The sequence below is a fragment of the Monodelphis domestica genome, chromosome 2, assembly GCF_027887165.1.
Source record: "Monodelphis domestica isolate mMonDom1 chromosome 2, mMonDom1.pri, whole genome shotgun sequence".
In the NCBI taxonomy this organism is placed as follows: Eukaryota; Metazoa; Chordata; class Mammalia; order Didelphimorphia; family Didelphidae; genus Monodelphis; species Monodelphis domestica.
This window is the reverse complement of record NC_077228.1, coordinates 275,499,828-275,571,916: the sequence shown is the minus strand read 5'-3', so window position 1 is coordinate 275,571,916 and position 72,089 is coordinate 275,499,828. Positions and strand designations below refer to the sequence as shown.

The window sequence follows — 72,089 nt, the reverse complement described above, 5'->3', positions numbered from 1 at the left end:
GCCAGAGAGAACTCCCTAGAGGGGAAGGAGCTGTGGGACTGACCATCTGGGATCCAGTAACACCCTTCCCACCTCCCTCCTCCTTTCCCCCCAGGGATTTTGTGTGAGGACACTCCTTTTTTCCAGACACATCTTTGGCTCCTCCACTTGGGACATTCTCTGTTTTCCTTCTCCTACTACTGGTGAATAAGAAAAATAAATCAAAACAGAGATCTGAAGATTTTTAATTTGGAAGGTATTAGTGAGAAGCAAGTGAGGGCTACCTATTCTAACACAGGGAATGAAAGAACTGGTCCAGTGAGGTCAAACTCAAATAGAAACAGATCCCAGAGAGGACACTTTGATTTAGGAAACCATTATTTATGTTGTATTGTTTGAATCTGGTCTTAGACACTTACTAGCTGTGTGACCCTGGGCAAGTCACTTGATTAACCCAGTTTGCCTCAATTTCCTTATCTGTAAAGAGAACTGGAGAAGGAAATGATAAACCACTCTAATAACTTGGCAAAGAAAACTCCAAATGGGGTCATGAAGAGTTGGACATGACTGAAATGACTGAACAACAAAATGTTGTATTGTGGTTTTAATTATTTTGGTAAACATTGTCCAATTACGTTTTAATCTGATTCCTCTGTACTTGGGAGTTTTGCTGGAGACACCTCTGATTAACTCATTCCTTCTATAGAGAAAGAAATTAAGTCCCAGAGAAAGGAAATAAATGACTTTTCTTAAAGTCACATAGTTAGGTCTGATGGCAAAGCTAAGATCAGTGCCCATGCCTCTGACTCCCTTTAAAGGACCTTTTCGCTACAGAATTATAGATTTAGTACTAGAAATGGCTTCAGAGGCCATCTAGTCTAATGTGTATATATATATATATTTTTTTTTTTAAACTGATGAAGACCTGAAGCCTAGAGACATTAAGTGGCTTTACTCAGAGTCAAGTTGGTAAATGGACAGAGCTGGGATTTGAATCTGGGTCCTTTAATTCCAAATCCAATTTATTGCTTCTCTGATTAGCTCAAAAGTTACCTCCTGAGAACTTTCCTGATCATTCCAGCTATTAGTGTACTAGTTTAATATGAAGAGTAATTTGTTAATCACAGAACAAGAGATCCAGAGGGCACAATGGATGGAAGGAAAAAGAGAATGAGTTGGAGACACCAAAGGGATGGAAATTGACATGGATAGGAATAAAATGGGAGCAAGAGGGGATAATTACTGATTTATTGATTGATTGCTATGTCTCTGGTACTTCACATTTATATGGAGTTTTTAGATTGATAGAACACTTTCCTTATAATACTTCTGTGAGGTAGGTTGCATAAATCTCATTGTCATTTTCATTTTTTTTAAAACCTTCTCTTCCATCTTAGAATCAATATTGTAATTAGATTCCAAGGAAGAAGAGTGGTAAGAGTTAGGCAATGGGAGTTAAATGACTGGCCCAGGGTCACACAGCTTGGAAGTGCCAGAAACCAGATTTGACCCTAGGAGTTCCTGTCTTTGGGCCTGACTCTTAATCCACTGAGCCACCTACATGCCTGCTGCCATCCTCATTCTACTGAGGGGGAAAAGGAAATGAATATACTACACAAGTAGAAAGTATAAGAAACAGGATCTGAATCTGAGACTCTTCTGATCCCAAATCCAGTGCTCTTTATCAATATGCTCCTGTGAATGTTGACCATTATTATGGGGTAAGGAAGATAAAGCATATGAGATGCAAAGTAAGGAAAACAAAATCCAAGGAGTAATATATACCCATAGATTATAACTATGTCAATAAAGATGATATTAAACAACAAAATCCTTATTAAATACTACAGAAGACATTGTTACTATCTTGTTAAAGTTAATATAATCAAGTCTTATTTCCATTTGTTGTTTAGCTGTCTTCAGCTGTATCTAACTCTGTTACCTTTTGGAGGATTTTCTTTCTTTCTTTAATTAATTAATTTAGAATATTTTTTCCATGTTGCATTATTCATATTCTTTCCCTCCTCTCCTACCACCTCACTCGAGTAGTCAATGAGCAATTCCACTGGCTTTTACATGTGTCATTGATCAAGACCTATTTCCATATTATTAATATTTGCAATAGAGTGATCATTTAGAGTCTACATCCCCAGTTATATCTCCATCGACCCATGCGATCAAGGAAATGTTTTTCTTCTGTGTTTCTGCTCCCACAGTTCTTCCTCTGGGTGTGGATAACTTCTTTCTCATGAGTCCCTCAGAACTGTCCTGCATCATTTCATTGCTACTAGTAGAGAAGTCCATTACATTTGATTGTACCACAGTGTATCAGGCTCTGTGTACAATGTTCTCTTGGTTCTGCTCCTTTTGCTCTGTATCAATTCCTGAAGGTCATTCTAGTTCACATGGAATTCCTTGGAGGATTTTCTTGATCACGATACTGTAGTGGTTTGCCATTTCTTTCTCTAGCTCATTTGACAGATGAGGAAACTAAGGCAAACAAGGTGAAATGACTTGCTCAGGATCACACAGGTAGGAAGTGTCTGAAGCCAAATTTGCACTCTTACTCTATCTACTGAGCCACCTACCTTTCCATTGCCAATTAGCAAAAGAGCAAGAATGTCCAGTTGCAGGCATAATCATTTGCAGCATTTTTTGAATGCTTTAAATTTTTTACTTTAATTTGTACTTTGTTTTCATTAGATTTCTTTTTTTAAATGCCCTTTGTATTATGAACTCAACATCAATAGACATAAATATACAAAGGCTAGAAAGAAAATTGTCACAATATATGGAACTATGAACTTCCACTGCATATCTTTTTTTAAAGTACATATTAAATATGATAGTAAGAAGATTGCCCTTTTTGTTTCCCTTTCTGAAAGACCTTCTCTCTCTTTCACTCACTCCCTTACTTTCTCCATAAACACATAAACACACAAGTATATGTATGTATATATAAATTCATTGAGACTTTTTTCAGTTTTTCCATCAACTTCTTTATTTATCATCTCTTCCCTTGCTCCTACATGCTTAAGGAAAACACATTCACATCTTGACCACTTCTGAGAATACATAGTTCTTTCTTTACCTCTAGTACATTACTTCTCTGCTAAGAGGCAAATTTCATCATCAATCTTCAGAATTCAGTTAAGTGGCTCAGTGTATAGAGTGCTAGACTTGGAGTCAGAAGGATCTGAGTTCAAATGTGGCTTCAGACACTTACTATTTGTGTAAACTAAGTGACTTACCTTCTATCTGCCTTAATCCACTAGAAAAGGAAATGGCAAACCACTCCAGTATCTTTGTGAGGAAAACTTTATAATGGAGTCATGAAGAATTGAACATGACTCAACAACAATAGCAAGAGTGTTCAGAATTCTTGAATCATTCAAAGTTGTTTTCATTTAAAATTGAAATCAATTTGTTTCCCTAGTTCTACTTATTTCTTTTGAGATCTGTTCATATGAGTATTTCTAGGTTTCTCCAAATTTCTCATTTTCATAATTTCTTAAGACTTAACAAAATTTCATTATATTCTTATGCCAAGTTTTTTTTTTTTTAGCTATTCCCCATATTTACATATTTCAATGTTCATACTGGTCAAGGAAGTTAAAACTTATCAGAAATATTTTAAAAGATGCTAGATATGAGAGAAAAGGAAAATGACAAACTTTGGAGGGAATGTAGGAAAATTGAGACATTAATGCACTGTTGTTGGAGCTGTGAAGTGATTCAAACATGCTGAAGAGCAATTTGGAACTATGCCCAAAGCAGTATAAAACTGTGCTTTTTAAGTATAAAACTTACCCTTTGGTCCAGCAATACCACAACTAGGTCTATATTCCAAAGAGAAAAAAAGACCCTAATGGAAAAGAACTTATATGTACAAAAATATTTATAGCAGCTCTTTTTGTGGTGGCAAAGAATTGGAAATTAAGGGGATGCCCATCAATTGGGGAATGGTTAAAAAAATTGTGGTATATGATTGTGATGGAATACTATTGTGCTATGAGAAATGATGAACAAAAGGGAAGTTGGGAGGAGTGAGAGGATCTGGTTCAAAATAAAAAAAAAAAGAATGTTAAATGATCAGCAGGATGGTTTCAGAAAAACCTAGGAAGATTATATGAACTGATATAAAGAGAAATGAACAGAACCAGGAGACCATTGTACATAGTAACAGCAATATTGTACAATGATTATCTGTGAATGACTTAGCTCTTCTCAGCAATACAATGACCCAAGACAATTTTGAAGGACTTAGGATGAAAAATGTCTTCCACCTCCAGAGAAAGAACAGATGGAATCTGAATACAGATTGAAGCATTTGTATGAGTTTTCTTTAGTGATATGGCTAATATGGAAATATGTTTTGCATGACTGCACATGTATAATTTTCTTAAGAAGTGGAGACCAGAAAGAAGAAAGGAGAGAATTTGAAACTCAAATGTTTTTTTAATGTTTCAGATGGTTATTATGTATAATTGGAAAAAGAACAAAGTAGAAAAATTCTAATAAAATATAAAGAAGATAGAGTAATATATCTTTTCTTGTTCTGCCACTATTTCATGGATTCTTTAGTCAATTATTTGACTTCTTTGGGCTTTGGTTACATTTATAAACCAGGGAGAATAATCCTCATTTTACTCTCAAAGGGTTGATATGAAGTTGATTAAATTGGTATCTTTCCTTATAAACTGAAATGGAGAGAAATCCCCTGCCCTCTAACCTTCTCAACCCAGGAGTAGGTTTATAACCACCCTCATGCACATACCATTCCATTATCCAAGGAAATATTTGGAAATTACTATAACATTAATAGGCTTTTCTTACTGTCTTGTTCCTTGAGAAAGATGGGTACCAGGGAAAGTAGTGAGGAAGACAGAGTTTGCTTTCCATACTTCTAGCCATTCCCTTCTGCATCCTTTCCTATTTCTAAAGGCACCTTTTCCCTTTACTGTCTAGTGCCAAAGGCACTCCCAAGCTTTCCTCTCTGTTCCCTTATTTTGGCATTATTTGAGGAAAGAATTTAATATCCCCTTTTTGTTCAGTTGTTTCTCTCATGTCTGACTCTTTGTGACTTCATTTGGGGTTTTCTTGGCAAAGATACTGGAGAAGTTTGCCATTTCCTTCTCCAGTTCATTTTACAGATGAGGAAACTGAAGCAAACAGGGTGAAGTCGCTCACTCGGCCAGGATCATTCAGCTAGGAAGTGCCTAAAGCTGGATTTGAACTCATGAAGATGTCTTCCTGACTCTAGACCTGAAACTTTATCCCCTGGGTCATTTAGCTGCCCTACCACATCCTAGGAAATATAATTCAGTGTATGATATCTTCCAGGTGTATTTGTGTGCTACAGTGGGAAAGATTACTCAGTGGTCTTTGAGTATAAAGACCTGTATTCAAATCCTAGCCATAATCCTTATTAGCTTCGTGACCCTGGGCAGCAAATGCTCTCATTTTCTGAGACTCAGTTTCTTTATCTGTGAAATGGGACTAGTAACCCTTGAACTAACTTCACTCACTAAATTCACAAATGTTTATAAGACCAAAAATTCCATATAAACCTGTGCTGGTTCTACTTCGAATTAGTTATGTGACCTTGGGCAAGTAATTTTCCTTTTGTGCCTCTTGGTTTCCTTCTTTATAAATGAGTGGATTGACTCTGAGGTATCACCCCACACCTAGCAGATTGGCTAACATGACAGCTATGGAAAGTAATGAATGCTGGAGGGAATGTGGCAAAGTGGGGACATTAATTCACTGCTGGTGGAGTTGTGAATTGATCCAACCATTCTGGAGGGCAATTTGGAACTATGCCCAAAGGGCGATAAAAGACTGTCTGCCCTTTGATCCAGCCATAGCACTGCTGGGCTTGTACCCTAAAGAGATAATAAGGAAAAAGACTTGTACAAGAATATTCATAGCTGCACTCTTTGTGGTGGCCAAAAACTGGAAAATGAGGGGATGCCCATCAATTGGGGAATGACTGAACAAATTGTGGTATATGTTGGTGATGGAATACTATTGTGCTAAAAGGAATAATAAAGTGGAGAAATTCCATGGAGACTGGAACGATCTCCAGGAAGTGATGCAGAGCGAGAGGAGCAGAACCAGGAAAACATTGTACACAGAGACTGATACACTGTGGTACAATCGAATGTAATGGATTTCTCTACTAGCAGCAGTGCAATGATCCAGGACAATTCGGAGGGACTTATGAGAAAGAACGCTATCCACATCCAGAGAAAGAACTGTGGGAGTAGAAACCCAGAAGAAAAACAACTCCTTGATCACATGGTTCAATGGGAGTATGATTGGGGATATAGACTCTAAATGAATATCCTTGTGCAAACATCAATAATATGGAAATAGGTCTTGACCAAAGACACATATAAAACCTGTAAAATTGTGCGTCAGATATGGGAGGGGGCTGGGGGTAGGGGAGGGAAAGAATATAATTTTGTAATCCTGGAAAAATGCTCTAAATTCATCAATTAAATAAAATTTTAAGAAATAAAAAAAAATGAGTGGATTGGGGCAGCTAGGTGGCACAGTGGATAGAGAGTTGGGCCTAGAACTGGGAGGACTTGGGGTCAAATGGGATCTCAGACATTTAGCTGTGTGACCCTGGGCAACTCACTTAACCTCATTTGCTTAGCCCTTGCCCATTTCTCTCTGAGTTATTAGTAAAACAGAAAGTAAAAGTTGAAAAAAAATATCTGAATGGATTAATTTATGTGATTCCTAAAGTCCTTTCCACTTGTGATATTTTATGTTTTCTATTCTAACATTTGTTGACGGTGCAGTGGGTAGAGTCGTGGGCCTAGAATTGGGAAAATCTTCAGCTTTTGCCTCAGACACTTCCTAGCTGTGTGATCATGGGCAAGTCACTTCATCCTGTTTGCCTCAGTTTCCTCATCTATAAAATAGTCAAATACTTCAGTATCTTTGCCAAGAAAACTCCAAATGGAGTCATGAAGAGTTGAAAAAAACTGAAAATGATTGAACAGCAAAATTGTTTTAAGGTTCATTCCAGAACTAAACCATGTCTGTCTATCTGTCTTCCTTTCTGTCTTCCTCCCTCCCTTCCTCCCTTCCTCCCTTCTTCCCTCCCTCCCTCCCTCCCTCCGTCCCTTCCTTCCTTCCTTCCTTCCTTCCTTCCTTTCTTTCTTTCTTCCTTTCTTTCTTTCTTTCTTTCTTTCTTTCTTTCTTTCTTTCTTTCTTTCTTTCTTTCTTTCTTTCTTTCTTTCTTTCTTTCTTTCTTTCTTTCTTTCTTCCTTCCTGCCTTCCTGCCTTCCTGCCTTCCTGCCTTCCTGCCTTCCTGCCTTCCTGCCTTCCTGCCTTCCTGCCTTCCTGCCTTCCTGCCTTCCTTCCTTTCTTCCTTTCTTTCTTTCTTTCTTTCTTTCTTTCTTTCTTTCTTTCTTTCTTTCTTTCTTTCTTTCTTTCTTTCTTTCTTTCTTTCTTTCTTTCTTTCTTTCTTTCTTTCTTTCTTTCTTTCTTTCTTTCTTTCTTTCTTTCTTTCTTTCTTTCTTTCTTTCTTTCTTTCTTTCTTTCTTTCTTTCTTTCTTTCTCCCTTATTTTCTGTTCTACTAACAACTCCAGAACAGAAGGGAAAGGGCTAGGCAAATGGGGTTAAGTGACTTGTCCAGGGTCACACAGCTAGGAAATTCCTGAGGCCAACAAAAACTTTTTAACTGCTATTTTATTTGCACATCACAGTTCTTTCTGGATAGCCCCCTCTCCCCTCTCCCTTCTGGTTCCCAAATCACTTTATGAGCATCCTTCCCCTCATAACATCTTAGCCATATTTTTATCAAGTAAGATAATATATATTAAGTACTTCTTAAACCCTAAAGCACTATGTAAATGTCAGCTATTATTATTTTAAGCCTCATCTTTCATTGGAACATGAAAGTTGACATCCCTTGTTAAAAGAATTCTGGGAACAAATATATATATATAGGGGTCTGAGAAGCCTTCCTTTCCCACTGAAATTATATGCCACACCCAGAGACTGCTGTGTATTTTGTTTGCTCTATAGAAAACCTTTGTATGAAAACCACAGAATACTAAAAAAACAAAACCTTCCCATCCTCTGGTCCTGGCTCCAACCCAGCAGCAGGAATCGCTCCTGCTTCAGTGTCCCATGGGCACGTATGTCTGGATGCTTAACCTATAGACTGCTTGATAGCATGAATATTTTCTCATGCGTTTAAACCCTTAGATCCCTCAGTGAAGCTGTCACCTTCTCAAGGACAGGGACAGTCTCTGATAGGAAGTGGCCACAGATCATAGAATTTAGAGGTGCAAGACTGATAAGATCTTAGATTTTGAGCAGGAAGGGACCTTACAAGCTGTCCCCTTTATTTTACAATGGAGGAAACTGAGACACTGAAGGGGAAATCAACTTGACTAAGGTCACATAACTAGTAGGTGATGAGAGCTAGGATTTAAGTTTTTGATTCCAAATCATTATACCACAATCCCTCCATATTGTTCTAAATCCTGTTTCCCCCTCTTATCCCACCCTTGCCCAAGTATTGAGCCTTGCAGACACTAAGTACTCAAATAAATGATTCTTTAAATTTTTTTCTTAATTTTTCTTAATTTTTTTGTCTTTACATGGCATTAATTACTAAATGTGTCCACTCCCTTTTCCCAGCAAGCCATATCTTGTCTTTTTTTTCAAAGAATAAAAAACAAAAAGAGGAAAAAAAAGCAGTTCAGTAAAATGAACCAACACATTAATTGAGTCTGACAGTACATGCAATGTTCTGTACTCATAGTCCTCCACCTCTGCAAAGAACAGAGGGAGGAGCATTTTCTCACTACATATCCCAACTCAGAACATTTTCATTGGCTGTTTCCCCTCCCTGGAATGCTCTTCCTCATTTCTACCTCCTGACTTACCTTGGCTTTTTTCAAGCCCCAGCTTAGATTCCACTTTCTACAAGAAACCTTTCCTCTTTCCTTAATGCTAGTACCTTCCCTCTGTTCATTATTTTGGAATCTATTTCTAATAAATAGATTAAAAAAAATCCTTGCCTTCCATCTTAGAATTTATATTAAATATTGATTCCAAGGCAGAAGAGTGGTAAAAGCTAGACAATTGTAGTTAAGTGACTTCCTTAGGGTCACAAAACTAAGAAGTACCTGGGGTCAAATTTGAACCCAGGACCTCCAGTCTCCAGGCCCTGAGGCACCTAGCTTACCCATAGATCCCACTATCTACAATAAGACTTAGCTGTTTCCCCACATAATGTCAATGCCTTCCCTTTGTTGATTATTTTGAATTCTATTTTAATTTATCCACTATTTCAAATGTATACTATAGTTTTTTGAACATAATTATTTGCTTGTTTTCTTCCCCATTAGACTGTGAGATGCTAGGGACTGTCTTTTACTTTTCTTGGCATGTTGTGGGTCCTTAATTAATGTTTATTGAATGACTGATTTCTTGAGGGTTCACCTTGGTCATTATAATGAAACAGAATTAATTTGTAATTATTGAGAGGTGTTTCTGTTTATATTATTGTATTTACTATACATAACTATTTTTCTGATTCTTCTTACTTCAGTCTGTATCAGTTCATAGCTTTACATTCTTTATATTCATTGTTTCTTTTTTTGCACATGAATTCTATTTTTTACTTTCTTTTATTTTTTTCTTAATTACACATAGAAACTTTTTTTTAAACCTTTACCTTCTGCCTTGGAACCAATACTATGTATGTTCCAAGGCAGAAGAGTGGTAAGGGCTAGACAATTGGGGGTTAAGTGACTTGCTCAGGGTCACACAGCTAGGGGTCTGAGGCAAACCTAGGACCTCCCATCTTTAGCCCTGACTCTCAATCCACTGAGCCACCCAGCTACCCCCCATAGAAACAATTTTTGACAATTGTTTTCTGACATTTTTCAATTCAGATTCTTCCCCTCCTTCCTGCCCCTCCTCCCTGGGCAGTAACTGGTCTGTTATGGGTTATATCATTCATACAATACACGTGTCCATATTCCCCATGCCTGGCAAAAGGCACATATCACACATACAAGAGAAAAAAACTCATTAAAAAAAGAGAGTGTAAGATGACATGCTTCGATCTGCAGTCAGAGTCCAACAGTTTCTTCTTTGGCTTTGGATAGAATTTGTTATCATGACTTCCTTGGAGTTATCTTGTGACCTTGTTTTGTGAATAATAGTTTAGTCCTTCACAATTGATTATTTTATATTTCTGTTACTGTATATACTGTTCTCCTGGTTTTGCTCACTTCACTTTGCATAAGTTCATATCTCCTGTTTTTGAATCAATGCTGTGTATTGGTTCCAAGGCAGAAGAGTGGTAAGGGCTAAGCACTGGGGGTTAATTGACTTGCCCAGGGTCACATTGCTAGGAAGTATCATATTTGAACTGAGGACCTCCTATGTCTAGGTCTGGCTTTCAATCCACTGAGGTGGCTCAGCTCCAGCTGCCTCCCTCCCCCCCCCCCCCCCCCCCCCGTATAGTTTTAAATCTGGTAAGGCTAGATCTCCTTCCTTCACATTTTTTTCTCTATTAATCCGCTTGATATTTTTGACCTTTTGTTCTTCCACATGAATTTTGTTATTATTTTTTCTAGTTCTTAGAAATAATTTTTGGTATGGCACTGAATAAGTAAATTAATTTCAGTAGAATTTTTATTATTATATTGACTCAGCCTATCCATGAGCAATTCATATTTTCCCAATTGTTTCATGTCTGACTGTCTGTATGAAAAGTGTTTTATAATTGTGTCATATAGTTGCTGGATTTGTTTTGGTAAATATACTCCTAAGCATTTTATATTGTATATAGTTATTTTAAATGGAATTTTCTTTTCTATCTCTTGCTATTGAACTTTTTTGTTGATAAATAAATGCTGATTATTTATTTGGATTTACTTTGTAACCTTAACTTTATTAAAGTTATTTGTTTCTATTAGTTTTTTGGTTTATTCTCTGGGGTTCTCTATTTATGCTATCATATCCACAAAGAGTGATAGCTTGTTTCCTCATTGCCTATTTTTTTTTAAACCTTTACCTTCTGTCTTGGAGTCAATACTGCGTAGGCAATGGGGATTAAGTGACTTGCCCAGGGTCACACAGCTGGAAGTGTCTGAGGTCAGATTTGAACCCAGGACCTCCTATCTCTAGGCCTGGCTCTCAATCCACTGAGCTACCCAGCTGCTCTCCCCCTCCTCCATTACCTATTCTAAAACTTTCAATTTCTTTGTCCTTTTCTTATTGCTGGAGCTAGCATTTATAGTACAATATTAAATTGTAGTGGTGATGTAGCACACCAGGCATGTTGGCATCTGGGAAGTATGATTGATGTATTGATATTGTATTACCAGACACATGGTCAGACCTCTTGATGGTCATTGTATGGAAAGGGATAGGGGGAAGCACTAGCAAAGGATGGGCAAATCATGGGTTAGGTCTTGACAGGGGCCACACTGCCCCAGGGCCACTGGGGACTATACTCATTTGCAAAGCACTCCTAGATTAGAGCCCTCAGCTCTGAGTACTTTCATTTGCAAAATGTGGGTTGGATTAATCCCCACCTCTTTGATCTTGTCATTATCAATTCAACCAATGTTAAATCCTATGTCGTGTTACATATTCGTTGATCCACATGCCTAAAAACCTTCAATAAATACTGAGGAACTAGCCCAAAACTCTCTCTTTCAAGCTCTCTTGCTAACTCTCTCACTTTTACTCTTACTCTCTCTCTCTTCCATTCTTCTCCTCTTTCCCTCTTGCTTCACTATATGTCTTTCATAGCAATGCTGTTGCCAGTGCTTCCTATTGCTATAGGAGGTGCCAGGGAGTTGTGACTCCCCTCTTTTCCTAGCCACGTTGTCGCCCCCAAAGCAGACTCTCTTGTCTAGGAGTATCAAGGGGTTGGTACTCCCCACCTATTCTCTTATTCCTCTTATTTCCTCAGAGTTTGCGTTACTCCCCATGTGTTTCTACTTCTGCTTTTGAGTCATTATCATTCTCCCATTTCCTTAGCCTCCTCTCTCCACCTCAGGTTATTACCTACAGATAAATGTTATAGGGCTCCCGAGGGGGGGTCGCTATAGGTGATAATGGGCATCCATGCTTCATCCTTGTTCTTACTGGGAAGGGTTCTAGTTTATCACTGTGGGTTTTAAAATTAATATTCAATAACTAAGTATTGTATTTTAGAACATTTTATTAATAATAAGTAAAGTAAAAGAACTACCTGAACTCAGTCTGGTTGCGAGAAAAAGAGTGAAAGAGGGAGGAGCAACAGAATTTATAAAACAATAACATGATCACACAAATGTGGAGGTGCAGGAGAGATTAAAGGGAATTTTGGGAAATACTAAGGGACTTCTAGGGATGAAGTCCAAAGGTTCAAAATCTCCATATATACATCCCCATTACAGAGAATGCTTTCTGATGGTTTTAGATAGATGCTCTTTATCATTTTAAGGGAAGCTCCTTTTATTCCAATGTTTTCTAATGTTTTTTTTTTATAAGGAATAGGTGTTGTATTTTGTCAAATGCTTTTTCTGTGTATGTTCATTGTTTCTAATGGCAAGGTAATATTCCATCATATTAATGTACAGTGATTTGTTTAACCATTATCCAGTAGTTGGGCATTATGGAGATGATAGTCCCTGCCTTTACCCAAAGTAGATGGGGGGAAATTCCAGAAAGGTTGAGCTTCCTTCTTTGGTTGGACCTCTTCCAAACCCAGAATCACACATATTCAAGGTAAATTTTGGACCCCACAAACCAAACTTTTCAAAGTTACTCCTCTCTAGTCCAGTGCTCTCAGTGATACCATAGGGTAGGAGAGGCTGTATCTTTTGGGACTCCCAAGCTTCAAAGGTGTTATTTGAGTAGAAACTAGCTACATGATTACCCCTGTGTCAATCTATTCTTGTTTTTGTAACTCTTCTCCATTTATTCCATGTGTGTGAGTATGTTACATCTGAAGCTCTCTGGCTCTATTACGATGGAGTTCATATCTCAAAGGTATATCAAAAATGTATCTCTAGGTCGTTTCAAGAATGCTTTATCATTACAGACTAGCTTAACATTGGAAGACTGACCCTCAACCAAGGGGGAAGTATCAAGTGAAGACATGGCACACAGATTCTCAGCAGGAAGGGGAATTACAGGCACACACAAAGCTTTCCTGGCTACCTTCCCAGGAGTTGGCTTCCTAGGGAAGATCTACTCCACCTCTATCAGAGAAGTCTCCTTGAAATCCTACTAGTGATGCTCTGCCATTCTTGAGAGCTTTGTTTCCTTTGCAACAAGCATTCTGGTTACTTTTTTTTTTTTAATATCTTGTGTCTTAGAATCCATACTAAGTATCAATTTACTAATACTAATAATAGATACTAAATATCAATTTCTTAGACAAAAGAGTGGCAAGGGCTAGGAAACTGGGGTTAAGTGACTTGCTCAGGGTCATACAGCTAGGAAGTATCTCAGCTCACATTTGAACCCAAGACCTTCTGACTTCAGATCTGGTGCTCTAACTATTACACTTCCCTTTGAAACTGCCTTTTTTTTTATCTTTACCTTCCATATTAGAATTAATACTAAGTTTTGGTTCCATAACAGAAGAGTGGTAAGGGCTAGGCACTTGGGATTAAGTGACTTGCTCAGGGTCACACAGCTGGGAAGTGTCTGAGATCACATTTGAACTCAGGATCTCCCATCTCCAGGCCTGGCTCTCTATCCACTGAGCCACCTAGCTGCCTTGGGTTCTGGTTGTCTTCTGAAGATAATCCAAACTGCCACAAGATCTGAATTAGAATCCCAGCTCAGATACTAGTAGTGATGTCACTTCTTCTGGAGTCTTGGTTAGCTACTATGTAAAATGGAGATAATAAATTTTTTTTCACAAAATTGTGAGGAAGATGCATCATTGTAAGCTTTGAAGCCCTGTTTGAATGTGTAGTGACTATGGCAAATCTAGTCAGTAAAGGTGGTGTGGTCCACCTTTCCTTCTCCTTCATCTCCCTCCAATCCCCTGGCCCCACAAAAGTCAGTTACTAGGCGCTGTCCCTTGCACAGTGCTGATTCAGCTCATAGTTGTCCCCTAGCCAGGGTTCTCATAGTGTTTGTGGGCTGTGTTCTGTCCTCAGTCAGACTGAAAGCTCCCCGAGGGTAAAGCACTGTCTTCTCCATCAGAACAGGAGCTCCTGGTAGGGAATGGCTTCATTGGTCAGCCAGAGAGTCAGTTAATATAACAGAAATCTATAGTTGCACTCAGTTGCCTCAATCATAGGCTCTCAAAGCTGGAAGGAACCTTACAGGTCTTCTAGTATGACTCATTTTTTTAAACCTTTACTTTCCATCTACAATGAATACTGCGAATTGGTTCCAAGGCAGAAGAATGGTAGGGGCTAGGCAATGGGAATTAAGTGACTTGTCTAGACAAGTCAAGATCACACAGCTAAGAAGTATTTGAGGTCAAATTTGAATCCAGGACTTCCTGTCACAAAGGCCTGACTCTCTGTCCACTGAGTTATGTGCCTGCCCCCTGACTCCTTTATTTTTAAAGAGGAAGCATCTTTAGGCTTCAGAGAAGTGGTAGGCAGGAACTACAAGACTCCTAACTTCTGGTCCAGGGCTCTTTTTGACTACACTAGAATGTACTTTCACATAGATTTCAAGGTGTTGCATCAATTGCCCTCCTATTTCTCGAATTTCCTTTATTCCTCATTAGTCCCTGTTTCAGGCCCTTCTCTCTAGGAAAACCAAGCAACTTGCCTAGATTAAACTGGCTCTCTCCTGTCCTTAAAGTTAATCTTTCAACATGGACCCCCCTTCTTATCTCAGCATCTAAATGCCTGTCTCTTCCTTCAAACTCTGCTCAAGACTAATGTCTCATTTGCTGTGGTATTCCAATGGGTCTACCAAGGGCAGTGTCAAGCTCTGTGTCAGGCCCTTCCACACTCCCTTAGGGACAGCCCTGTGCCAAAGTGTCCCAGTGACCTGAGGTCAGTCCCTCTCTTGCTAGCCAGCATTTTAATAAGCACTTTGATTTCTGGCACCTTGACTCAACTTTCCTCTTTGCCTGGATTTCAAACCCCTTATCTGCCTTTTAATCTGCATTCTGACCAAGTTCCTGACCCACATGTGTGCTTTGCCTCTTGTCTGGACTAAATGGATTCCTTGACCACATGCATTTCTGTTTCACTTTCATCTTCTTTGTGCTTTTATTTTCCTCCCATATATCTGTTCTGAGCCTTGGGGGGGGGGGGGGGGGGGGCTTCAAGATCTCATAAAAGTTCCTGCCTGGTTCTCTCAGGTCCAAGATCAGTGTGGTAGTTCCTGCTTTATTCATAGGACATAGTATGAGATAGGGAAAAGGTAGAGGAGATGGTGCTTATGAGTGGACCCGGAATGATGATGCCATTACTTCTACCCATCCACTTCATGATTCTGTCTCATTAGGCAATAAGGTGGTATAATGGATAGAGCATGGGGTCCAGAGTCAAGAAGACCTGAGTTCAAAATCCATCCACACATATTGACTGTGTGATCTTGGACACGTCATTTAACCTTTGTCTTCTTCAGTTTCCTTAACTCTAAAATGGGGCTCATAATAGCACCTACCCCATAGAATTGTTATGAAGATCAAATGAACTTTATTAAATAGCAAAGCACGTAGTAAGTGTTTAATAAATACTTATTCCCTCCTCTTATTCCTTGTCAACAAAGTATAATTGTGGTTGTGGTAGGAAGGGTTCTGGGGTCTCTCTTCCATCTAGTTTATGTACCCCCCCTTTTAAAAAACCCTTAGAATGGATACCAAGTACCTGTTCCAAGGCAAAAGAGTGGTAAAGGCTGGGCAATTGGGATTAAGTGACTTGCCCAGGGTCACACAGCTAGGAAGTATCTGAGGCCACTTTTGACCCCAGGTCTTCCCAACGCCTGCCCTGGCTCTCTATCCATGGAGCCACCTAGCTGCCCCTGTGCAGTTCCTTTAATGGCTATTCCTAATGTGAATGCCGCACACTGAGCTGTGTTCTTTTCGTGCTGCCCACCGGGCTGTCATTTCTCCAGCAGCTGGAGCCCGTGTGGTGTGAGGAAGTCAAGGTGAGGAGCCGGATCCCCTGGCCAGCAGCTGTCTGCTCTGAGTCACAAGGTGAGAGAGGGGGAGGGAGCGAGGCAAGGACATGTGCACGGAGCCTGGCACATCTATCAGCCGGCCTGGACAAACAAGCCCAAGTGCGTGGTTAACACTTTGTTCCACAGGGTTGCCATGGATTAAAGATCATAGAATTGGAGCATGTCAAAGCTAGAAGGGCCCTTAAAGGTCATCTTGCCCAGCCTTTGCATTTGACCTGAAAGGGAGCGACTTGAGGCCCAGAGACCGGAAGAGACTCGCTCAGGACCTGACCGAGGTCACTGCGCAGCTGGCTCTCTGGATTTCTGCTTCACTGTCCAGGCATACTCAGTCAACACTCTGAGCCTTAGTTTTGCCATCTGTCAAATGGGAACAATCATATGTGCCTAGCTTAGTCATGGGACTATTGTATTATCTGCATGTGAGCTCTGAGCATTGTCAATATATTTTTAGAGCTATATTCCAACACAATATTGTATAGGAGATGGTTAGACATAGTAGATAGAATGCTGGACCTGGACTGTGGAAGAGCTGAGTTCAAATTTGGCCCCAGACACTTACTGTCTGTCTGTAACTGTGAGCAAGTCACTTACCCTCTGTTTGCCTCAGTTTTCCTATCCATAAAATGGTGGTAATAATAGTGTCTATCTTCCAAGATGGGTTTGTTTTTTTTAATCAAATGAGATAATAATTGTAGAGCCCTTAGCACAATGACTGGCAGATAATTAAATGCTTGGGGTTTTTTTTTTCTTCTTTCCTTCCTCTCTCCCTTCCTTCCTTCCTACTACTTGCAGGGAAGTTCTCTAGACACTGAAGGGTTTATAGAGTTGTATAAGTTGCCCCCCTGCCCTCCTAAAGTCTAGCATGGAAGATAGACCTAGATAGATGGAGGATACACAAGGTAGTTTATGATTAGTGACTTCTGTTTCTGGGGTGAGGGGTGGGAGGGGTTGGAGTAGTGAGGGGGGGCAGAGACAGCCCCCAAGTGCTATTGGAGTGCCAAGAGTGCAGGAAGGATTGCCTCCATAAGGAGTTAAACAGAGAAGACTCATTAATCCTAATGTCCATAATAATAAAAAAAAATCCCTACCTTCTGCCCTGGTATCAATTCTAAGACAGAAGACCTGTCAAAGGCTAGGCAATTGGGCTTAAGTGACTTGCCCAGGGTCATACAGCTAGGAATTGAATTAGACAGATTTAAACTCTGGTCCTCCAGACTCCGAGCCTGGTTCTCCATTCACTGTGCTACCTAATTACCCCTCACACTATTTTTTTTTAAGGAAACAGGCCCTGAGAAGAGAAGGGGTTTATTTAAGGTCACAAAGGTAGCAATAACAGAACCAGGACTCAATTCTAAGTCCTCTGATTACAAATCCAGCACTTATTCTTACTGCTACATTATATTACTTCTGGGTCCCATGGAAGAGGAGGCATTTGAACTGGGTCAGGTAGGATTTCTACAGACAGAATTGTGGGAGTGTTGAGTCTAATTTGGAGTGAGATGGTAGGTCTGACTCTACCATTACTACCCCTGTGACCTCGGGCAAACGATCCCCTCTCAGAACCTTACTTGCCTAAAGAGAGCAGTCAAAATAGATCTCGAAGGTTACCCTTCAATTCTATGGGCCTACCCAATTCTGTGCAGAAAGAGTGTACCAGGCTGGGAGAACAGTAAGATCAAAAGCATAGAGGTAGAAAATATAAACTTTTCCTGGCAAATTCTATATTAGTTAGAGAACAGGATTTGGAAAAGTTGTTTGTATTGTTCAGTTGTTTTGGACTCCTTGTGACCCTTTTTGGGGTTTTCTTGGCAGACACATTAGAGTAGTTTGCCATTTCCTTCTCCAGGTCATTTCACAGGTGAGGAAACTGAGGCAATCAGTGTGAAATGATTTGCCCAGAATCACATAGCTAGTGAGGCCAGATTTGAATTTGGGAAGATGCGTCTTCCTGTCTCCAGGCCTGTTTCTCTACTTTGCCACCCAACTGCCCAGTTGGAGAAGTAGTGGTAGATAATTCTAGAAAGGTTGGTAGGAGCCAGATAGTGGAGGACTTGAAAGCTTTGCTAGTATCAGTTATCAAATAGTTAGATTTATTGAATACAATTTTTAAAAAGGGTTTAGGGAGCTTGAACTTTATTCTGTGGACATCTGGGAGCCACTGAAGAATTTTTAGCAAGGATGCTCTGCTGGGGATCATGTGGAAAGATTTACCTGACATTGGAAAATAAATATGTATAAATAAGTAAAATGCAAAAGGAAACTCATTGGTAATCATAATCTGTCACATAAGGTAAAATGTGTCCACAAATAAATACAATATATTTTGAATATGATCATTGCAATATAAAGAGGAAAAGTACTTTTACAGATTCAAGGAAGGAGACATCGTTCATTTCCAGGTAGGGGAATCTGGGAGAAGGTGAAACTAAATTGTTCTTGAAGGCAACAAACTGTCTTGTAGCTCCATTAAGAGGATGGATTGATTAGAGGAAGAAAGAAGCTTCAAGCAGAGAGAATACATAGGATATATCCTATCCAGGTGGCATAATGAATAGAGGAAATTCCTTGGGAAGACCTGAGTTCCAGTCCTGCCTCAGGTACTTAATTAACTGTGGGATGCTAGGCAAGTCACAGCCTCTGTCAAGTTTCTTCTTCTTTAGGAGTCAGTTTCCTCTACAGGAAATTGAGGGGAGTGGGCTAGGTGACCTATAAGTTTCCTCCTAATACTGGCATCCCATGATGCCTCTGTTTCCCTCACCTATAAATGGGGATAATATAATGGAAGATAATTCTAGAAAGTTTGATAGGAGTTAGAGGAGGACTTGAAAACTTTGCTAGAATCCACTAGCTAGGGCACCTACTTCCCAGGAGGAAGAACAAATGAGTTAACATATGCAGAAGGCACTCTGGGAATGTTAAAGCTTCACAAATATACATGATGTTATTATTACAGGATTTCAGGTGGGAGGGAACAAAAGCCTGAACCAGCATGGTGATTAGGAAAATGACTCTCTCTGCTAGGGAGAGGAAGGAAAGCTCCTCTTCCCCCAGTTTATCAGCCCTATAAATCTGAAGGCCATATATGGGTCTGCTTAAAAGGGGGGCCCACCTTCCCCTGCCCATTTATATTCCGAATGTATGGCAAACTTTCCCTGTCTTTGGAGCCAGGAAGTCACGTGTTGCTTGTACCTGAATGGAACTCAGATGTCCAAAGCCTTGAATTGGAGACTAAACTTAGCCCCCTACCCACCCGGAGAAGAATCTAGACTTGGCAAGATGCCTTCCCTCCCATCTATCTCCATCCATGCTTCAGTCGGAAAAGTAGTTCTCTCTGCTCCCACCCCATCCCCCCACCCCAGCTAATGAACTATATCTAATAGCCTCTCTTTAGAGAGTCCTTTGAGAATAAGACCGAGTTTGCTTTTGACCTCATTATACATAGCAGCCTGTCCTTGATGAAAATAATTGCCCCTTGGGCAGGTACATTCCTCACATTCCTCCGTCCATTAGCAGAGGAGACATTGTTAACCCCAGTGACCATGGGAAAATGCTTCTGTCTGCTTTGGAAATTCTAAGGGGAGTGGGTACTAGATAACAGGGGGTGAAGAGGTCACAGTGGAAGCCTCTTTCATCTTTTCAGGCGGCTTCCAGCACACACAAAAGATCCCGTCCAGGGGTGCAGAGCCCACTCGGCTTTATTTTATGATCTTGTCCTAAAAGGGAGGGCGGGAGGCGGGAGCCATGTCTTATCTGGACATTGTTTTGGGGGAGCAAACGCATAGTTCCCGGGGAGTCCACAGCTCACGGGGGAATGCTAAGTGGAAGGAAGGGCAGCCTGGCCCCAGCCGCCCGGAAGAGACCACCCAGCAGCTCAAAGGCGAGTGGGAAGGATTTCAGGGGAATTAGCTGCCCTGCCGAATTCATTTTACAGACACAGAGATTAAGGGTGTGAGGCTGCTTAGCTCCTGCTGCTCTGGGGAGTTCTGGGATCTGCGGGAGGAGGGAGAAAGAGAAGAAAAGGCAGACACCCCAAATTCAACCAGCACATATGCAAAATAGCCAGTGAAGCTGTAGCAGAAAGACAGTTGGGCTGGGAATTGAGATCTGAGTTCTCATCTTGGGCCAGAAGTTAATTTACTGCCTGATCATAGACAAGTCACTTCTTCCTCCTTGGAACTCAGTTTCCTCTTCAGTAAATTGAGTGGAGTGGGCTAGGTGACTTTGAAGGTGTCACCTGATACTGATCTTCCATGATTTTGTAGAGCACCTTGGAGGATGATAGCTCACATTTTTCTTCCTTCCTTCCTTCCTCCCTTCTCTTTCTTTCTTTCTTCCTTCCTTCCTTCCTTCCTCCCTTCTCTTTCTTTCTTTCTTTCTTTCTTTCTTTCTTTCTTTCTTTCTTTCTTTCTTTCTTTCTTTCTTTCTTTCTTTCTTTCTTTCTTTCTTTCTTTCTTTCTTTCTTTCTTTCTTCTTTTCTTTCCTTTCTTTCCTTTCTTTCCTTTCTTCCTTTCCTTTCCTTTCCTTTCCTTTCCTTTCCTTTCCTTTCCTTTCCTTTCCTTTCCTTTCCTTTCCTTTCCTTTCCTTTCCTTTCCTTTCCTTTCCTTTCCTTTCCTTTCCTTTCCTTTCCTTTCCTTTCCTTTCCTTTCCTTTCCTTTCCTTTCCTTTCCTTTCCTTTCCTTTCCTTTCCTTTCCTTTCCTTCTCTCTCTCTTTCTCTTTCCCTTCCTCAATACTATTTGTCCAGAGTCACACAGCTAAGAAGTATCCAAGGTCACATTTGAACCCAGGCCAGGCCACCCCCCCCCCCCCCTTGACTCTCTATCCACTGTGCTCCCTAGCTGCCCTGTGAAAGAAAAGGGATTCTTACAGTGAGTGAGATAGCCTCTCAGGTCCCCTGCTCCAGTTCTAAGATTCTGGGATTATAAGTCATGGTGAGTACTTTCAAAGAATTTATGTTCTAGTTGGGGAACCAAGTAATATAATGGAGAAAAAATAGCAAGAACCCTGTGACAAACCAGATAGAACAAACCTCTAGGTATGGGAGGCCAACTGTGGTTTATTGGAAGAACTATCACATCAAGCTTCTATTCCCCCTCTAGTCTACTGGTTAAGTGGGTGACTTTGGGTAATTTACTTTCCTCTGGGTCTGTTTTCTCATGTACAAAATAAGGGAATTGCTCTAGATTGGAGTTCATAACCTAAAACTCAAGTAGGGTCTGTAGACAGATTTCAGGAGATCTCAGAACTTGGGGGCCCTGGAGGGATGGGGAGGTGCATTTTTAATCCAATATGCTTAGTTTCCTTTGGAATCCTATATATTTTATTTTTTGCATTTAAAAACATTTTTCTGAGAAGAGGTCCATAGGCTTCACCAACTTGCCAAAGGGATTCAGGACATCCAAAAATGGGTAAAGAACTCCTGTTCTAGAGAATCTTTTTAAAAATTTAAAATATATTTCTTTCTTTCTTTGTTACATTAAAATTTTCAGTTATCTTCCATCCTCCCTTCCCTCCCCACACTGGAAAAGGCATCATTTACCAAAAATATATATGCATATATGAAACTATGTCTTGTTTGTTTCTATTGCTTCTTTCTCTGGAGATGGATATACACAAGTCATTCTTCAAATAATATTTCTGTTGGTGTATAGAATGTTCTCTTGGTTCTGTGCCTTTCACTCTTCATAATTTTGTGTAGGACTTTTCATGTTTCTTGTAAAATTAACCTGCCCATCATTTCTTAAGGTACAGCAGTATTCCTTCACAATTGTATGCCACAACTTGTTCAGCCATTTCCCAATAGATGGGCATCCCTTCAATTTCCAGTTCCTTGCTACCACAAAGAGAGCTGCTATAAATATTTTAGAACACACACATTCTTTTCCTTTTCCCATGATCACTTTAGGAAACAAATCTAATAGTGGTATTGCTGGGTCAAAAGGTATGTACAGTTTTAAAACTCTTTGGGCATGATTCTAGATTGTTCTCCAAAATGGTTCAATCAATTCACAAATTTGAGATTAGATAATCTTCTAAGGTCTTTTGCAGCTGTAACCTTCTGTGTGTTCACTGTGTAGCAGGAGTTCAGAGACAGAAAGAGGGGAGTTAGAATAGTCAGATCATATGCTCTTTGGACAAGGTGAGGATCTGATCTGAGACTTGAAGGATATGTAGGGTTTGGAGAATTAGAGATGAGTGGGAGTGGGAGTTGGGGAGAAAGGAGAAAGTTCAGAGGGGGGGGGGGACTGATTCTCCAGATTCTAGGTTCTCTCTCTTCTTGACCTTACTCCCACATCTCCAAAGATCACATGCTCACAAATTTATAACTAGAAGCACTGGTGTACTGGTAAATGTTTAACAACTGACTCTCTGGGAAAAATGCACTGATGACACATTTTTATTTATTTTTTTAAACTCTTACCTTCTTAGAATCAATGCTGTATATTGGTTCCAAGGCAGAAGAGAGGTAAGGGCTAGGCAATAGGGGTTAAGTGACTTGTCCACGATCACACAACCAGGAAGTGTCTGAGACCAGATTGGAACCCAGAACTTCCTATCTCTAGGCTTGGCTCTCAATCCACTAAACCACCCAACTGCCTCAAGGATACACTTTTCTAATTCTATAAAAAAGTTTTTTGGTAGTTTGATAGGTGTGGCACTGAATAAGTAGATTAATTTAGGTAGGATTATCATTTTTATTATGTTAGTTCATCCTACTCATGAGCATTTAATGTTTTTCTAATTATTTAGATCTAATTTTAATTCCGTGAAAAGTGTTTTGTAGTTGTGTTCATATAGTTGCTGTGTTTGTCTCGGCAGATTCCTACATGTTTTCTATTGTCTAGGGTGACTTTAAATGGAATTTCTCTTTCTAATTCTTGCTGCTGAAGTGGGTTGGAGATATATAGAAATGCTGATGACTTATGTGGGTTTATTTTGTATCCTGCAACTTTGCTAAAGTTGTTGATACTAGCTTTTTGGTCTATTCCCTAGGATTCTTTAAGTAGATCATTGTATCACCTGCAAAGAGGGATAGTTTAGTCTCCTCCTTGCCTATTTTAATGCCTTCAATTTCTTTTTCTTCTTTAATTGCTACTGCTAGTGTTTCTAGTACAATGTCAAATAATAGAGGTGACAATGGGCATCCTTGTTTAACTCCTGATCTTATTGGGAATGCATCTAGTTTATCCCCATTGCAGATGATATTAGCTGATGGTTTTAGATATATACTGTTTATTATTTTTAGGAAAGGCCTTTCTATTCCTATTCTTTCTAGTGTTTTCAATAGGAATAGGTGTTGTATTTTTGTCAAATGCTTTTTCAGCATCTTCAATGACACACTTTTAAGTTTAATCTGCATTATTAATATTTTCCTCATCATTTCTTAGGGCACTTAAGAGGAAAAGTGAATTGAGTGTTGGAGTTGGAGTAGGAAGAGTCATCAAATGGTACCTGCTTGTTTTCATCTGTCCATTCTACAGGGGGAAGGAAATCTTTAGGCTTGGGCTAGACATTCCCCTAGCTGAGAGTGTGGTCTCTGCTCATGACATAGCTTCTTAGGACCACAGGTGAGAGTAAAAGGTGAACCCCAAAGGTAGATGCGCACCCCTGAAAAGGGCTCAGGAAGCCCTCCCACCAGAGGTGCTAGTCCTCCATGAATACCTCATATATCCCCATATGTATATAATATTTTTAAATATTTTAATTTATTTGGTCAATTTAGAATATTATTCCTTGGTTACAAAAATCAATATTCTATTCCTCCCTCCTCTCCCCCACCCTTCCCATAGCCAAAGTGCAATTCCACTGAGTATTGTGTGTGTCCTTGATCAGAACCTATTTCCATGCTGTTGATGTTTGCACCAGGATGTTCACTTAGGGTCTACATCCCCGACCATATCCCTTCGACCCATGTAATCAAGCAGTTGTTTTTCTTCTGTGTTTCTACTCCCACAGTTCTTCCTCTGGATGTGGATAGTGTTTTTTTCTCATATGTCCCTCTGAATTGTCCTGGATCATTGCATTGCTGCCAGTAGAGAAGTCCATTACATTGGATTGTACCACAGTTTGTCAGTCTCTGTGTGCAATGTTCTCCTGGTTCTTCTCTTCTCACTCTGCATCACTTCCTGGAGGTTGTTCCTGTCATATGTATATAATATTATAGGACCAATGGACCAATATGACCAATGGAATTTAGACCTGGAAGGGACCATTGAGGTCATCTAATCACCCCCACCCACCTTCCTTTACAATTCAGGAAACAGAGGCACAGAGAGATGTAAATGACTTGCCCAAGGTCACATAGCTAGTCAGTCATAGTGTCAGGATTCATAACCAGATCCTCAGACTCTTTCCATTACACTGAAATGGCACCTTTTTTTGCGGGAAGAACTCCAGTGACAGAGAATCTGTTATCTCACTCTGGTAACCAGTCTATTTTTTTTTTTTCTCTTAGAGTGCCTTGAATATAGGAAGGAAACAAGCTGTTATTAAATGTTAGCTATTTTGCAAATATTATCTCATTCAATCCTCACCATAACCTTGCATAGTAGGTGCTATTGTTATTTCTCCTGAGGTGAACAGAGATTAAGTGACTTGCTAAAGTCACACAGCTAGTTAAGTGTCTGAGGCAGGATTTGAACCCAGTTCTTCCTAACTCAAGTTCCAATTCTGACTTCAAGCCCAATTCTAAGCATATGGCACCAGCTGGTCAGGTTGATAAATGATTATGGAGCTCGGCACAGGTCAGGAAAAGAATACTTTGAACTGAGAATGAGATTAGCTGTCTATCTGAAGCCTTTACCAAAGACATGCAGACTAAAGTGGGATTTAGAGACATTTCACTAATGAGTTTAAGGGCTTTGGGAGATGTATTGGCTTTAGAGAAAAGCCAGCCTAAAATGTAATCCTTGTAAAAGAAGCTTTAAACTGCGAAATTGTCACCTGTTAGGAAAGACTATTGAAATACCTACCAGATTTAAAAAAATTAGCCTTTACCTTCTGTTTTAGAATTAAATGATGTGTAATAGTTCTAAGCCAGAACAGTAAGGGCCATGTAGTTCAAGTTGAATGACTTGCCCAGGGTCTCACAGCTAGGAAGTATCTGAGGTCAAATTTGAACCCAGAATCTCCTACCTCCGGACCTGGCTTTCTTATCTACTGAATTGTTAGATTATCTAAAATTAAAAAAAAATATTACATACTTATATTTGTAAGGAACTTTTAATATATGATACAATTATATATTAATTACTTGTAAAATTAATATATCATACAATGTATTAATAATTAAATAGTAATAAAATATTATATAATGTTTATGTAATAAATAATTCTTGAGGGCAAGGTCTGTAACTCACCCCATCTTTGTATTCCTAGGCCCTAGCACAATGTAGGCACTTAATTAATATTTGTTGAGCTGATAGGGATAGGGATAGACTTTGATTTCACTGATGTAAGGAACCCCAGAATGCAGAAACTCTTTGGCCCATCATTGTCTTGTTTGCAGTTTATTGTCTCAGAGAGTTCAGAGACTTGTCCAGGGTCACACAGCAAATAGTTGTCAGAGGAGAGAGTTGAACCTATGTCTTCACATCCTGGCAGGTGCTCTCTATCCTCTAGCTTCCTCTTGTATGTCTTTGCTATTATTGTTAACTCAATTAGTCTTGTCCAGACTCTTTCTGACCCCACCTGGGGTTTTCTTAGCAAACATACTGGAGTGGTTTGCCATTTCTTTCTCTAGTTCATTTTACAGATGAGGAAACTGAGGCAAGTAGGGAAAAGTGACTTGCCCAGGGGCACATAGCTAGGTGGTGTCTGAGGCACTTCAAGCTTGGTCAGACATCGGAGGTCATCGTCCTGACTTTTGTCTTGCCACTGGCCTTGGATGACTCTGGAAAAGAGAGGGAGACTTTGCACAACTCTGCCTCCCTTAAATCCAATTCACCCACAAGTCAAGACATCACCCTCCTGACATCACCGGTCCTCTTCGAAAGAGAAGGATGAACTACAATTGACTGACATAGCTAATTAGTGACAGAGCTAGCCAGGACAAGACCCCGGGCTGAACTAGGTCTTTATCATTACACAACCTTCAGTTTGGTGTTTATGTTATTTTAGTCTATGTATCTCTCATTTTACTTTTTGCACACATCGCCCTCCTCAGTGGTTCATAGAAGTTTCCCTTGTTTTGGAGAATTCTTCACATCTGCTATTTCTTATAGCACAGTAATTTCCCATTACATTTATTCTTAGTCTAGCCAATTAATAGGGATCTGTTTAGTTTCCAGTTCTTTGCTCAACTATGTCTTTTTTTCCAGTTTTTCCAGTTTTTTTCCTTGACTATGCCCCCCCTCCCCCCTCAAGTGATGTTCTTAATATGTTGGTGCATGAGGGACCTTTCTTTTGGTCACTGATCTCCTGCCTAGCAATGGCATCTAGGTAGTCTTTCCTCTTCAGACACCAATGCTCAGGTCCTGGCTCCTTTCAGGTCTGGTGGATTGGGATATTGTCCCGACAGCAGCAGATGATGGGAGCTCGCCATCGGCTCCAGGGACCCCACCTGGCCATCTGGTCCATTCATACAGAGAAGCCAGTTACAAAGACAAGCAGAACAAAGATTGCTTCCCTTTCCCTGCTCTTCTCTCTTCTGCTTTGTAGTGATGATAACCATACAGCTTGCATTTATAGAGCCTATACCATAATAGCTCTGGTTTTTTTCTGAGCTCTTTCACATTCATCAATAATAACTCAGACAGTACTTTCATGTACATTATCTTATTTGATCCTCACGATGCTCTGGGCAGGGATTTTTATCCCCGTTCTACACCTGAGGAAACTAAGGTCCAGTAAGGCTTAATTAACTTGTTCAAAGACACAGTATTCCAGCCATCTTTACATTTTGCCACCTGGTCATTTCTTCTCTTCTCTGGCCCTCAGTTTTCTCATCTGTAAAATGAAGAGGGTGCTACCCATCAACTGAGGAACAGCTAGACAATTTGTGGTATATGAACGAGCTAGAATACTATTGTGCTGTAAAAAATGAGGAAACAGATGATTTCAGAAAAATCCACGAAGACCTCTATAAATTGATTCAGAGTGAAGTGAGGCAGAATAAGAATGATTTAAATAACAACCAAATGACTTTGAAACTTAGAAACTCTGATTCACAAAATGATTTACTAGGATTCCAGGGCACTCATGATGAATGACTTTACCCACTTCCAAATAGAGAGGCAATGGTTCCAGTACATATTTAAAGTTTATTTTAGGGGGGTATGTGGCTAATGCAGGAATTTTTTTGCTCGACTATGCATATTTATCATGGGTTTTGTTTTTCTTGCTTTTCTAGTAAATCAGGGAGGGGAAACAGGAGGTACAGAAATCAGAACTAAAAATGAAATAATATTGAATGCTTTTTTTTTTAAAGGAAAAATGACTTGCAATATTTCAGTCCCCCTGCCAAGGACATAGCCATTGAGAGCAGAGAGACAGGGTGTTGCCAATGGAAAGAGTATTAGACTAGGGCTCAGAAAACCGTATTAGGCTCCTGTTTGGAGGGGAAGGAAAAGAGGAAGTGGATGTCTGATAGCTTTTGGATCTCATCCCAGATCTGTCACTAGCAAGCCATATGACCCTGGGCATACAGGTCATTTAACCTCTCCAGACCTCAATTTCCTCTTCAGAAATACTCATTCATTTGTTCACTCATCAAACATTGATTAAACACTTATGAGATGTAGTATCATGCAATGAGAGGAGCCCTTGGACCTTGGAGTAAGAAAATCTGAGTCTGAGATCCAACTCTGATATTTGCTACCCATCTTAAGCGAGGTCAGTTCCTCATCTGTGAAAAGAGAATGATAATATACATTTCCTACTTTACCAAATTATAAGAAGTAATTTATAAACCTCAAAATACCATCTGGATAAAAGCTGTGGCTGTGGTGATGATGGGTAGGGCAATATAATAGGAACTGGAGAGATGTAGGCATTTATTTGCTGCTTTGGTAGACAATCTTTTCAACTTAACCCAGTATTCTGTGTGACTTTTTTTTTTTTGGAACTCTTAACTCCTCTCTTAGAAATGGATACTAAGTATTGGTTCCAAGGAAGGAAAGTAGTAAGGGCTAAGTAGTGTGTCCTTCCCTTTTCTACTAAGAGAGCCCTAAGAGTGGTCTGGTCTGATTTCAGTCCTGGGGGTTCCTATCCTCTAATTAGAAGACTTGCCCAGGGTCACACAGTTAGGATATATCTGTGGCCAAATTTGAACCCAGGACCTCCCATCTTTGGACCTGGTTCTCTATCCATTGAGCCACCAAACTGACCTATTGTGCAACTCTTGTCCACAGAGTCCTGCCATTTCTTCTCCAGGAGTCCATCCAAGTAGTGGCGGGCCCTTTTTTAGTTCTCTTGACATTGTGTGGGTACCAGTGAAAGACTATCCATCAGTTACAGCTTGCTCTCACCATATGACTGGGCCATCTTATTTTCCAGTCACACATATTCCTGCTGACAACTTTTATGTGGTTTCTCTCATTTGTTCTTGACTGGTAATGTGTTACAGTCTACTCAGACTCACTATGCAATTCTCCATTGGCCTTTGGTGATTCTCCAATTAATTTAATTTTTCTGAGATTGTGGGATTCCATATGTAACAATGAGAAACCATCGCTGAGGGTTGGCGGTTCTGTGTCCTTCCCTTTTCTACTAAAGAGAGCCCTTCTGCTCTGGACCGAGGCATGTGGTCTGGACTGATTTCAGACCTGGGGGATCCTATTCTCTAATTAGAAGATGGACCAGGTTTCCTTTCCTTACACTCTTTGGCTCATTAAATCCCCACCCCAGTATCCTTGGGGACAAATTATTTAAAGCTTAGGTTTAGGCTCACATTCAGGATTTCCCCCCAAAAGGGCAGTAACAAAGATACTCAGGGTGAAATATGAATCAGGAATGAGACAGGTATTTATTTTCTGGATACATACAGTCAGGCAGGCAGTCAACAAAGGTGAAGTTGCCATGATGCTGCCTTTCCCCTACACCCTCACTGGAAATCCTAGTTCCATGTTGCTGTCCGGAAGGAGGGTCAGAGAGAGAGCCAGCTGAGAACCCTTTAGCTGGTGAAACAACCCGTCCCTTTGCCACTGTTCTGGGGTGGAAAAGAACTAAGGGACCACTCAGGGATTCTTAGGTCAAACCAAAGTCCTTTTAATGCACATGGTATTGGTATTGGTATTGGAATGGTATTGGAAGCAGATAAGGGAGTTCAGTAACTTTTGTAACAGTTAAAATTTAGGGGAGACTGAGGCAGGTAGAAATTAGTTTCTCTCTGCAAGGAGTATTATATTTTTTAGAGGTTTATTAAAGGTTAAAGATTAAAGAAAATATAGAATTAAGAAAAAAACACGTGCCTAGGCCAGAGGCCTAGGCAAGATAACCTCACATCACGGAAGAGACGCGTCTGCTCCAAAACGGAAATCCAAAAGAGCCTCAAAAGCCTTTGTAATCAGCTTAAATACCTTCTCAATCGCCCACCTCAGAATTCCATGGGATTACAAAGCATTTTGGGGAAGTGGAGCAAGGGCTTGTGGGGATAGAAGTCCAGAGTTCAAATCTCAATTTTACACTTTGATATGTCCAAATGCTCATCAATGTGATCCTGGTTGTTCCAGAAATTTCTTGGGAAGTTCTGGTTACATCCTCCCTGGAATTACACCTACAGGTCAATTCAGCCTCTGCTACCCATATCTTTAAGAACTAGAGCATTAATGGAAGAATGTTGATATTAAAAAGACAGGCATTTGTTTTAGGAATTTAGGAATAAGCTTGGATTTTTAAATTTTTATTTGATTTTCCCCCTAAACCCTTACTTTCTCTCTTAGAATCAATATTATATATTGGTTCTAAGGAAGAAGAAAGGTAAAGGCTAGGCAATGGGGGTTAAGTGACTTGCCCAGGGTCACACAGCTAGGAAGTATCTGAGGCCAGATTTGAACGCTGGACCTTCTGTCTCCAGGCCTGGCTCCTCAATCCACTGAGCCACTTAGTTGCCCCCAGCTTGGACTTCTTAAAAAAACGATGATTTTTCAAAGGCTATCTAACACATCTCTTGTTAAATTTTGGACCTAGTTTATTGTCCATGTGGTATCTAAGATAAAGTGCTGACGGACCAACCACCTCTCTCTGAGTTGTCTATCACCTGCATGGCACCGTCTGGACAACAGATTTTCTTTATCCATTTAATTTTAGGGGCCTCTGCAATGTTTTGGGGCTTGATGCGATGAATACACTCCATCCACTCATAGGAACATCTAGAGAATCTCACTGTGAATATCTCATCTATTTGGGCCCCACACAGGCCTCAGACCCTTCAGTGACTTGGGGGAGTTTCCCCAACCAAGTGAAGACCTTCCCTGGTGGAGTGGACCGATAAGAGCCTGGTCAGACTTAGAAGGAGCCAAGGCCATCCAGTGCATCCTGAGCCATCACCAGTCATCCTGGACCAGTCTTGCCACTGGACTTGGATGACTCTGGAAGAGAGAGTGAGGCTGATTGATAACTTCGTACAACTCTGCCTGTCAAGGCATTAACCTCAGGATGGCATCGGTCCTCTTCGGAAGGAAGGACAATATCCGCGCTGGTCATCCTCTGTGCTGGCGGAAAACACCCTTGGTAAGGTTATATTTCCCTGAATTGTGCCTTATTTGATTTCAGTAATCTGAGGGACACGGAACAAAGTGATCTGTTGTTAAAATTTCCAAGGAATCCTGTAGGATTTTTATATGCTTAGACTGAGACAAAAGGAGGAAAATATCACCTACCTTGCATGGTGATTGTGAGGATAAAATGAGATAATATTGGTGATGCTCTATGCAAGCCTTAAAGCACTATATAAATAATAACTTCTTGTTGCTATTGGAGCAGACTCTTTAAGGAACTGTGTGCTCTAGTAAATTAAATGCCTTTTTAATAGTCAACAAAGAATAAGCATATAGAGATTTGTTGTTTTCCATTTCTTTAATTCAATTATTAATCAATTAATACAGCTAGGTAGCACAGTGGGTAGAATTCCTGATCTGGAGTAAGGAAGGTCTGAGTTCAAATTTGGCCTCAGGTGTTTACAAGCTGTGTGACTCTGGGCAAATTACTTAATCATGTTAGCCTCAGTTTACTCAACTGTAAAATGAACTGAAAGGGGCAGCTAGGTAGTGGGAACAGGTAGGTGACTAGGTGAATTGAGAGCCAGGCGTAGAGATGGGAGGTCCTAGCTTCAGATCTAGCCACAGATACTTCCTAGCTCTGTGACCCTGGGCAAGTCACTTAATTAAATCCCTTTGCCTAATCCTTACTGATCTTCAGCCTTGGAACCAATATACAGTATTGATTCTAAGAGGAAAGGTAAGAGTTTTGAGAAAAATGGCTAAATAAAATGAGCTGGAGAAGGAAATGGCAAACCACTCCAGTGTCTTTGCCAAGAAAACTCCAAATGGGGTCACAAAGAGTCAGACATGACTGAAACAACTAAACAACAATTCAATTGTATGCCTGAAGGATGTGGAATATCCTTTGTTAAAGCTTGACTGTTCCCTTCTCATACCTTCATCAAGAATGCCCAGAATGCATGTTCACATAGATTGTTCTCAAAAATGTTGAAGGGGTGGGAAAGTAGGCAGTGGGATCAGTAGTTATTAATACTATTTTTTTTTTTTTGGTGGATTGGAAAGTCCAAGTTTTCTTCCACCCTTTGATACACTCCCATCTCTAATATATCTTGAAAACTGATCCTCAAATCTGGCCTCAGACACTTCCTAGTTGTGTGACCCTGGGCAAGTCACCTAACCCCCATTTCCTGGCCCTTACCCACTCTTCTGCCTTGGAACCAGTTCACAGTATTGATTCTAAGATCTAAGGAAAGAGTTTAAAAAGTAAAAAAGAAAGAAAGAAAACTGATCCTTCAAAATTGTATCACTTCTTGGCCTCCTTTGCTTATATTTGATCTGGTTAAACTTCTCATCTTTGTTTTCTTTTATGCCCTCTTCACTTCCTCATGTATGACCGCAGGAACTGTGATGTTAGTTTCCATATACGTGGTTCCACTGTTATCAATCACAGGGGGGGAAAGGGTTAGTTATGAAAATACTGACAGATCTTTTCCATTTATCATTGGTTTTTGCCTGTCCTTGGGACAATTTTACTCAGTTGGGTTTCTCCCCAAACTTTTTGCAAACTTATTTTATGCAAGTTTAAATAAGGTATGTTTCCTGCCTTTGAGGAACTCTGGCCCAGTCAAGATGATTAGTTATGTATATGAATTAACATTTTAAAAACAGACTGGGATAATACCTTAAATAAAATACTAGGGAAAGAAGAGTTTGGGGGAAGTCAGAAGCCCTGGAATTGAGAGGCAGGCTGGCAATAAGCACTGATCTTTATGCTATACTTTTAAGTTCACAGATCTCATTACATTCATTATTTTATTTGATTCTCACAACAATCCTTTGAAGTAGGTAGTGCAAGTTTTTTTTTTTTTTTAATTCTTACTTTCTGTCTTAGAATGAATACTAGGTATTGGTTCCAGGGCAGAAGAGTAGTAAAAGTTAGGCAATTGGGGTTAAGTGATTTGTCCAGGGTCTCAAGGAAGTGTTTCTGAGGCCACATTTGAACCCAGGAGCCCCCTAGGCCTGACTCTGTCTACTGAACCAGCTAGCTGCCTCAAGTTTTATCATCTCTCTTTTACAGAGGAAGAAACTGAGGTTTATACCAGAGAAGTAACTTACCTAGGTAGTAAGTGACAGAGGTGGGATTAGAACCAGGTCTTTTAATTCTGAATCAAGGGGGCTCTCTCTCCACCACACAATACTTCCTTCTAAAAGGGATAACCTGGTACATATTTATTTGTTGTTGTTGTTTAGTCATTTTCCATTTCTGTTAAGGTGACATTGCTTCCCAAACTAGGATATGTGTGTTTCCACCCCGTTTATTATTCAGTTGCCACTGACTCTTCGTGACAGCATTTAGAATTTTCTTGGTGAAGATGCTAAAGTTGTTTGTCATTTCCTTTTTCAGCTCATTTTATAGATGAAAAAACTGAGGCAAACAGGATAAAGTGACTTGACCATGGTCACATAGCCAGTCAGTGTCTGAGGCCAGATTTGAATTTATGAAAATGAATCTTCCTGACTTGAGTCTGACTCTCTATCTACTGTGCCAGGCACTCTGTAAGGTGTTTTTGTAGGTAGTGTATTTGTTGGAGAAGAAGCTAGTTTTAATTTCTGCAAAACTAGGGCAGTATTGTCCATAATAAAGGTCAGAACAGAGAAGGTATAGTTCTTCACCTTTAATACTTTAATCCATGGTAGATCATGGAGAAGGGCACATAGTGGTATCTCACTTCAAGACAAATGTAGTATATAGTATTATGTGACACTAGACTGGAAGTCAGGAAGCTTTGATTCTAATCTCAAACTTTGCTGCATAATTATGAGCAGGTAGCCTCTCTGGATCTCAATTTCCCCAACTGTAAAATGAAAAGTTGAACTGGATCAGTGATGGCAAACCTTTTAGAGACTGCATGCCCAGACTGCACAGGAGGGAGGAAGCACTTCCATTGGACTGTTGGGCAGAGGGGTTGGTGATGTGAGAAATGTCCTCAGGTGCCTATGGAGAGGGGAAGAGGAGCAGCCTCTCCAGGATGAGTGCCATAAGTTCACCAACACAGAACTAGATGATATCTTGGGTCCTTTAAGGTCCTAAATCTATGAGTCTATGACAGATAATAGGGCAGCTATCTGGGGCAGTGGATAGAGTCATGGGACCTGGAGTAAGACAAATTCACCTTCCTAAATTCAGATATTTACTAGCTATGTGATTGGGTGAGTCACTTCACTCTGCTTGCCTCAGTTTCTTCATCTATAAAAATGAATTGGAGAAGGAAATGGCAAACTCCTCTGTGTATCTCCTTCAAGAAAACCCCAAATGGGGTCACAAGTCAGTTGCAACTGAACAACAAAGAGGGTAAGAAGACACATTCCCTAGGTTGAGAGCTAATGTCTATCCTTATCTTAAAGACTCAACAAGGACAACTTGAGAGAAATAGATTTGGGACTAGAAGGGATTTCAAAGACCTTCTACTCCAGCTCCCTCCTTTTCCAGCTGAGGAAAGTGAGCCTCAGGGCTATGGTATGTGATTTACTCAAGGTCACATACATAGAAGAGTGGATTTGAATACAGGTCCATCCCTTCCCGGGAGGACACCACCACACCCAACAAGTCGCTTCTCTTTTCTGGGTCTCAGTTCCTTCCTCGGTTAAAACGAGGGAATTGGATTAGGTAATGTTTAAGGTTCTTCCCAGTCCCTAGTTTAGGACTCCAGAAGTAAATGATTTATTGGCAAGGTCGCTCCCTGAGCTATGCCTCTATTTCTTTAAGACCCAGAGTTCCCACTGCGGAGGGAGCCTCCTCTGCTATCCTCAGAGATTTCAGGGGTGGGGAAAGAGACCCAAAGTGGGCTCATTGGCTGACGTGCAGCCAGCGGGGTGAAAAAAAGGACCTCAGCATTTCTGCCTCACTGCTGCTTTTAAAAAAAAATTTATTACGATCCTATTCCCTCGCCCTCCTGTGTCAATACTGATAAAAGCTAATCGCCCCACAAACAGGTGCAGTTGAAGCTGCCCCTTGGCCAGCTGCCAAGGATATGCGATCGCTCAGCTGGGGTGAACTGCCCCTCCCGATTCCCCCCTCCCGCCCCACCTTCTCCAGTTCCAGCCCCAGACATGTGTCCTTGGGCGAGAGCGAAGTTCAAATCAATCCCGGGAGCCCCTTGCCCCGCCATCTCGCTCTTGCGTCCCGAAGAAGCCCGGCCCGGCCCGAGCTGACCCCCTGGGTTAGCGAGTTCGAGCCGGGAGCCCAGGGGCTGCTCCGCTGGGTCTCGGGCGCCCCACCCCTGGCCGCCTTCAGAGGGAAGTTAGCCTTTGACAGCTCACAGCTCAATCCCCACCCGGCTCCTCCTGACTCATAATTAGAGCAGTAGCTGACATTTATACCGCGCTTTAGGACTTACAAAGTGCTTGACCGGCATTATCTCATTTGAACCACGCACTGAATCCGAGTTCTGAAGGCTGGGGGCGGGGTGAGAAGGGCCGGGTGGAATTTAGGGGGGGGGGGGACGGGGAGTGGGGGACGAACAGACTTGTTTTCTTCTTTTTTTTTCCTTTTCTTTTCCCATTTTGAAGCCTCTTTTATTCTGGGGGGAAAACATGTGTATATGAAGAGGGGGTGGTTTTCCCCTGAAATTTTCAGGTGTTTTCCCTCTTAGACTTTTCCATCTCTAAATATACTGAAAAATGATTCCTTTTAACACTAAGTCAAGATAGTGTCTCTCTCTCTCTCTCTCTCTCTCTCTCTCTCTCTCTCTCTCTCTCTCTCTCTCTCTCTCTCTCTCTCTCTCTCTCTCTCTCTCTCTCTCTCTCCCCCCCCCATTCTTTTTCTTTCCCTCTGGCTCTCTGCCAATTTCATGTTTCCAAAGCGCTTGACCAGCATTATCATTATAGTTTTCAAACTAACTTTCCATCATGAGAGATTTAGAGCTGGAAGTGGAAGAGGTCTCCAACCCCTTCATTTACTAATGAAGAAACTGAGGCCCAGAGATTGTAAGGGATTTGCCTTAGGTCACAGAGGTAGCAAGGTAGCAAAGGAGAGCTGGGATTTGAACCCAGTTCTGCTGATTCCAAATCTAGTGTTTCCCTACACCCTATCTCTAGATCATTTGAGCCAGAAGGGACCTCAGAGACATTTTAATAGATGCCCCTCATTTTAAAAGAGGATGAGACCAAGATTCAGAAAAGGAAAATAATTTGTTCAAAAGTCATATATATGGGGGGGGGGGTAGGTGGCTCTGTGGATTGAGTTAGGTCTAGAGACTGGAAGGACTTGAGTTCAAATGTGGCCTCAGACTCTTCCTAGCTGAGTGACCCTGGGCAAGTTGCTTAACTCTCATTGCCTAGCCCTTACCACTCTTCTGCCTTGGATACAACACAAGACAACACAATATGGTATTGTTTCTAAGGAAGAAGATAAGGGTTTAAAAAAAAGCAAACAAGGGGGCAGCTGGGTAGCTCAGTGGATTGAGAGCCAGCCCTAGAGATGGGAGGTCCTAGGTTCAAATCTGGCCTCAGACACTTCCCAGCTGTGTGACCCTGGGCAAGTCACTTAACCCCCTAGCCCTTACCACTCTTCTGCCTTGGAATCAACACACAGTATTGATTCTAAGATGGAAGGTAAGGGTTTAAAAAAAAAAGTCATATATATATAGTAAGAACAGAGCCAAATCCTAATTTGAGCCTAGATAAGCTTTTTATGGTGGAAAGAGCATGGGACTTGGAATCAGGAGCCCTGAGTTTCCATGCAGCTCCAAGTACCATGGACAAGCCTTTCTCTGAACTCTACTGGTCTCATCTCTAGAATGAGTCTAGTGATAATCCTTGCATTGCTTACCTACAGGGGTTATTGTGAGAAAAGCATTTTGTAAACTTGTAAGTGTTGTTGTAGTATAATTAATGATATCAACAATGATGATGATCTCATTCTCATCCCCTGGGGTGGGATTCAGATAGAAAAGGTCCTTGGACAAGTCACTATCTTGCTATGATTCTTTTATACTTAATGTCCAATAGCGATTTGTAATTGATTATTAATATTATTACTGATTAATTTTTTGTTTATTATGTTATCATTAATATTATTGAATAAATGTTATTGATAGTTTATAATTCATGTTACTGTTAACATTAGTATTAATGTTGCTATGGATAGCTTATCATTAAGTTATTAATGTTATTAACATTAATGTTATAGTCTAGCATTAATTTTAGTAGTATTCTTAAGGCTAGCTTATCATGAACATGATTATTAGCATTATTGGTATTGTTGATAACTTATCATTAATATTGATATTATTGATAGTTTATTGTTAACGTTTTTATTGACGTTAGTAATATTATTTGTCAATTTGTTATTATCGCTCTATTATTGATATTATCTTTATTATTGGATCTATGATTTCATTAGTATGAGGACTTCCCTGGTGAGGAAACTCCCTCGACCAGCGCAGGACTACATTTTCTCTCCAATTTATAGTCTTGGGAAGTTGCTTGGGACACTAATAAGCTCAGGGACTTCCCCAGAATTTCACTGCCAATACGTATCAGAAGTGAGACTTGAACCCAGGTCTTCCTGGCTTCAGAGTCCTCTCTCCTTTCTTCTCCGCTGCTATAAAGCCTAGAATAAATAACAATAATAATAAGTTTGGTGGTAAAATTGTCCTGAATGTATTTAAATGCCCCCCGGTAATTTCTGTGTGGGATGGCTACATTACTTCCCCCTCCCCTTGTCCTCTCCTTTTCCTTGCCCTTCCAATGCCTTCAGCATTTTGGAAATGTCACATCTTTAGGTCGAGTTCGCCACTGCGCCACTGGAAGGTGTGGCTGTGGGGATCAATCAGGCGGAGGCTGGTAGCAGGACTGAATCTCGGGAGCCCGCAGGAGCCCTAGGCCGGGCTGGGCAGAAGAGGGAAGAGGAGGAGGGGGAGACAAAGGGAGGAGACGGGGGCTTGGACCCTGCCCTGGGCAAGCGCACTTCAGGGAGAGCTCTTGGGGCGGATATGTAAATTTAACATCGGTCATTGGCTGCCCTCTGAGGGGAGGAAGCGAAGGGGGATTTGCTTGTGTGTGTGTGTGTGTGTGTGTGTGTGTGTGTGTGTGTGTGTGTGTGTGTGTGTGTGTGTGTGTGTGTGTGTGTGTGTGTGTGTGTGTGTGTGTGTGTGTGTGTGTGTGTGTGTGTGTGTGTGTGTGTGTGTGTGTGTGTGAGAGGAGTGGAGCCGAGGGGGTGGGGAAGGAGACTCTAGTTCTCGTTGCCAAAACAATCTATTCCCCAGATCAGTTTCCTAGATACGGGGCGCTGTCATAGCAGCCTCTTGGTACTGAGAACTGTGCCTCTCTGTGGCTGACTGGAGCTCAGGTCAGGGTGTTCAGACCCCCAGGCTCCACACTGAAGACCCGGGGGCCTGGTTAGCTCTGGGAAAAGACTGCTGATTCTACCCCTTTCATTCAGACTGGTTCATTTGACTAAAAAGGGACAACAAATTGGAGCGGCCCCAACCTCCTTCCCTTCCCATCTCCTCCCACACCCCCAACCCCAGGCAACATCGCCCAAGCTCCCTGGAGGGGTGGGGGAGGTGGTAGAGGGAGGAGAGGGCAGGTGTCAGGGAAAGGGCCACTGGAGGCTGCCGGCTGCCAATGTTTTCCATAGAAGATGCTCCCGGGAGTCCTTGCTCCCTCTGTCATGGTCCCTCTCTCTCCCAGGAACCTGCTCCTTCTAAATGGCAGGGCCAAAAGATCACAGGATCCTATGATTCAGAGTGGGAAGGAAGCATCGAGTCTAGACTAAACAAATTTCTACATGGCCAAAATCTCCCCTACCCATCCACCCTCACCCCCACCAAAAAAAAAAAAAGGAAGAAAGTTGCAAGTCTCAAGCCCCTTCTTTCTTCTCCTTTTCTCTTCAATGTTTTCTTACATTCTTTTCTGTTAACTTGAATCTTTCAAGGTCTATCATGATGAAGTTTCCATCAGTCATCTCTCTGAGCCTTGCTTTCCTCTCATGTAAAATGAGGGTGATAGATCAGAAAAATGCTTGAGGTTCTTTCTCTGTCAGCTCCTGGAAGTCTTTTCCTCCTAACTCCCAACTTACCAACTGAATCTTCTCTTATGACATTTGCATAGTATCCTGCCCTAGTTATGTTTTCTTAGGTGACTTCTTATGTGTCACAACCAGAGTGGTGCAGGAGAATCCCTCCCCAGCCACTTACTACCCATGAACACCTGGTCAAGTCATCGGATTATACATTTAGTGGTCACTTTGTCCTATCCCTTCATTTTTACAGATGAAAAATCTTTGAGGACCAGAAAAGTTAAAATGATTTGATTGTAAAGGATTTGAACTTGGTCTTTTCTGTCCATGTCTCACTTTCCTCACCTGTAAAATGGGGATAATGACATCTATAATACTACCTACTTCAGAGGTTTACTACAAGGAAAGAGTTTATATACTACAAAAGTTTAGATCCTTGAAGGCAGATTCAGGATCCTTCTAACTAAGAGATAACAGACCTCAGAGATCTTCTAGTCTGGGGGCCTCATTGAAAAGAGGAGGAAATTGAAACCAGTAAGAGACTGAATGACTTCATAAGGTCACATAGGCAATCGGGGGAGAAGTGGGATTTGAATTCACCACATTCAGTACTCCTTCCACTTGGCTCCTTATGAAGGCTTGTCATATTGTACAATATATAGTAACTTAATTGATTCTCCTTTCACACATCTCTCTCTCTCTCTCTTTCTCCATCCATCCATCCATCCATCCATCTCTCTCTCTCTCTCCATCTGTCTATCTATCTATGAATCTATCTATCTATATCTACTTATCTACCTACCTATTTCTTTTTCATCTGTTTCTATGCTTTTATTTGTTTAGCTATCCATTTTTCCTACCTGTTTTTATATATATATTGATCTTTCTACCTACCTTTTCTTTCTTTGTTCATTTCTTTATCTATGTTTCTATGTATCTATGTTTTTATCTATCCATCTACCTACCCACCTATTTTAAAAAAACCCTTACTTTCCATCTTAGAATCAATATTGTGTATTAGTTCCAAGGCAGAAGAGCTAGGCATTGGGGGTTAAGTGATTTGCCCAGGGTCACACAGCTAGGAAGGGTCTGAGGCCATATTTGAACCTAGGACCTCTTGGTTCTCAATCCACTGAGCCACCCAGCTGCCCCTCCTACCTATTTTTTATCTGTCTACCTATCTGTTTTTCTATTTATCTACCTATCATTTATCTCCCTTTGTTCCTCTCTGTCTTTCTCCTTCCACATAACAAATCTCTGCTCCAAGTCAGATCCCACCTCCTCATTGCTCTGATCCTAAACTTTTGTCCATTTGACTACTCCATAGCTGCTCTTTTAGTGGACACTGGGAAAATATTTGTCTGAACCCTGGAAATATTTTAATACCATTAAGCAACTATCTAGCACCTTCTATACATTCATTATTATTTTTTTTAACCCTTACCTTCTATCTTGGAGTCAATACTGTGTATTGGCTCCAAGGCAGAAGAGTGGTAAGGGCTAGGCAATGGGGGCTAAGTGACTTGCCCAGGGTCACACAGCTGGGAAGTGTCTGAGGCCAGATTTGAACCTAGGACCTCCCGTCTCTAGGCCTGGCTCTCAATCCACTGAGCTACCCAGCTGCCCAGCTGCCCCCTATACATTCATTATTCACATTTATTAAGTTCCTTTTAATGCAAGACACTATTCTGGACTGGGAATAATAGTAATAACAATATCTCACATCTTTGTGGCACTTCATGGTTTACAAAGCACATTCCTCACAATGTTAGGTAAGGGCAGGCACTGGACTTTTGATTTCATTAGAATGGGGAATTTCCAAATGAAAAAATTCCCTTTATCAATTCATGTCTGCAGTTTCCACTCTAAGAGAGTTGACTTATCTGAATAGAGGTTAAATGACTTGCTCAAGGTCATACAGCCAATATATGCCAGAAGTGCGAAGTGAACTAAGATCTTCCTCTACCTGAGAATGATTCCCTATTCACTATTCTCTTTGGCTGTTTGAAGTTGATCATACATACACTACTATCCTCATTTTATAAATGAGGAACTTGGAGTAAATTGACTTGTTTAAGGACATATTTTTAGTAAGTATCAGAGTCAGGATTGGAAAACATCTCTGCTTTCAAGAAACTTATAATCAACTTCTCTAATGAAGTATATGTGGAACTACAATGCAATTAAATAAACAATTCAAAGAATATTTATTAAGTACCTACTAGTTCCTCCAGTTGATAAATGGTCAGAGGATACAAATAGGCAGTTTTTAGATGAAGAAATTAAAGCTATCTTTAGTCATTATGAAAAAAAGTTATAAATCACCATTAATTAGAGAAATGCAAATTAAAACAGCCCTTTTGCAGTACTAAGGAATTGGAAACCATAGGGATATCCATCAGTTGAGGATTGGCTGAACAAGTTTTGTGATTACAAGATTGTAATCGGATAGTATTGTACCATAAGAAAAGACATACAGGACAATCACAAAAAAATCTGGAAAGACTTATATGAACTGATACAAAGTGAAGTGAGCAGAACCAGAAAAACCTTGTCTACAATGAAAACAATGTTTGATTGATCAAATGTGACTTAATTAACTTATCAGTCTTCTAGGTACCAGTAACACTTATTTATTTTTTCTACTTTAAAATTTTTATTTAATTAAATTTTGAATATTTTTCCATGGTTATGTGATTCATGTTCTTTCCCTCCCCTCCCTCTACCCCCCTCCCACAGCCAACGAGCAATTTCACTGGGTTTTACATGTGCCATTGATCAAGACCTATTTCCATATTATTAATATTTGTACTAGGGTGATCATTTAGATCTACATTTAGAGTCTACATCTCTAATCATATCCCCATCGACCCATGTGATCAAGCAGTTGTTTTTCCTCTAACACTTATTTACATGTTTGCAAAAATAAAAAATAACACGGGCTCTCTCTGTCCTTCAGAGCAATTATATTCTAATAGAGTAGTATGTAATTTCATTAGTTATATGAAGCAATTGGAAAAAGAAGTAAATGTGAAGGTGTCAGACCATACCAATTCATTCATTCTTTCATTTTTGGTACATAGTGAAGTATCTAGACCTCTGAGCCCAGACTCAATGAGACTTGAGTTCAAATGCTACACTAACTGTGACTTGAGGCTAAATAACTACTGTTTGCTTCAATTTCTACCCCTCTAAAGAAGGGATAATAATAGCACCATCCTATCAGGATCATTATGAGTATTAAATGAGATAATATTTATAAAATGATTAAAAAACTTTAATCTAATGTTTAGTTATTTTTAGTTGTACCTGACTCTGTGACTCCTTTTGGGATTTTCTTGGCAAAGATGCTGGAGTGATTTTTTGTTTACTTCTCCAGCTACTTTTATAGATGAGGAAACTGAGTTTTTAAGAGGTTAAGTGACTTGCCCAGGGTCACTCAGCCAGTGTCTGAGACCAGATTTAAGCTCAGGTCTTCCTGACTCTCTATCTATTGTACAATGTACCTGCCCATATTGCAAAGCTTAAAAAGTTATATAAATACTAGCTATCATCATCATAGTCCATGCAACAAACAGGCTAAGTGGCCTAAAAGGAGAGAAGGATTACTTCTATCTAGGGGGCATCAAAGACAGCTTCCTGAAGAAGGTGGTGCTGAAGCTGGACCTTGAAGAAGGTGGTGCTGAAACTGGACCTTGAAGAAGGTAATGCATTTCATTAGACAAAAGAAGTTATTTGAAGAGTGGAGGTTCTCTGGAGGGGGCAGAACTGATAAGGGAATAGGTAGAAGTTGATTTGGGCAAGAGTGCTCGATGCAGAGTATTTTGAAATATGGCTGGAAATGTAGGTTGGAACCTCTGCATCTTAGCAAAATTAGATATCTTGCTGTTCCCCAGTCTTGTCCTTTGTTCTTTCCCTTCTGGCATTTGTGCAGGCTCTCTCTTTTGCCCAGAATGCCCTCCTTCTCCATTTCTGCCTATTGGAATCTTTTTATTTCTTCAAGATTCAATTTAGGTACTCCTAATCTGTGAAGTTTTTTCCTGATTCCCTTCACTGAAAGTAATCTTTTCTCCTCAAATTATCTTAGAATATTTCCCCTGAAGTTTTTAATTTACCCTATCCTAGTTTACTTTTTAACACTTTTATTTGTGTATATGTTGTATCTCTTCCCTTCATGAGATTACAAGCTTCTTGAGGAGAGGGCTTATTTTCTTTTTCTATCTTTGTGTCCTCAGAATTAAGTAATTAGGATGCATAGTGGGTAGAGTGCTGGTCTTGTAGTCATAAAGACTCATCTTCCTGGGTTCCAAAATGGCCTCAGACACTTCCTAGCCATATAACCTTGGGCAAGTCATCCCCAGTTGCCCAACCTTTGCTGATTTTCTGTCTTATAATTGATACAAAGACAGAAAGTAAGGATTTTTTAAAAAAAATCTGTCAATGGTTCCACATTGCCCATCAAATAAAAAACAGCCCAGTGGCACACTGGACTGGCAGTCTGATCCACCTGACTTCCAATGTAGTCTCTGACACTTACTAGCTTGTACCTCTGGACAAGTCATTTAATCTCTGTCTATACAAATAACGAATTTTAAAATGTATAGATATAAATTTTAATGATTTAAAAAATAAATAAGTGTAATAATATCACCTAGCTCCAAGAGTTGCTGTGAGGATCAATGAGATAATATTTATGTTATTGTATAACTAATGAAACTACAGAAAAAGTTTGAAACTGGGTCCTCCTGACCCCAGCCTTGGCACTCTATCCACTGTCCTACGGAGCTGCTGCCCATTGAGGAGTTTTAGTAAAGGTAGTGAGTGACAGCAGCAGACCTGTGTGCTATGGCAATTGCTTTATCAGCTGTGTGAAGGATGGATTGGAGACAGGAGAGACCAGAAACCTAGAGAAACCAGTTGGGAAGCTGTTACAGTGGTACAGGCTGGAGGCCATGGAGAGTCTGAACTCAGGGGACCGCCATGGGAACAATGGGAATGGAAAGGAAGGGGGAAGGACTGAGAGGCAGAAAGAAGGCAGAATCCTGTAGAAAGCGAAAGAAGCCTTTGATGTTTGGCGCTTGGGTACCTAATTGGAAGGATCTGTTGATATGATGATGGAAATATAAGAGTCAGGGGGTGGGGCTGATTTGGGAAGTAAGATGATAGGTTAAGTTTGAACATGTTGAGTTTGAAGTGTTTGGGGAACAGCCAGGTAGAGATGTTTAGAAAAACAGTTGGAAATTTGGGATTGAAGTTCAGAGAAGAGATCAGGATTGGATTCGAAAGCCATTTGTCTGTTATTCATTTTTGTTTTAAAATTTTTAAAACTCTGAAAGTAAACAAGCTTTCCCCCGCCAAAAAAACCAAAACAAAAGAAAAACACGGCACTGCAGAGCACAAAAGAGGACTGTAATGTGAAACCGTGCCTCTCTATTTCACACTACTTGTTTTTTTATTCTATATTGTACTTGATTTTTGCTAGTTGTTTTTTTAAAGTGTATTGTAAATTCCACATTTTACTTTCGAAACTGTCCTGCTTGTCAGTGCTTTCTTTTGAATTCCTGGTGCATCTTAAAGAATGTTTCAATGGCCCTCTTTTTTGGCATCACCATGGTTCTCCCGCTGCCCTCAATCCTCCCCACTCCTCTTTAAATACAGAGAAACATCCTCCGCCCTGGTATCAAATAAGCATAATTAAGCAAAACAAATCCACACAGTAACCCTGATTTGGAAGTCATTTGCATGGGCTTGATAAATGAAGCAATAGTTATGGTTGAGATCTTTAAGGGAGCCAGCAAAGAGAAGACCAAGAATAGAGTCCTGGAGTATGTCCATGCTTGGGAAGCTGGAACCAGCAACACGAGTGAATGAATGAATGATTTTTTATTTGAACATTTATTTATTTTTTTAAATTTGGAGTTCCCAAATCTCTCTTTTCCTCTCTCCTCCTCCCTGCCATTGAGAAGGCAGGCAATATGGTATCAATTATGCAGAGTGAATGAATTTTAAAAGTGGTCGGAGGGGAGGAGGAGAATCAAGAAAGAGCTGGTTAGACAGAGGGAGGAAGGATGGATTCTTAAGAAAGAAAATAGGGTCAACAGTATCAAATTCTGAAGACAGGTCAAAGGGGTCATTCTGAGAGCCTGAGAGAAGACAACTGGATATGGCAATTAGGAGGTCATTAATCACAGCGGAGGGGGAAGTTGCCCAAGTGAAATGGGCTGGCGCAGGGGGTCAGAGGTTCGTCCTCACTGGAGGTCTTCAGGCAAAGTTTGGAGGACAATTCCTTGTCAAGTATGCAATTGGGCGGATTCTTTTTCATGAATGGATTGGCCTGGATGGTCGCTGGGATCCTTTTCAACTCCAATATAGCTGATGATTCTCTTGAAAAGAGGACTATAATAGAAGCCAAAATTGTGAGTGCACAAAGGGGAAATTGAGGCATAGTATAGGCCTCTCTTTTTGGAAACGGGGCAGTGAAGAAGAGCTGGAGGGGGTTGTAGAGATAAGGGGACGTTTTTGTTTTGTCTTTTAGGCTGGAGAGAACTGAATAGGTGTGTAGGTAGAAGGGAAGAAGATAGCCAGTTAGGGGAGAGATTGAAGATGAGTAATAAAGCTGAAAACATTGGCAAACCTCTTGTGGAGGGCCAGGCTAAGGAATTTGTATTTTATCTTAGCGCCCATAGGGAATCACTGAAGGTTAAAAAAAAATCCTTCTCTTCTGGCTTAGAATCAATTCTGTGAATTGGTTCCAAGGCAGAAGAGTGGTAAGGGCTAGGCAATGGGGGCTAAGTGACTTGCCCAAGGTCACACTGCTGGGGAGTGTCTGTGGTCTGATTTGAATCCAGGACCTCCTATCTCTGGGCCTGACTCTCAATCCACTGAGCTCCCCAGCTGCCTCTGAAGGGTTAAAAAACAACCAAACCCCAAAACATTTTATTAACACTTTTCATCTTTGTTGTCATTCAGTCATTGAATTGTGTGACTATTTGTGATCCTGTGGCCAAAGCCCACCATACCTGTCTGTCCTTCATACTGTCCAGGGGGGTTTTCTGGCAAAGGCACTAGATTGGTTTGTCATTTCTTTCTCAAGTGGATCCACCTTTTTTGCAAAACTCTCTGCTATGACCTGTCTGTCTTGGGTAACCCTGCATGGCACAGCTCATAGTTTCATTGAGTTATGCAAGCTCCTCCACCAGGACAGTAATTTATGACCTTTCTGTCCTCCACATTGAACCCATTCTCGGGACAAAGAAAAGCAATTGTGCAAAAGTGGTACAGAAATCTGGTCTGACAGTGTATACGATACTGTGTCCTAGAAGACCCCCACCTCTTTGCCATGAAGAAGGAGGTATGCTTTGTTAGCTCCTTTGATGGTTTTTTGAGCAGAAGAAGTGAAATAGTGAAACTATGTCTTAGAAAAAGGATTTTGGCAGGTTTGGGTTGAATAGCTTAAGGGAGAGTTTGGTAAGAGATTATAACAATAGGATTGTATTTTATATTATAGGTTCCTCTTGTATATGGGAAGTAAACACCTGTCCTCTGCCTGGTTCATATTGTACTTTGCATACCTTGCTACTTTTTTCTTACCTAGGCAGTGAGCTGGTGCAGTAGATAGAGCCCTAGGTTTGGAGTCAGAAAGTCCTGAGTTTAAATTTGGCCTCAGACACCAGCTGCTCCTCCTCCTCCTCCTCCTTCTCCTTCTCCTCCTCCTCCTTTTTAAACTTTATTTTATTTTTCAATTACATGTAGAAACAATTTTTGACAACTGTCTTCTAGAATTTTAGGATTTAGATTCTCTCCTTCCTTGGGTGATAGTTTGAGATAGGTTATACTAGTGCTTTCATGCATTACATATTTCCATATTTTCCACACCATGGCAGAAGATACATATCGCACATAGAATAATAAAGAAAACTCATGAAGGAAATAAAGTAAAGCATGGCATACTGTGATCTGAAATCAAACCCTAACAGTTCCTTCTTAGGCTGTGGATAGCATTTTTTATCACAAGTCCCTGAGGGTTATCTTGGGACCTTGCTTTGCTGAGAATAGTTTAGTTCTTCACAGGTGATTGTCATATGATATTTCTGTTACTGTATACATTGTTCTCGTATACTTATATACACTGTTCTATACACTTATTCTATATACTTGTATACACTGGTTCTTCTCACTTCACTTTGCATCAGTTCTAATAAGTCTTTTCAGGTTTTTCTAAACTCATCCTATTTCTTGTTTCTTATAGCATAATAGTATTCTTTTATAACCACATACCACAACATGTTTATCCATTTCCCAATTGATGAAAACCCACTCAATTTCCAGGTCTTTGCCACTGTAAAAAAAAAAAAAGATGCTAAAAATATTTTTGTACAAGTAGATCCTTTTCCCCAGCACAGAGCCTAGTGATGGTTAGCGGTGGCATTTGTTCTGGTAAGTCATAGGGATGGCAAAATGAGCCATGGGGGGCTGGTTTGATATACCCTTTCTAATAGACATGCCATTGTTGATTTGATTACTGTTTGTAAGGGGCAAAACTTAGGGGTTATTGACTGAATATATTATACTAGTGGTCACCAGGGATTAATTCAATCCCAATAAAATACTCAAGTCAGTTTGGGATTTCTATAGTGATTTAATTACAATAGAGGGAAGAAATTAAGAAGAGAGAGAGAAAAGGAATTTGGACTGCTCTGGCAAGCCAGATAGGAGTTTAGAGGCCTTCTCAATCTAGCTTGGCCTCCAGCTACGTGGCTTCCTCCAAGATGAAGGGCCTCCTAGGAGGATAACGCTTTAGGAGGTAAAGGAAAAAGGAATCAGATTAAACCACTCACCAAGCACACTAAGGGCGCCACCATGAACTCCCAGCACTGAAAGAGCCCAACATCTCCGCCAGAGAGAGGCCCGAGAGAGGAAGTGACACGAAATATATAGACTGTTCTTTATATCACTTCCTGCATCTCACATATACCAATGGTAGCTTAAGCTTGATTTAGGACAGCCCAGGGGGGTCTGTCAGTTGTTTCTTATTTGTCACTTGCTAGCACATGTCTGTTATAGACCATCCTCCTCAACACTTAATCCTTAAGTAGGGGTATATGTATTCCTGGTTGCTAGAATTTTAAGGACTAATCAGGGTGGAGAAAATCTAAAATTCACAATCCCCCCCTGATGATGATTGGGGGACTAGTCTCCCCAATTGATCACTAAACATAACCATCCTACAACTCTAAATTTTCTAACTGCAGGTGCACACAAAATTTCACCTTCTAAGAGGAAACTACAATAGAAATAAGAGGGAAATAGAAGAGAGAGACAGAAAAAAACCCAATGTTTTCTTGGGCTCATTGACAAAACCCGATTAGAGGGCAGTCCCCTTTTGGCATAAGAGTATACATTCAAATAAATGTTCAATTAATCTTCAGTTCAATCAACCACACCCCAAAGTTCATTCTGGATCTTCTTGATATAGTGTAGGTTTTTCAGTCATCTTTCTGCAAACAGTTCATTCTCTGGATTTTGGAGTTAGCAAACTTCTTTCCTTGAAGATCTTTCTTGGAAAAAAGTTTTAAAATCTTGGATTTTTATCAAAATTCAATACCCCCCTGAAGTGGGTGTTGAGAAACACCCAGTTTAGCTCAGGATACATGGTTGTGTTATGGGGTTGTATGAGTCAATTATCAAAAGAAAAGAAGAAAAACCAAAAACATAAAGAAAAAAATGGAAGAAAGTTAAACTTTCAGGAGAAAGGGAAAAAAATTCAAAATCAGAATCCAAATATCAAAATCCATGTATATAAAATTTTGAGTAAACAAGAATAAATTCATAATAGGCCCTTGTATTGGGGTCCAATAAATTTCTAATAGGTCCTTGTATTAGGGTCCAATTAAAGTAATTTCTATCCCACAAGTCTCTAGGACAAAGTGCAGTAATATTTCACGTACCCATTTGCAGCCAAGACTACAGGAAGTTGCCATACTATAAGAGAGAAAAAGGACCAGATTTTTTTGTGTGTGTGATAAGGAAGTATCATTCCAGAGTCTGATTTTTTGTTATTCTCAGGGATGAGGGGAGCCAGCATGATAGTCAAACTTTGGTACTTGTCTGTGAGTATTTCACAAAGACTGTGGATACAAGGAAGTCCTACAACTTAACATATGTCAAGCGTCACAACCTTGAGTCTCACACTAGGTTCAAGTCCTTTTGTAATGGCTTAGAAGTGCATCATTTCTACCTGGATTGGTTTCTTTCTTTTTGACTTGTGTGCTCTTTTCGGCACTATTCAGGTTAAGTCTGTGCTCCTTTTTTGATCCCATTTCCTAGAATCAGACACAAACATTAATCACAGTCCCATAACATTTATTAATTAATGGCAGGTTCCCACAGTTTAAAGCTTTTGGGTATGCATTTATATTATAGCAAGTATATATATATATATGTATATATATATATAATTATATGTATATATATACACATATATATGCACATATATATTTTAAACTTATATTACTGCAGAATAAAAAATAATATTAATTATATGTACCTTAAGCATAAGAAATGAGAAAAAAAGGGAAAAAATCAAATATTCTAATCAAAATAGAAGAAAAGCAATAATAAAATTAAGGGAAAAAATTTCAGGGATTCAATGTCTTCCCAAAAAACAGTATCCACTTGTCTATGGATTATTATCTCCAATGCATGTGATAGGATACAGTCAATCAGTTTCAATAGAAGATGCTCTCTTTACATGTGAGCAATGAATCCAAAAGTTTTTCTCTCCAACCTTTATAGATGTTGGAGTAGTTAACAATATTTGGAATGGCCCTTCCCAAGAAGGCTGAGTTGCTCCAGTATGCTGGAAATTCTTTATATACACCTTGTCTCCTGGGTTCAGGTCATGAAGTGAAAAGTCTAGTGGTCTGGCTTGTACTGCAGCTCAGGATTCATGGAATTCATACAGTTTGTGTTGTAATTCCTGTATATAGGAAGCAATAGTAATATCTCTCCCTAATAGTAATGTATATGCAGGGGAGAAAGGCTTAGCCTGTATAGTGGCCAAAAAGCATCCCAAATGGTGAAATGTGTAGGTCTCCCCTGGGCCTGCTTCTAAGATAAAATAGGGCCAAAGGGAGCATTTCAGGTCATTTTAAATGTGTCTCAGTGCATAATTTGCCAATCATAGTTGTAAGTTCTCTGTTCATTCTTTCAACTCCTGAGCTCTGAAGATGATATGGTACATGAAATTTGGGAGTTATCCCCAAGCAAGAATATATCTGATTTAGAATCAGTAAAATGACTTCCCCTATCTGAATCAATACGTGCGGGCAGGCCAAAGTGAGGAATAATCTCTTTTAAAAGCACTTTAGCAACAAAAGCTGCTGTGGCTCAGGCTGTAGGAAATGCTTCTGGACATCTGGTCAGTTGATCTACTATGACTAGACAAAATGTATAATGTCCAGCCTTTGGAATTGTTATGAAATCTATCTGTAGGTGCTCAAAAGGTGTGTAAGCCAGAGGATGCCCACCAAAAGCTTTGCCACGAAAGGCATATTGGTTATATGCTTGGCAGGTAGAGCAGGCTGTACACACTTTCGAGGCTATAGTAATTATACCAGAGGATATCCATACTCGTTTAACAGAGTCCATGATGCCCTGGGTACCAAAGTGACCATTTTTATGAACAGATTGGAAAATTTGGTGATAGAAACTTCTAGGGAGCAGGGATTTTCCTTCAGATGACATCCATACTCCATTAATCTGTTTTGCTTTAAGTTTTTGCTTCCATTTTTCCACTTCCTTTTCATCATAGGAAAGTGATAAATTTAAGTCATCAGTGGTTGTCAATGTTAAAATTAATTCAGGACCTTCTATGGCTGCTAGCTTTGCAGTGCTATCTGCTCAGTCATTTCCCCTATAGACAGGGTCAGTGCCAGCTGTATGGGCAGAGCAATGGACTACAGCTAGGGCTTCAGGCAGCTGGAGAGCAGAAAGAACTTCATTAATAATTTCTGCATTAGCTATAGATTTTCCATCTAAAATTCACATCTTCCTGAAACAAGAAGTGGAAGGATGGTCCTTTGCTGACCCAACTGATCAGTACATGAATGGCAAAAAAATTGGGAAACAAGGATAGTGATTTTTTTAACCCTTATCTTTTGTCTTAGAATCAATACTGTGTATTAGTTCAAAGGCAGAAGAGTAGAAACAGCTAGGCAATGGGGGTCAAGTGACTTGCCCAGGGTCACACAGCTATGAAGTGTCTAAGGGCTGATTTGAAACCAGGACCTCCCATCTCTAAGCCTGGCTCTCAATCCACTGAGCTACCCACCTGTTTCCTTAGCAGTTTGTATAGTACCATCCATCCCCTCAGGATGACTTCTGGGATCAGGTGAGAAAAGTATATAAAGACCTTTGCAACACAAATGCCATTATGCATCTCTCTTATTATTTGGAGAAGTAGAGAGGATGGTAAAGGAAAAGTCTGGAAGAGTAGCAAATAGGTCAGAGTTCTCCTTGTAGCCACCCTGGCAAGAAGCCAATACCTGGACTCTGGGGAGAGAGAGCTGCCTTCTCCAAATAAACAGAAGTTGTTGACCTATGGTTCGTGTGTGTGTGTGTGTGTGTGTGTGTGTGTGTGTGTGTGTGTGTGTGTGTAAACTACTTTGAAGAATCCTTGGTTCCCAGGTGGGGCACTCTTTTTTGTATTTTAAAATGTCCCTGTTCCTGGACTGGTACCCCTATGTTTCATACTGGCCAAAGGAAGTCCAAACTGATTGCTTTTTTTCTTGCCAAGTGTGTCTGTGTATTCTGGCTCTCCCATTATTTCTTCTTTTTTTTTTAAATAAACTTTTACCATTAGTCTTAGAATTGAGTCCAAGTATAGGTTCCAAGGTAGAAAAGTGGTAGGCAATTGGGGTTAAATGATTTGCCTCAGGGTCACATAACTAGGAAGTGTCTGAGGTCAGATTTGAATCTAGGTCTTCAAGACTTCAGGCCTAGGGTTTTATCTATTGAACATCCTAACTGCCTGGTGGCCAATTCATTCTGAGTAAATGAAAATTCTTTCATAAAATTCTTTAGCTTGGCATTTGGAGATAGGGCTTGGTGAGGGCCATCACACAATCTGGCTCCAACCTATCTTTTCACTAGACCATAAACTCTTTGAGAGTAGAGACTGGGATTTTTTTGTTTTATTCTTTTTGCCAGATTACATGTTAATACAATTTTTAATAAGCATTTTCTGACATTTTTCAATCCATGTTCTCTCTCCCTCCCTCTCTTTCTGTCCCTCTTTCTCTCTCTCTGTCCCTCTCCCTATCCCTCTGCCCCTCTGTCCTCTCTCTGTCTCTCTCTGTCTTTCTCTCTGTCTCTGTCTCTGTCTCTGTCTCTCTCTGTCTCTCTCTCTCTCCATCTCGCCCTTCTTCCCAAGAAGGCACAGGTTATGCTATGATACATATCAGCTATGATACAGGTTGCACATGTATTATCATAAAATACACATTTTCCTGTTTGTCATGTTATGAAACAAGTCATATATTACTTATAGTAGAGAAAAATTTATGGAGGAATTAAAGTGAAGAATGGCACGTTTCACTCTGCATTCAAACTCTTAGTTTCTTCTATGGTGGTGAACAGCCTTTTTCAATCATGAGTCCCTTGGAACTGCCTTGGATCCCTGCACTGCTGCTAACAGGTAAATCTTTCATAGCTGATCATCATACATTATTGCTGTTACTGTGTACACTGTTCTTCTCATTCTGCTCACTTCACTTTGCATTAATTGATATAAGTCTTTCCAGGTTTTTCTGAAATCTTCCTGCTCTTCATTCCATATGGTTCAATAGTATTCCATCACCATCATATATTGCAATTTGTTCAGCCATTCCCCAATTGATGGACATCCCTTTGATTTCCAAGTCTTTACCACCTTAAAAAGAGCAGCTAAAAATATTTTTGAACAGGTAGGTTCTTTCCCTTATCTTTAATCTCTTTGAGATCAAATCTAATAGTGGCATTGCTGGGTCAAGGGACTGGGCACCCCCCTCCCCCACTTTTTTTGTATCCCCTTCTACTTAGCACAGAGCCTGGGACATAGTAGGCACCTAATAAATACTAGTTGAATGATTGATTACTTCTCTGTACTACTATTCAGAACTATAGTCAGGAATTCTTGCATCTATGGCAGATTCCCTTGTGGAGAGTGCTAATGACTGGTAGATCCGGGAGTTTAAGGGAAGAAATGAACCATTTCTTTTTGGTGCCCTGGAGCAAAGCACCAGTCATCCCATACATAGGCATGTCACCACTATTATCTCATGCTACACCTTAATGTTAGTGTTTTCCTTCTGTTTTCAGTTGTTATTCAGTTTCATCTGACCCTTTGTGATTCCATTTGGACTTTTCTTGGTAAAACACTGGTGTGGTTTCCCATTTCCTTCTCCAGCTCATTTTACGGGTGAGGAAACTGAGGCAAACAGGGTGAAGTGACTTGCTCAGGGTCACACTGCTAACAAGTGTCTGAGATTAGAGTTGAATTCAGGAAAGATAAATTTTCCTAACTTTAGGCTGGGTGCCCTATCCACTGAGCCACCTAGCTGCCCCTTTCTTCTCTTGAATATCTTCAATTTATCCTATAATAAAACTTGTTTGTACATAGTTGTTTCCATGTACTTTCTTAGTTTGTGAACTTATTGAAAGCAGGGATCATTTTTTGCCTTCTTTTGTATGTTCATCGCTTAGCACAGAGCGTAGCATATAGTAAATGCTTAATTAATACTTAATGATTGACTGTGATTATTCTATATTCTAGCTGTATCAGAGTTTTCTTAGCCAAACCCTCCATCTCATCTAACTCTCTCTTAAAACAAACAAACAAAAAAACAAACAATGGATATTAAGGCGAGGCAATTAAGTGATGTTCCCAAGGTAGGAAGTGTTTGAGGTCACATTTGAACCCAAGTCCTCCATGCTCCAGGTCTGGCACTCCATCCTCTGAGCCACCTGACTGTCCCCTCATTCATCTTTTAATGTCTCGAATATATCTGTCCATCTAATGAAACCGACTTTTTAGTTCAGATTCCTGACAGATTCTTCAGACTTAAAAACTGAAAAGATTTTGTAGAAAAACTTCTTTTAGATGTTAGTGATACATGAAGACATTTAAAAATTTCACAGGAGAGTAAAATAAATGAAGCAAATGTTTCAAATCGTTATGAACACAGCTAGAAGCAACTCTGTTGTATTTCAGTCTTGTCCAACCCTTCATGACCCCATGGACCATAGCCTCCTCCACTATCTCCCAAAATCTGTCCAAGGTAGTTTATTGCTTCCATGACTCCATCTATCCATCCCATCCTCTCCTACCCCCTTCTCCATTTGCCTTCAGTCCTTCCCACCATCAGGGTCTTTTAATGAGTCCTGTCTCCTCATTATGTGGCCAAAGTATTCATGGTTCATCTTTAGTGTTCTGACCTTCCAGGGAAAAGTCTGAATGAATCTCTTTTACGTACTGACAGATTTGATCAATCCAAGGGATTCTCAGAAGTCTTTTCCAGCACTACCAATTTGAAAGTGTAGATTCTTCATTTTCTAAGCTGTCCTTTTGGTCCAACTCTCCCAGCAACTTCTCCCTCCTCAAATCTGTCAAATCCCTTTGTGCTTCTATTCACTGCCATTCACTACATATTGCACGTGTATTATAGTTTTTCCCAATTTAAATGTAAACTCCTCAAGGGCAGGGAATCCTGACATATTTCCTCTGTATCCCCAAGAGAGAATAATTCTTCTGGAATTCCTCCAGCAGGTCTAGTTCTTACCAGAGCTTGGGGCCATTAGAAACTGCTGGAGGGGAGAGAGAGGAACACCTTGTCTAACTGACTGAAGTCCCACTTTCTCTGAGAAGCTTTCCCTGACATGACAAAGAATGCTATTCATCGCCAGAGAAAGAACTGTTGGGAGTCGGATGCAGATCAAAGCATACTATCTTTCACATTAGTTTATTCACGGTTTTATTTTGGGGTTTTGGTTTTGTGCGAGTCTTCTCTTATAACAATGACCAATATGGAAGTATGTTTTGCATGATAATACATGTGTAACCCAGATCAAATTGCTTACCAGCTCTGGGAGAGGGGAGGGAAGGGAGAGAGGGAGACAGTTTGGATCTTACAATTTCAGAAAACGTTTGTGGAAAATTGTTATTACATGTAATTGGGAAAATGAATTTTTTTTTTAAAGAAGCTTTCTCTGACCATTTTTTCTTTCTGAATTCCAACAGCCTTTACTGTCTAGCCTGCTAGACTTGTGCTTGGCTTGTGATTCCTCCCTTTTGCTGTTACACATTTTTTTTAAACCCTTATTTTATGTCTTGGAATCGATATTAAGAATCAGTAGAATCAGTTCCACAGTAGAAGGGTAAGGGTTAGGCCAATGGGACTAAGTGACTTGCTCAGGGTCATACTTCTAGGAAGTGTCAGAGACTAGCTTTGAATTCAGTTTTCCTGATCCCAAGCCTCGTGCTCTATCCACTGACCCACCTCATTGCTCCTGTTCTTATACCTTCTTTTTCTGGATATTGTCTATTCTGGATAAGGAGTGGGCAGTTAGGTGGCACAGTAGATAGAGCACTGGTCCAGGATTCAGGAAAACATGATTTCAAAGCTGGTCTCAGATACTTCCTAGCTGTGTGACCCTGGGCAAGTCTCTTAACTCTGTTTGCCTCAGCTTCCTCATCTGTAAAATGAGCTGGAAAAGAAAATGGCCAACCATCCCAGTATCTTTCCCAAGAAAACTCAGAACGACTGAATAATAACAATCAGTGTGTTGTTTTGTCCAGACTCTGAGCCTTGGAACAGCAACATGAAATGAGAGAAAGAGTTCTGGAGATAGAGAACTTGGATTCAAATTCCACCTCTAGTTATCTGTGTGACTTTGTGAAAATCAACTCTCTCTGCCTACCTTTCAAGTTGTGTTCAGCAGGAGAGCCCCTCACTCCGTTGTGGTGTTCATTTTTGAGTCCTGTTGTTTTGAGGTGGTTTTCAAAGATTTTAAAGATTGGTTTGGAAGAATTTTCAGAGTAGTTTAGGCTTTCCATGCTACTAAGCCACCATTTTGGCTTCCCCCCCACCATCTATGTGACTCTGGATGAGCCACTCTAATCTTGTCTATTTACACATAATTGTTTACATGGGGTCTCCCCCTTTAGACTGTAAACTCCTTAAGGAGTTTTTTTCCCTTGTATCTTCAGTGCCTAACTCAGTACCTGGCAGATAGTAGGTGCTTAATAAATATCTATTGACTAACTGATAATCCCCAGGGTTTAGCAGTACCTGGCACATTGTAGGTGCTTAATACATGTCTGCTGATTGACTGTTCCCAGTGCTTAGCATAGTGCCTGGTCCACAGTAGGTGCTTAATATGTGACTGTTCTCAATGCTTAGCATAGTGCCTGGACCATAGTAGGTGCTTAATAAATATTGATTGGTGTATTTTAATTTAAAATCTAAGAATTTTGATTAATTGTTTGAAATTGTATTTTTATAAAAATCCAAGATTTTGATTTTATTTGAGAAAAGATCTTTAAGAAAGAAGCTTGCTAATTTCTATATCCAGAGAATGAACTGTTGCAGAAAGATGCAGAAAATCTACACTTCATCAAGAAAATCAAGAATGAACTTTGTATATGGTTGATTGAACTGAATTTGATTGAACATTTATTGTAAATGTATACATTTATGCCAAAAGGAACTGCCCCTAATTTGGCTTTCTGTCAATGCGCCTAGCAAAACATTGGTTTTGCTTTCTTTCTTTTCTATTCCTCCCTCACTATTCTAATTTCTCTTAGAAAATTGAATATTGTGTATATCTATAGTTAGAACTGCATTTAGGATTACAAAATGATTATGTTAAATGATCAATGGGGAGACTAGTCTCCCAATGATCATCAGGGGGGATTGTGAACCTTAAAAATTCTCAGACCCTACTTCATAAGGTTGGATTGAGACGATTCCCCACTTTAAACAATGAAGTAACTTAGATCAGGAATGTGAGAACTCTACTTAGATCAGGAATGTGAGAACTCTACTTCACCATACTTAAGCATGCCTTAGGGAAAGATAAAGTTGTAAACTCTTTTCTGAACAATGAAAAGTACTTAAACCCATACTTATAGTGGGACAAAAAGTTCTTAGGCCATGCCTATTTTAGGACTAATACAAAGGGTGATAAGTACTTATAAAGGTCAAGCAACTTGTGAATTTACAAGGAGCAAAGAGGTGAAAAATTTATTCAGAAGTTTTCTGGTGTGAACTTAATCAAAAATTTAAAGCCTTCTTAGGTGTGAACTAAGAATGGTCTGTCCTTTGAAAAATGTCTACTGTGATTGGTAGATGGGAGAACTTAGGAGGTGACATAGGAGAAAATTCCCTATATAAGGAGATCACAGTCTCCTAAAAAGGACAGTCTCTTGAAAACAGTCTCTAAGGAGGCTGTTGGGAGAGAGCTCTGGAAACAGGCTCTTGGGACAGTCTCTGGCTGGAACTCCCTTTGAGGAGGACTCTGTCTGGAACTCCCTCTAAGGAGACTTTGTCTCTCCTGGGTCTCTCTCGGGACAGTCAGAAGAATCCCTCTCTGGAGAAGGATGGCTGGCTGAACTGGTGTCTATATTCTTGCTTGGACAGATCTTGTGGTGAGTGATTAAGGACTGACTGATCTCTCTCTCGTAAGACTCAGGTCTAGGCCATGTTGGCTTAAGGCCCTTCAAACTTATTCCTTTCTTACTCTTTCTTAATTCCTCATTGTATTAATTAAAATCTCTATAAAACCCAGTTGACTTGGGTATATTTCATAATTGGGAATATTTCCCTGGCGACCACCTTATATTGATTTAAAAAACAAGACACTGTAGTGAAAACATATTTTCTGCGGTCACAATTTACATCCACTCTTATATGTACTACAATTTATATCTTCCACTCTTTTAATCACTAAAGTTTATGACAACCAACTATTTTAACTCTTACAGTTTACAGCCTAAACCATTTTAATTATTACATTGGCTGATTCCCTGCACCTTGGTGTCTTTGACTGTAAGATGAGTGAGGAGTTGGACAAGACTGGGCTGTGTGGTTCCCTCCAGCTCTAAGGGTATGATCCTATGGTTTGGCTCTAGTTCCTTTGTCATTTAATAGCTGTGGGACCGTGGGTGTGTCGCCATTCCTAAGAACCTTTTTCTTTACCTGATCATTCCTCCCTAAAAGGACCCATGTAGAAGATCAAATCATACTGAGTATAGAAAGCTGATTGCAAGTGCTATCTAAATGTCAGTGCCTCTCCTGGCTGCAAATTTGTGGATCACTGGAGAGTTCTGTGATCTCTTTTTCTGCTTGTAACTCTGGGAGAGCTTGTTACCTCTTCAGGGACATTTAGTACTGAATGGACCTGGCCACAAAGCACCCTGCAAGGTATGGAGGGAGATAAAGAGATATTAAATTGAGAGATAAAACAGAATCCCGGAAACCCAAGGGGGTCAAGTCGTTTGTCCTAGGTCACACCACAAACCAGCATCACAAGCTGAGATTTAAGCTTAGGTCTTTGGACTCCAGGGGCAGCCAGGTGGAGTAGGGGATAGAACAGGTATAGAGTCAGAAAGATCCAAGTTCAAATCTAGCCTCAGATACTTATTTGCTGTACAACACCCTTTCTGCCTCAGTTTCCTTAAATGAGCTGAAGAAGGAAAATGGCAGAGTATTTTGCCCCAAGAAAATCCCAAATGGGGTCATAAAGAGACAGATACAACTGAAATGACTGCATAACTTCTGACTACTGTCCTGGACAGGGAAGCGATCTAGCTGCTTGTCCATCTTCCATCCTGGAAGCAGGAGACCCTTGGGCTCCCTCACTACCACACAAGGCACTTTAGGGCAGAGACTGTTTTACCCCTTGCACCTACTTTTGTATCCTTGGATGAGTGAGGCAATGGAGAGAGCAGTGAGCCCCTGGTCAAGAAAGACTCGAATTCAGCTATGGCCTCACATACTTACTAGCTGTGTGTTGTTGTTAGTCATTTTTCAGTTGTGTCTGACTCTTCCTGAGCCCCTTTGGGGTTTTCTTGGCAAAGATACTGAAGTGGTGGGCTGTCTCCTTCTCTAGCTCATTTTAATGATGAGGAAACTGAGGTCAACTGGGTGAAGCGGCTTGTGCAAGGTCAGCCAGCTAGTAAATGTCTCAGGCTGGATTTGAACTCAGGAAGATGAGCCTTCCTGACTTAGTGCTTTTATCTCAGCTTGCCTCAGTTCCCTCATCTGTAAAATGAGGATAACAATAGCCCCCCTCTCCCAGTGTTCTTGTGAGGATCCCATGAGATAATAATTATGAAACCCTTAACACAATGTAAGTGCTATATAAATATTAGCTATGATTATCACTATAGTAGTCACTTAATAAATGCTTTATTGATTGACTGATGGGACATGGAGATACATTATAATACACAATAATAATAGCTGACATTTACATAGCATTTTAAGTTTAAAAAAATTTTTTTTATGTTTATTATCATGCAAAACATACTTCCATATTGGTCATTATTGTAAGAGAATGCTCAGATAAAACTAAAAACCCCAAGTAAAACCATAAATACACTGATGTGAAGGATAATGTGCTTTAATCCACATCCATCTGACTCCAACAGTTCTTTCTCTGGAGGTGGATAGCATTCCCCATTATAAGGATTATCCCAGGATTACTTTTTCCTTTTTTTTTAAAATAAGTCCTTACTTTTCCATCTTAGAATCAATACTATGTGTTGATTTCAAGGCAGAAGAGTGGTAAGGGTTAGGCAATGGGGGTCAAGTGACACTGCAAGGAAGTGTCTGAGGTTGGATTTGAACCCAGAACCTCTTGTCTCTGGGCCTGGCTCTCAAGCCACTGAGCCATTATTGCTGAGAGTTGCCTAGCTTTCACAGTTGATCATTACACAATATTGCTATTACTGTGGACAATGTTCTCCTGGTTCTGCTTATTTTGCTCTGCATCAGTTCATGTATATTTTTACAACTTGTTTGGAAATCATTTTGCTTATCATTTCTTATAACCTCATTTTAAGTTTTGCTGAGAGATTACTTATGTAAAATAATCCCGTTCTAGCCAGAGAATAGCAGTGGGATTGGGATTGCATACTCCCATTTTATAGATGAAGAAACTGTGACTCAACAGAGTTAAGTGTCTTGCCCCATGAGGTCACACAGCTAATAAAGGTTGGAGGCAGGATCTGAACAAAAGATACATGGTAATCAATAAACATTTACTCAGCTATTAAGTAAATGCCTTCTATGTGCCAGACACTATACCAAGTACTAGGGATACAAAAAGAAACAAAAGACAATCCCTGCCCTCAAGGAATTCACAAACAAGATGCAAACAAATACATGCAAAGCCAGGGACACACGGGATAAATAGAGATAATTAACAGAGGGAAGGCACTGCAAAGAAGAGGGGTCAGTAGAGGTGTTTGTAGAAGGTGGGATTTTAGTTGGGCTATAAGGGAGCCAGGCAGCCCAGTAGTCAGAGCGGAGGAGGGAGAGCATTCCAGACCTAGAAGACAGCAAGAGCAAAAGGCGAGAATGGAATACCTAAGGAGGCCAGTGTCCCTGGAGCAAGGGGTAAATGTCTAGGAACAAAGCATAAGAAGCCTGGGAAGATGGGAGTATCTTTGCCAAGAAAACCCAGAGGCCAGTATTAGTGTGCTAAAGTCAGTGGGGCCACAAAGAGTCACACACACCTGATGGACTGACAATGATGAGCCAGAAGAGAGAGTGAGGAAGCCAGGATGTGAGTCTGAGGTCCTAGGAAGGTGTCCTTGTTTTCTACAACAATAGGGAAGGTGGGGAGGGTTTATGAGAAAAGATGATGTTTCTGTTTCAGACAGTGAATTTAAGATGTCTCCTGGACAAATCTGGTCTCAGAAACTTTCTAGCTATGTGACCTTGGGTAAGTCACTTAAGCCCTAGTGTGAAAGATTCTCTCCCCCTGTCAATCTATTCCCCCTTTCCTCCCTCCCACCCCCCAATTTAACTATTGCCTAGCCCTTACTGCTTTTCTGCCTTGGAACCAATATACAATATTGATTCTAAGATGGAAGGTAAAGATTATTTTAAAAAGGGAAAAAAAAGATGTTTTCTGGAAATGGGATAACGAAGAATGAAACAATTAGAACCAAGAGAACATTGTATACAAGTAGGGATTTCCTAGTCAAAGAAGATGGACATTCCAGGCACAAGATGCAGCGGGCAAAGGCCGAGGGAATTCAGGGACAGAGTATGTGATAGCCAATCTTAGATTGTGAGCTACAGATCTTTTCATGTTATATATATCTCTCTTTCCTGGCTGTGTGACCCTCGGCAAGTCACTTCATCCCCATTGCCTAGCCCTTACCACTCTTCTGCCTTAGAACCAATACACAGTATTGATTTTAAGATGGAAGGTAAGGGTTTAAAAATATCTATATCCATCCATCCATCCATCCAAATATTCATCTATCTATCTATCTATCTATCTATCTATCTATCTATCTATCTATCTATCTGTCCATCAGTCCGTCAATCTATCTGTCTGTCTGTCTGTCTGTCTGTCCGTCCATCAGTCCGTCTGTCTGTCTATCTATCTATCTATCTATCTATCTATCTATCTATCTATCTATCTATCTATCTATCTATTCATCCATCCATCCACCTATCTACTCTCTCAGGAGATTATAAACTCCCTTTTCTTTATATCTTGCACACAGCAGACCTAGCACAATTTGCAGATACCCAATAAATAGCTTTTGAGTGAGCCACAGGCTGTTTGCTGGACAAAGAATGCTTCTGTAGAGCTTCTCTTTGTTAACAATTGTTAACTCTTGGGCTCAAGGACTGCAAGGGTGAGCGAGAGATCTTCTCTGGCCTTCTCCTGCCTCCTTTGCTGGGCCTCAAAGCCCTTGATGTCGCCCCATTCTCTTCTGATCCTTTAGGATGGCTTTGTTGGGACCCACTTCCATGCCCTCCCCTGCCCCTCAGTCTTGGGGCAAGGCTGGAAAAGAATTTCTCCATGCCCCTACCCTTCTGTCCATTCTGTCCAAGTTTCACTCTCATCTGGCCCCTCCCTACCTCCCCCAGCTCCAACATCCTTAGCTCCCTCTCTCCTCTGAGCTAAAAAACCACGCCAAGTCTGTACCATACAATTTAGGAGCTAATTATATACTGTCTTGTACTGTTCGCTGTTGTTTTCATGTGTCAACAGTGTCCTGTCTCCCTTCTGCTGGTCTCATGCTTCTCTTCTCTCACCCCAGTCAAAACTCCAGCCTGGCATGGGCCCACCACAAGCACAGGAGAGTTTGTTGACTGCTCCATTAAACTAATTCATACTAAGGAGTTGATGACTGACTCCACCTGCAGGAGGAGGAAGCATTTTTAAGAGAGGTAATCTCTTATCCCAGAGGGAATGAATCTTTCATAATGGAATTCCAGGCCCTGTGGAATGTGGGTGGGAAAGATTCTTTTCTCTGGGTGTGGGGGTAGGGAGAAGGGGGGGTAGGATTGGCAGGGGGAGGGAATCTTCGAACCACAAGCTGGTGTTCCACCTCTGGGTTAGGAGGGCACTATTTCTAAGGGAAGAGCTGCTTTGTGGTGGGCATGGAGAGTCTGTTGCACAGCGATTTCTCTTGCCACAGGCACAGATAAATGCCTCATGGGGAGAGAAAGCCACTTTTGGCTTGGAAGGCCATTGTGTCCTGGGGAAGATTGGGGGGGTGTGTAACTGTTCTTTGGCCTTTTTCCCAGACTTGAGACCACAGGCCTGGACTATCAATTTGTCTCCTTAGAAGGTGAGAAAATCCCAGCAGAGTGAAACATCAGCTTCCAGGCGGGCAGCAGCAGCCAAGGCTATGAAAATTACTGGAATGGGTACAGTCTGGAATCTTAGTGTTCCAGATCTCAGAGACTGGAAAAAGCCAGAGATTCCTAGATCTATAGCTGGAGGACACCTCAGGAGGCTGTCAACATCAGTCCTTTCATATAGATTTTTATTATTTTTTAATAAATATTTTTATTTTAACTTTAATTTTTAAAAGTAAATTAAATTTAAATTTAGTTGTTAATAATATAATAATAAAATAAAGTTAAACTTAGTTAAATTTAAATTTAATACAAATAATTATTTTATTGTTATTTTATATTCATATTATATATATAATATGTTATTATTTTTAATTAAATCCTTACTTTCTGCCTTAGAATCAATACTGTGCGTTGGTTACAAGGCAGAAGACTGTTAAGGGCTAGGCAATGGGGGTTGAGTGACTTGTCCAGAGTCATATAGCTAGGAAGTATCTGAGGTCAAATTTGAATCCAGGACCTCCCACCTCTAAGCCTGGCTTCAATCCACTGAGCTATCCAGCTTTCCCAAGCCCTATCATTTAATAAATGAGGAAACTAAGACCCAAGGAGTTTGAATGATTCATCTAAGATTATATAGACCAAATGTCTCCCTCAATCAATAAACATTTATTAAGGTGAGTAGGGGGCTCAGAGGGTAGATCCCTGGGCCTGGAGTTAGGAAGAATTGAGTTTAAAGCTAGCCTCTGACACTTGCTAGATGTGTGACTTCTTTGTTTAAATCCACTGGAGGAGAAAATGGCAGACCACACTAATGGTTTCTTTGCCAAGAAAACTCCATATGGGATCCCAAAGAATTGGATATGATTGAACAACAACAAAATGAAAGCTCTGGGATATAAAAAGAGGTCTAAGACAGCCCTGTCTTCAAGGAACTTACAATCTTTTAACAGGAGAGACAACATGCAAAGAAAGATAAACAAAGCAAGCTATTGACAAGAAAAATAGGAAATAATTGAGAAAGAGAAGGCACTAGAATTAAGGGTATTCTGGAGGCTGAGGGATTGTGAGGTGACTCAGTGGATAGAAATCCAGGCCCAGAGATGGGAAGTCTTAGTTTCAAATGTGACTTCAGACATTTTCTAGCGTGTGACTCTGGGCAAGTCACTTTATTCCCATTGCCTAGCCCGTACTGCTATTCTGCCTTAGAACCAATATGCAGTATTGATTTTCAGACAGAAGGGAAAGGTTTAAAATTTTTTTTAAAAGAAATTATCTGGGAGTGGAGGAATTGCTGGGTAGTCCAGAGGATTGAGAGTCAGGCTCAGAGATGGGAGGTCCTGGGTTCAAATTTGACCTTAATTACTTCCTAGCTGTGTGACCCTGGACATGTCACTTAACCCGTATTGCCTAGCCCTGACCACTCTTCTGCCTTGGAATCAATACACAGTATTGAATCTAAGAGAGAAGTGAAGAGAAGAGAAGAAAAAGATGATTCTATGAAAGATGGGAGGATTTTAGTTAGGAATCAAGGGATACCAGGAAAGTAGAGATTGAGTTGAGGAGGGAGACCATTCTAGGCATACAGGATAGTCAGAGAAAATACCAGGGCCAAGTCATTTCACTCTATTTGCCTCTTGTTTCCTGATCTGTAAAATAAGGCAGAAAAGGAAATGGCAGTGATTTGAACCCAGACCCTCAGACTCCAGAGCCAGAGATCTCTTCACTGTGCTGGGTGACTATGAGGTAATGAAAAAAACACTGGATTTGGAGTCAGATGATTTGGGTTTGAATCCTAATTCTGTCACGTTTCTTTTCACTAGGTGTGTAAATAGCCCTTTCCTCTTTGGTCCTCAGGTTCCTTATGTGTAGAAATGAGAGTTGGGCTCAATGATCAGCTTAGTCTGGCTTTAAATCCTATGCACCCCCCATCCCCACCCCCTCAACCCCCCATCTCTGAAATGTAGCCCAGCCTCTGAATTTTCCCAGAAAGCGTGAGAACCTGGGGGCATGGACTCGTCAGAGTGACACTGTAACCCTGGTAGGGAGAATCCATGCCAACTTCCTCCCTGGCCTGGGTTCCCTGGCACTCCCTTTGGCATCCTCAGTCCCTCCCTACTGATCTTCCTTTCCATGGAGACACCTGGCTATGCCAGCCCCAGCCTGGGCAGCGAGGGGGTAGGTGGTGGAATGGAAACTCCTCTGGACTGCCCTGGAGCCCAGGGGGGAGATTCAGGAGGACACCATCTAATCTAATCTTCTATTTTTATTTTGTAATTTCTAAAAACCCTGACCTTACTATCAGTATAGAGTATGAAAGAGAATTCAAACTCTCTTTGTCTATGTTAAGTTAATCAATTAGTCTTGATTGATTAAATAAAAGGTTGCTGATTGATTAACTTAAAATGGACAAAGTTTGAATTCTCTTTCCCAAGAGTATGGGTTCCAGGGAAGAAGAGAGGGAAGGGCTAGACAATAGGGGTGAAGTGATTTGCCCAGGGTCACCCAGCTAGGAAGTGCCTGAGGTCAGACGTGAAGGGGCTTCCCATCTCTAGGACTCTATCCACTGAGCCACCCAGCAGCCCCTAATCCTCAATTTTTTTAAGTTTAAATTTTTTTTTTCACTGAACAAAAATATTTTTTCCCACCTGCTTCTTTTCTTCTCCCCTATGGGAAGGGGGGGGGGGGGGGGATAAAATAAAAACCAAACCCTTGCAAACCATTGTGCATATCGAAGCAAAAGCAATTCCCACGTGGGCCATGTCCAGAAAAATGTCTCATTCTGTACCCCAGAATCTATCCTCTCTCTGTCTCTCCATCAATTTAACAGATGAGCAAGATTTGGAGAGACAAGTGATTTGTTCAGAGTCACAGAGCTAAGAAAGAGAAGAGCTGGAATTATAATGCAGATTTTTTACTCTAAAGAGAATATTTTTTCCATTATATCAAGCTTCCTGACATGTAAATAAGCAAGTCAAATGAGATCAGCAGTCTACCAGGTACAGCCTGGCTCTTCTTTTGTATTAATCCTAATTTAAGAGAGTCATGAAGCCTCTTCCTGAGTTCAAATCAGGTCTCCGACACTTCCTAGCTGTGTGCCCCTGGGCAAGTCACTTCATCCTGTCTGCCTCAGTTTCCTCATCTTTAAAGTGAGCTAGAAAAGGAAATGGTGAACCACTAGCTGTGTGTCCCTGGACAAGCCACTTCATCCTGTTTGCCTCAGTTTCCTCATTTGTAAAATGAACTGGAGAAGAAAATGGCAAACCATTCCAGTATCTCTGCCAAGAAAGTCCCAATGGAGTCACAGATAGTTGGACAGGACTGAACAATAATATAAAGTGTAAACTCTTAGACAAGCAGGATTTATCCCCCTCTCTCTTTTCTTTTCTCCTCTGTGTATAGTGGGTCTCAAATAAACATTTGTGGAACTGACTTTGTTGAACTGAATTGCCTTCACCTGAGGCTTTTATGACTTCCGCACATCCACCAAAAAGGTTGTGGGTCTGAGGGGTGGGGCCAGTTATGACTCATCCTAAGTCAGCTGGTGGTTCCCACTCAGCAGCCCCAATAAATAGATTATTCCCCATCCTACTCAGAGATTCCTGAGCAGGATCTTCTCCACAAATGATGGGTTCCTTCCCCATGACAGCTCCCTCCTCCCTTGATCAGGCTCTCCCATGCACTGTCTTCTGGGGCCCTCAAAGGGTGTCTCCCTGGACCATCTTCCAGTTAATGATTAATCATTCAACACCAGGGATTAACCCAATAGAGTTCTGTACCTTAGCCTTATGGGGAAGACTATAAAAGAAGGAGGAGACCTGTACAATCCAATCCCTTAGTATTTCTGGTTTCACAGGGGTGGGAGAAGGAGATGAGACACACACCCACAAAGGAAAGTAGATAAATAACAACTTTATAAGCTGGTTTAAAAAAAAAGCTATTTAGGTGGCAATTAAGTGGTTCAGTGGGTAGAGAACCAAGCCTAGAGATGGGAGGTCCTGGGTTCAAATTTGACCTTGATTACTTCCTAATTGTGTGACTCTGGACAAGTCACTTAACTCCCCTTGTCTACTCTTTACCACTTTTCTGCCTTGGAACCAACACTTTGTATTGCTTCTAAGACAGAAGGTTTTTGTTTTTTTTTTTTAAATGGGGGGTGGGTGTAGCTAGGTGGCTCAGTGGAAACAGGAGTTCCTGGGTTCAAATCTGGCCTCAGACACTTCCTAGCTGTGTGTTCCTGTGCAAGTCATAATATTTATTCTAAGACAGAAGGCAAGGGTTTAAAAAAAATGTATTCAAGCTTCTTGAAAACTTTCAAACACAGGGTTTTCAAACTCTATTTTTCATTGAAGAAACTTCCCTTCAAGCTTAGAATCAAAACTAAGTATTGGTTCCAAGGCAGAAGAATAGTAAGGGCTAGGCAAAGTGACTTGTGCAGGAACACACAGCTAGGAACTTGTCTGAGGCCAGATTTGAACCCAGGAACTCCCATCTCCAGATATGGCTCTCAATCCAATGAGCCACTTAGATGCTTCTGCTCATTACTTTCTATGGCAACCCCTCAACTCATTGGCTGCTTCTAACTATTAAAAGTTCTTCCTTTGCATTTTCTCCTATAAATTCTACCCATTAGTCTTCATTCTACCTTCTGGAGCTACATAGGTCTACTATCTCCTCCTCTTGTGTGGCTCCAAGGAGCTGTAGCAGACAGAGTGGTCCTACCTGGGCAAAGCTGTCTCGTGAGGTAAACGAGATTAGGGCAATGTCTGCATCAAGCCCAGGAAGTCTTCCCCTGCTGGAATGGGCAGATGTGAACGATTTGGTCCAAACGGCCATGGCTGGAGATGGCTGAAGCAGGAGAGCTTGATCTGACATTGAAGACACTGCTACATCCTGGTCCATCCCATTCATCCTGACTTCGGTCTTGCCACTGGACTTCTACAACTCTGGAAGAGAAAGTGAGGTTGAAGACTTTGTGGAAGTCACTTAAATCCAATGGCACCAGGTTCCCACTGGTCCTCTTTGAAAACCAATGATGAAAAACAACAACCTAGTAGATGGTCTTCAGGAAAAGCTTCCAGCAACAGATGGATCAGGCCAGCACCAATCGGGGATGACCCTCATTGAAGTTGGCTCTGCTGGTTCTTGGAGGATGACCAATCACAGCCTATCCCCGGGGCCAACACAAGAAACCTTTCCAACTTTGGAGGCCCTGCCTAGGCTGGTGGTCCACTGGGATAGCCTTTGAGGACGCCATGAGGAGGCATAAGAGTAGGGCTTAGATGAAGGAACATGGTTTCTACAGAAACTGAAGAAATTTTTTAAATTAAATCTTTCATTTTTTAATATCACCTATATTCCCCCTCCCTCCAATCTTTACCATTTGTCTTAGAATTGATACCAAGTACTGGTTCCAAGGCAGAAGAAGGGTAAGGACTAGGTGATGGGAAGGTTAAATGACCGGGTTAGAATCAGTACTAAGTATTGGTTCCAAGGCAGAAGAGCAGGAAGGGCTAGATAATGGGGGTTAAAAGGCCCAGGGTCACAAAAGTAGGGTCAATCTGAGGCCAGATTTGAACCCAGGATCTCCCCTCTCCAGGCTTGGTTCTCTATTTGCTAAGCCATCAGTTGCCTCACATCACCTACATTTTTTACTGGGTCTCTTCCTATAGTCAAAATGATGTGTTCAAATCTCATCTCACACACTTAATAGCTGTATCATTCTGAGCGACTTACTCAACAACTCTTTGCCTCAGTTTCCTCAACTGTGAGGAAAATAACAGCATCTACCTCCTAGGGTTATAGTGAGAGATGAATGAAATAATTTTTATAATCACCCAGTATATAGCACATAGTAGATGCTTAATAAATGTTTATTCTCCTCTCCCCATACTAGAAAACTCTTATTTTTTTTAAACCCTTACCTTCCTTCTTGGGTTGACACATGTAAAACCCAGTGGAATTGCTCATCAACTCCAGAAGGGGGGAAGGGAGGAGGGAAAGAAAAGAACATGAATCATGTAAGCATGGAAAAATATTCTAAATTAATTAAATATTGGGTATCAGTTCTAAGGCAGAAGAGTGGTAAGGGCTAGGCAATGGGGGTGAAGTGACTTGCCCAGGGTCACACAGCTAGGAAGTGTCTGAGGCCAGATTTGAACTAGGACTTCCCATCTCTAAGCCTGGCTCTCAATCCACTGAGCTACCCAGCTGCCCCCTAAAATACTCTTCTAATAAAGAATAAATATTTTTTTTAAAAAGAAAAAAAAAGTTCCACAAAACTAATGAAGATATCAAAAAAGTCCAGTTTTATATTACTCTAGTGTACATCCATGGCCCTTCACTTATTTGTAAAAGGGGAAGTTGGAGGATGATACCTTCTTATAGCTTTCATTGGGGCCAAGCTCAGTCATGATTTCATAGAGTTTAGTTTTGATTACTTTGTTCTTGTTTGGAAAAATCTTTATTTTTTACTTATTTTACAAATAAAATGCAATTAAGTTCTCAAAACACACAGAAAAGAAAGTTAGCTTAATCTATTTTTCCAAAGGTCTAATATAGATACACATCCATATTTTAGACCTTCAAAAAAATATATATATATATATATTTACATACACTTTGTTATTAAGAGTTACTAGAATTTTGCAAGGAAATGGGTTGTCTCCTACCTGTCCTCTGTCTTTCTTCCTATTCTTGGTTCTTCTGAGCATTGCAGGGTGTGAACATGTGTGTGTGTGTGTGTGTGTGTGTGTGTGTGTGTGTGTGTGTGTGTGTCTTTTTTATACAGCCTCGTGTCTCTCCCTTGGTGCTCAGAGCCCTGGACTTTGGGGTATGATCTTCAAATTTGGCCTTGGATATGGATATGTACTAGCTCCTATGACTGTGGGCAAGTCACTTAACCTTGTTTGTCTCAGTTTCCTCAACTGTAAAATGAGCTGGAGAAGGAAATATCAAACCACTCCAGTATCTTTGCCAAGAAAACCCCAACGGGGGCCACAAGAGTCAGACCTGACAGAAACAACTGAACAATAATTGTGGGGTAGAGTTAGGAAGTCTCTCTTGTGGGAGATGACTTTTGATCTGTGCTTTGAAGGGAGCTAGGTTTCTAAGAAATGAGGGTAAAGAGATACATTCATTAAAAAAATAACACCTTATTTTTATTTCCTTAAATATTTTCTAATGACATTTTAGAATGTTTTTTGACATTCATTTTTTAAGACCCTCACCTTCTGTCTTACAATCAATACTATGATTCCAAAGAAGAAGAGCACTAAGGGCTAGGCAACTGGGGTTAAGTGACTTATCTACCGCCACAGAGGTAGAAAGAGTCTGAGGTCAGATTTGAACCCAGGACCTCTCATCTCCAGGCCAGACTCTAAAACTACTCAGTCACCTAGCTTAACATTCATTTTTAAAACTTTTGAGTTCCAGTTTATCTCTCCCACTTCTCCTGCACCTCTGGAGAAGGCAAGCAATATGATATCTGTCATAAATGTGAAGCCATGCAAAACATATTTACACATTAGCTACTTTGCAAAAGAAAACACACATACACATACACATAAACAAGAAAAATAAAGTGAAAAAAGTAGGCTTTAAACTGTACTCAGAGTTCATCAGTTCTCTCTCTTAAGATAAAGAACATTGGGGGCAGCTGGGTAGCTCAGTGGATTGAGTGTCAGGCCTAGAGACGGGAGGTCCTAGGTTCAAATCTGACCTCAGACCCGTCCCAGCTGTGTGACCCTGGGCAAGTCACTTGACCCCCATTGCCTAGCCCTTACCATGCTTCTGCCTTGGAGCCAATACACAGTATTGACTCCAAGACAGAAGGTAAGGGTTTAAAAAAAAAAGATAAAGAACATTAAAAAAACAACAACCCTTACCTTCCATCTTAGTATCAATATTCTGTATTTTGGAGTCTAAGGCAGAAGATCCATAAGGGTTAAGCAATGGAAGTTAAATGATCTGCCCAGGGTCACACATCTGGGAAGTATCTGAGGCCAGATTTGAACTCAGGGCCATTCCATGTCCAGGTCTGGCCTCTCTATTCACTGAGCCACCTAGCTACCCCCTTGATGGAAAACATTTTTCCTCATTAATCCTTAGGAATTATCTTGTTTCATTGCTTTGATAAAAGTAGCTAAGTCTTTCTGTTACTGTATCCATTGATCTCCTGGCTCTGCTCACTTCACTTTGCATCAGTAGATATAGAGTCATTCCAGGTTTCTCTGAAGCCATCTTGCTTGCCATTTCCTATAGCCTAGTTATTCCATCACAATCATATGCCACAACTTGTCATTTCCCAATTGATAGCCAGAGTGCTTGCTTCACCAGCACGTATACCAATTGATGGGCAGAGCATCAATCATAGGATCACAGATTTAGTACTCAGAGACCTAAGGAGTTGTCTGCTTCAACTTCCTTGTTTTAAAGATGAAGAAACCAAAGCTCAGAGGTGTTAAGTAACTCCTTGCCCGAGGTCCCGCAGATAGTAAGTGGCAAAGACAGGATATGGGGGACACTTCGCTTTCATGCTCCAAGAGAAAGTTGGCCATCTAGGAAGGAAGGAATCAAGGGAAACCGATTCCCTTCCATTAACTTTGAGGATCCCAGGCTCATAGGGTTTCCTGGGCACTTGCCTAGTATTCTACTGGATAAGCTAACACTGACATTGTATTCTTCCCATTTCTCTTTGTAAAGGGAATTCTCTCCAAACAAAAAATGAAAGATTAGAAAAAATAAACCACATAGCAAAAATAATGGCCAACAGAGAAAAATGAAATGATCCCCTTCTTTGTTCTAGACATTTATACCTGGGTCTTCAACAGACCTGTGCTCTCACTGGGGGATAGGATCCTCTTTGCCAACTCAAGCCAACAAACATTATTTAATTACTTAATAATTGGGGACACAGATATAGTTCAAAGGAAAGGTAGTTCCAGACCTCAAGAATTCATATTCTAATGGAGGAAGATAACATATAATGGGGAGATGGAAAGAGGAGTGGAATAGGAAAGGAGGGGAAAGAAGGCATTTGATTGTGGGCATGGTGGAGTCCAAAAAGTAGGAATGGTTTGGAAGAGGAGAAGGAGTGAGCATGGCTGGTCCTGGAGTTTCCTCGCCAGAGTTGGGGCTGAAGGATGGGGATCCTTCCTCAGTTTTCTTGTTCATGTGGTCCTTCACTCATTTCAGTCACGTCTGATTCTTTGGGACCCCATTTGGAGTTTTCTCAGCCAAGATACTGAAATGGCTTGCCAGTTCCTTCTCCAGCTCATTTTGCAGATGAAGAAATTGAGACAAACAGGGTGAAGTACCAGATTCGAACTCATGAAGATTAGCCTTCCTGACCTCAGGTCCAGCATTATATCTATCCCTGTACCACCTGACTGCCCATTCTTTTCATAAATTG

The 72,089-nt window shown here is 40.6% G+C and overlaps 1 long non-coding RNA gene across 2 annotated transcripts; it reads left to right on the top strand.

Moving 5' to 3' along the window:
* Positions 1 to 30,111: 30,111 nt before the first annotated feature.
* Positions 30,112 to 62,856, top strand: LOC103099348 (uncharacterized). Of its 2 annotated transcripts, none has more exons than XR_001628253.2 (3): positions 30,112 to 30,794; positions 62,134 to 62,263; positions 62,624 to 62,856. It is a non-coding gene; the product is annotated as an uncharacterized LOC103099348 (long non-coding RNA). The 2 variants fall into 2 exon arrangements; XR_008916529.1 differs by lacking the exon at positions 30,112 to 30,794 and adding an exon at positions 59,406 to 60,794.
* Positions 62,857 to 72,089: the final 9,233 nt, after the last annotated feature.